This window comes from Microtus oregoni, unplaced genomic scaffold (assembly GCF_018167655.1).
Source record: "Microtus oregoni isolate MIOR12 unplaced genomic scaffold, Mior012 000067F_003, whole genome shotgun sequence".
Classification (NCBI taxonomy): domain Eukaryota; kingdom Metazoa; phylum Chordata; class Mammalia; order Rodentia; family Cricetidae; genus Microtus; species Microtus oregoni.
The window spans coordinates 293412-365116 of record NW_024543956.1 but is presented as its reverse complement, the minus strand read 5'-3'; the positions used below and the strand labels follow the sequence as shown (position 1 = coordinate 365116).

The 71705-nt window shown below is 49.5% G+C and overlaps 3 pseudogenes; 2 read left to right on the top strand and 1 right to left on the bottom strand.

Annotated features, from left to right (window-relative positions):
- Positions 1-15901: 15901 nt before the first annotated feature.
- Positions 15902-16993, top strand: LOC121440336 (annotated as a pseudogene).
- Positions 16994-50022: 33029 nt separating this feature from the next.
- Positions 50023-50198, bottom strand: LOC121440342 (annotated as a pseudogene).
- Positions 50199-69520: 19322 nt separating this feature from the next.
- On the top strand, positions 69521-69696 carry LOC121440345 (annotated as a pseudogene).
- Positions 69697-71705: the final 2009 nt, after the last annotated feature.

Sequence of the window (71705 nt, the reverse complement as noted above, 5' to 3'; positions counted from 1 at the left end):
AACTGTCCCTGCCACCGCTACTGCTGCCAACAAGATTGGTCGGATCCATGAGGCGGCTGTTTTCAATTCCAGCCTTTTGCTCCCCACCACGGCTTGTGGTATGGTGGTTCGGTACAGGGCGGATCACGCCTCTGGGTCTCTCTTTTTTATTAAACTTAAAATCCCTGCGGCTCAAATTTCGTGGCTTTTCCATACACTATATGTCCCGCTGCCATTTTGACTGAGGTCAGGTGAACTTACCATCATCTTAACTGAGGTCAGATGACTTCACCGACATCTTAACTGAGAGCCAGGTAGATGACCAAGTCCTGTCATCTTTACTGAAGTGTTCCCTGTCTGCTCCCCCAGTGCTGACTCTGTTGCTTGTGTGTTTTGTGCAGTGGCACGCCTTAGGTTGGCCGCACCAAGAACATCCACTTTGCCCAATTCCTGTTCCCTCTGTGTGTATGTTCGTACATGTAACTTAGGTGCACCTATGTTTACCGTTAAATGTTATAATTGTCTGTTCATTGCATCTCATTTCAGACTACAGAAACAATAAGTCTTATGTTTTATGCTGGCATGTACTTTTAAGTTTCTTACAAAAACACTTTATATTTGATCCAAACCTCATTTAAAATGTAGTAAGATGTTCTCTACTATTGTCAGTTCTGCCCTTAACCTTCTATTGCAAGCAGTTTTTTTTCTTTCTGTCTTTTTACAAATGTAAATCTTGCCTGGTAAATTAAGAGCCGGTACAGTCAAGCTCAGGCCCGGCTCTCCAGGCAGATTCTATACTGTAGTTCCACCTGATAAACGGCCCACAACTGCTCCGAGATCTGGGAGACATGGCATTTAAATATTTAATTATTAATAAACTTTTCCTCACAAAAAGAGACAGGTTGGCTCCTAGCAGCAGCACTCTACTTCCTTCAAAGAAGACAGAAAGCAAATGGGCACAGAACAACGTCCATCCACACTTTGCTTCGACTGCCAAGCGCTGACCACCGAGAAAAACTGCCTTTCATCTGAACTGAGGATCTCCAGACACGAAAAGAATCTCTGGAATCGACAGCCTAGCTGCTCAGGTCAAGGTAGGCTTGTCTGCCTACAGATTTCGTAGCCCGCAGGATCTTCTGGAGCCTGGCAGGCCCTGCTCTAAACATCAAAAGACAAACGCGACCTTCAGTGACCACGGAGAACCCTGAGGTCTAGGTGCCAAACAAGTAAGTCCTCTGTCGTTTTTTAATCAGTAATTCAAGTAAAATTTCATCCTTCTCAAAGGTCTCTGATGCAGTTTGACAGCTGAGAGGTTTTGTCAGTTTAAAAGGACAACCTCACCAAACAAATTTCAGGTAAATACAAATACAAGACCTGCAGGTTATAAAGGTGTGAGCTTTTATAAACACAAGTTTGAACACAAGTTATCAAATTTCTCTCACACGCTGTCTTCCGTAGTCTTAACACTTTTCATTGTGCAATAATATCTGTCACAGCCATTCTGACATAAATATGCTACTGTTTATACAATGTATATGTCTGAAACTTCTTTTTTCACAAACCCTAAGAATTCTTGTGAGTTCCAGGAAAAAACAGTCAGAAACGCCCCCTTCAATTCCCTGGTCCTAATTTTTTCCCCTAAACTTAACTTTGTTCTCTGTTCTGCCATTACCTTAAACAGGTGTAAGAGGTCTGTGTTTGTGTGGTGTGTGTGTGTGTGTGTGTGTATTGTTTGGTGTCTGTGTGAGAGTGTGTCTGAGTGTGTTTGTGTGGTGTGTGTGTATTGTTTGGTGTCTGTGTGAGAGTGTGTCTGTGTATAAGTGTGTTTGTGTGGTGTGTGTGTGGTGTGTGTGTGTGAGTGTGTGTGGTGTGTTGATTTAAATGAGATAGCCTCCACCGCCTGGGGATATTGAATACTTCTTTTCTCCTAGATGGCTGCTGTTTGGGTTTGTTTTGGGGTGTGGCACTGCTGCAGGAAATATGTCACTGTGCATGGCTTTGAGGTTTCCAAAGCTTCCTGCCATTTGAAGTGGGTTCTCTCTCCTTTCTGCTTGAGATTCACCGTGTAATTTTTTTTTGTGAGGACGGGGTGGGGGGAATGATGCTGCCACCTGATTTCCTGGAGGTTCCCGGTCCTCCATATTTGTTGCAAAGTGACCTAGAACACTTATTTCCAGCTGGAGAGACAAAGTGCCTGCCTTCCAAATTCTGTCAGGTGAAAAGGTGTCCTTCTCAGACCTGGCCCCTGCCTGATCTTATTATAGTAGAAGGTAGAACGGAGCCTGTCAGCTCTTGTCTTGCCTTGTCCCGGCCCCTTGTCAAAGCCCAGCACCAAGGCCCCTGCACCCTGGAATGGCAGGCAACATCGTCTTCTGTCGTTGTGTGCATGCTTACTCTGTTTCATGCGTGCAGCTGCAGGGGATGGTGGGGGAACTAGGTGACAGAGATGTAAGTGAACAGTCAGGCAGCCTCCTTCCTGATTTCTACCGAGAACTGGCCTCTTACTAGGGGAGAACGTTTTTCCTATGACACTGTGGTTGCCATGACAATGGGGACAAGCCATTCTTTCCTGGTTACAGATACATTAGCGAAAGATACTCACAGAGCGGAGACGTGGGATCACTAGACAGACACACGAGGCACACAGGTAGGTGCCTGCAGCCATCCTGAGTGAATGTGAGCTGGGCCCGTGAGTGTGCCGTGGGTACGTGCTGGCTCTTTCGTGGGACAGGAAAGGTTCTGGCTATTACTGTTTGACGCGAAGCCCCAAGGACTGGTGTTCAGCCAGCCCTGTCTCTTTGTCCTCGGGTGACACCTCACCGCGTTGGTGCCAGCTTTATCCTTTCAGGCTCTGAAAGGATAGCTCGCCAACCTACATAAATGGCTGCCTCGTCGCTGTTTGGCAATGATTGTCACACGTGCTCTTGACAGAATGGCCGTGTTGGTGCGATGGCACCTTACCCGAGAGAGTTGTAGCTTGTGTTGTCTGAGAGAGAGAAGCTGGAAGGCATTTAAGGAGGAGGTAAACATGGATGAGGACTGGCAGTTCCCTTGGAGGATAGAAGCCGAGGTCTCCAGATCTCTTGGCCTGGAGACCTGACACAAGAAGGGAAGAAATGCCTCCAAAAGACAGCCGCCTCTAAAGTGGCCACTAATCGCAGCTAGGCAGACTGAGGCAAAAAAAAAAAAAAAAGTCAGTGCGGTATGAGAGCACCTGAAGAAGGGGCAGCGTCTGTTTCCTCGATGGGTGTTAGTTTGTGCCCGGGTCAGAGTCTTTGCTCTGCTCACAGATGGGTTAAGCATCAGCTGGGCTGTGTTACAGGGTGTGCAGCTGGGGTTTCCCTCTGACCCAGCAGCCCATCATCGGCATCTCTCCCTGTATCTCAGCCCCTGCGTGTGAACAATACGCTCTGTGCCCTTCTCGCACCCTCTCGTCAGACTGGGCCCCGTCTGTTTGTCTCACCACAGGGAGGGGAGCCATCTGGAAGTTCCCATCTGGACAAAACGTGAATGGATGTCGCACACGGAGACCGTGTGCGAGTTCTTGACAGAAGGCCTCGGGCACGGGGCCAAAGCATGTGTTGAGACAGGGATTTCAGGGTTCCATCTTGCACCCTTCTCCGTGCACCTCTGGGGAAGACTTTGCTGCTTTCATCGGAAAGGTAACTGTCGAAGGTAGTGCACTAGAGGTGATGCCTGAATCGATGGAGCCGGATGGCAAAACTGACAATATTTAAGCAGGTTGTAGAAAGACGGAGGGCTTTTCTAAGGCACGGCGCAGTAGGCCTGCACAGATGGAATACACACGCCGGGAAGAGCGTGGCCTGATAATGGGTGCAGACGCTTTTCTCTGTGACTGAGATACAGATGCTGCCTGGATGTCCTGGCATGTGGGCTTGAACACAAACTTGATATTCCCGGGTATGTTTTCTAACTCAGGAAGTGTGTGAGGCTGAGAACATCACGCCTGAGGGAAGCAGAAGCTCCTGCAGGCACCCCTGCCTGGGGTGGAAAGCTTGCATTCTATAACTATAACGCGGGCCTCCGTGATTGCTAAGGGCACCGAGTGAGCGGTGGGCTCTCTCGTGCCCGAGGTGTGGTACCCGCATATGGATGGGGGCATGGTTGCTTGGGCTAGATGGTGCTCAGTCAGCCTTGCTGGTGAGCATGTGCTCGGAAGGTCCAGCAGAGGGCAGCCGGAAGTAACTGAGGTGCCTATGTTTTCCTCTGTGTCCTCAGCAGATAGATACCTGTGGCCGAGGACTCCACGGAGGCTGGATCAGAGCAGGCCAACCCTGTGAGGTCACACAGATTTCTCGGAGGAAGAACCACTGCGGGTGATCCCTAAATTGGGCCCCAGATTGCACAGTCCACATTTACTATTGCATCACCCAGCAGGTGTGGCCTGGGCCAGACCTAGACTCCTGCATGTTGAGAGCCACTTTATGCACTGTGAGATCAGATTGGAAGTCGGTAAGACTTGAACGGGAATACGGCAGAGGGGACACTGTACATTTGAGCAGTGAATAGGGATCTGGTGCTAGAATTACCGACGGGTGTTTATGGATACAGAGGGTGGGAAGGGGAGGGCTGAGGGACTGAAGCGAATATCATTTGCCTCCCATATTTCTGTCCGGTCGGGAATTCCCATGGGTAAGGCAAGGCCTGGAGTCCCTAAAGGAGAGGTCGGGGTGCCCGCACTCACCGAAGGGGTCGTGGGCTAACAGGAGTCCCCAAAATGACCAGGGTCCTCAGGGAACTGCCTCAGGACCCCCTGGTCCACAGTGCTCTGCAGCGCTGTGCCTGGTGCTGGCCCGGTAATGAGAGAAGCCCCGCGGACCCAAGGCAAGAGCAGTCAGGAAAGGAGTAGACCCCTGACACACACCCACTCACAGTGAGCAGAAAGGGACGAGACTCCACTGAGAAGCACGGGGGAGGCCCTGTGTGGAGAGGTAGAGAATGGAGGGACATGTATGGGAGAGCTACGCTACAGATGAGATTGGACACCACTTAAGATTCAAAGCATGCCTTCTGGACTTAGGGATGGGCAAGTGACCATCCAGGGCATCAAACAGCCGCTTTGATTTCCTGTCTGTCTAAGACGACCCTGTGGATTAACATTATGGCACAGAGGTTGTGGGCAGGAGAGTTCTGTGGCCTGGGATCTGATGGTAGAACAGTGCCCATCGCCAGCAGATATGGGTGTGCAGGGCCCATGGACTTGAGGCAGCAGCAGGAGAGTGGGCAATACCAATGGCGACACTTACCCTGTTGCTCTCATCTGACACCACTGAGTCTGCCAATTAGAAAGCATTTCTCCACGGTGAAGTGCTTTCCTTGGGGGGGCTCTCCTTTGTGCCACGCGTGCACTTGATCCCATAGCGAGGTCGGTCCAGCACGGAGTTGGGAGCAAGAGGTCAGAACCAAACTATGAGGGGGCGGGGGAAGGGGAGGGAGGCCAGAAGCTATGACAGTGACAGCAACCATCCTTACCTGCCATGTTATGCAAATCGCCATGAAGATTTCCGCACACACACGCACACACACAGGCACACACACGCGCACACACACACACACACACACACACACACACACACACACACCGTTCCTCAACCTGGTATCATACTGGTGCAGAAGGCAAGGTGCACTAGGTGTGCACAGGCTTCCTGGGGTGGGGCACAGGTTGGGTTAGCTCCCTAGGAAAGAAAGCAATGAGGCTCCCCCCACCCGGACGGAATCCCGGGGAGCCCCCAAGGCATTGGATGGGCAGGAAAATACACAAGCCAAGTAAAGACACTCACCTCTCCGGGAGGAAGTTCACCACCCTAGCCTCAGGGTGGGTGACCGTGTGTCACACATCTGCTCTGGATCCTTCCATATCTTCTCAGGCACACACCCTCATCCCTGTGGAACGACAGACTTTGGGCACCCCCTTGCTTTCTCTCTCCTCACCTCACTGAGCTGTTGCTTCAGTATCCACTAAAGGCTAATTCCGTCCTAACGCAGCTCTGCTTCCCTCTCCCACACTTACAGGGCAGGCCCACATCACCCTGAGAGAGGCCCTCAGGTTGAGCTTGTCTACCAGATTCTGGAGGGAGGACAGCACCGCAGGCAGGGGAGCCAGGCCAGACAGAGACGACCAGCAGGGAGCAGTGCCCACCACAACGCAGGGGGTCACCCTGCCCTGATCAGAACAGCCCCAGGGTTCCATCGCCATGGACTCTGCAGAGTATGTGCTCTGTGGCTGGAAGGGCCAGCTGTGGCCTGCAAGGGTGTTGACCAGACCCAGGACCTCGGCCCATAGTAAGAGGAGAGGGGCCTCTTTCCTGGAGGTCCAAATTCTCTCTGTTGGTGAGAAGACCAGAGTGAGGAGCACAGAGGCGAGGCCCCTAACCAAGTCTGAAATCGTAACCATCGCCTCCTTGGCCGGAAAGGAGTCACAGGGCAGTGGCCCGCCAGGGCAGACCAGGGCATACAGAAGAGCCCTCAGGGTGGCCCTGGATGTTCTGGGCGAGGGAACCCGCTTGTATCAAGGAGAAAGGGCAGGTGGCCGAAGAACCAGCACAGTGGCTCCCAAGGTTCCGAAAGAGGAGACCAGCTCCAGCCCACGCCAGCGCCAGCACCCCCAAGGGCGCAACCAGAGAGGCCAAGGGCTCTCCCACAGGAGTCCTGGGAAGCGAGGCCGCCCAGGACCTGTGTTGATGGGCTCAGGGAATGATCCTGCAGTGCAAGGGGGGGAAGCCCAGGCCCATGCCACTGTAGAGTCCCCTTACTCTGAAATGCAAGGGAACATGTTAAGGGGCACCAGAGCTCGGCCAAGTTCCTGCAAGACGCCAACAGGAAATGCTGGTGATAATCCTGGCAAGAGAAAGTTGAGCACCCGGGCCTCTAGGGAGGGTGCCCGTGCTAACAATGAGCATAGACCTGCCTCTGGGCCACCGAGGAGGCACGCCTCTACCTCGCCCAAAGCTCTCAAGCAGCAAGTAGGGTGTGGTGGCCTAGAGATCCAGGCCATTGGAGCCCAAAGGAAGACCACCCTCCCAGAGAACAAGGAGGATCCCGGTCCGCCGACCCCGAGGCCAGACTCAGAGGGGGCATCGGCAGCCTGCACGCCTCCAGTCCCGAGCCTGCGAAGATCAGTCCGCACTGCTGGCAGGAAAAGGAAGATCCATGTGCTGTGTGCACATTGTGGGCTCTCGGGACTGGAAACTCGAGTGCGCTCGAAGGTGACTAAGGCCAGGGTCAAGAGGAGAGCCCCTGGAGTTCAGGAAGACTGCCAAGCCACCAGTGTGGCTTCTGCCCAGGAGACGAATACCATCGAACGAGGGATGCTGGTCTGGTTCAAATTCCAGGACCATCCTTTCTGGCCGGCGGTGGTCAAGAGTGTCAGCAAGAACGACAAGACGGCCAGGGTGCTGCTGATCGAGGGCAACATGCAGTTTGAGCGCAGGGGTGTCCGCGTCCCTCTCCGCAAGCTGAAGCTCCTGGACTGTGGGGAGAGATTCTCCCTCCTGCGGAGAGCCAGCAAAGTGTACGGCCAGGGCATCAACTGGTGCCTCTCTGTGATCGACCGCTACAGAGAGGACCTCGCCTGTGGCTCCTTCCGGGGCTCCTTTATGGACTACTACACCGCCCGAGCCAGTTACCCGCTGAGGAGAGCCATTCAAGAGGGCGACCTGCGCATTGATTTCCCCAAGGTGAGCTATGCCGACTTGGAAGACTGGGAGGAGGAGACCGCCCCCGGTGGGAAGAGGCCCCGCAAGAAACTCCTGCCTGACCGCATGAGAGCCGCTTGGGACAGAGCCAACCAGAAGCTCGTAGACTTCATCGTGAAGAGAAAGGGGGCCGACCAGCACCTGCTGGACATCGTGAAGGGCAGGAAACCGTCCCGGTGGCTGGACGACCTCTGGAAGTCAAAGAGGGAAGTCTTCTGCATTGAGACCTACCTGGAGGATGAAGACCAGTTGCACCTCGTGGCCAGACATTTGCAAGAAATATCCAAGGAAGCAGACCAGGCCCTGCTCTCGCTGGCAAGAGGAGACCAAGTCCGGCTCACCATGGAGGTTCTTCTTCCAGAGGCAATCATCTGCTCCATCGCTGCCCTGGATGAGCTCAGCTACAAGGAGGCAGAAGAGAAGTACCTGCGTGGCCCACCTGTGCACTATCGTGAAAAAGAGCTCTTTGAGAAGACCATCCTAAAGGCGGCCCGGAAGAGGTCAGCAGCCAGGATTGGGGCTGGCAGGGACCCTCCTGCGCCCACTCCTTAGAAGGGAGCCTCCTCCTTTCTGCCATCACCCCCTGCAGCTCCACCTCCAAAAGAGAACCATCTGGGAGACTGTGGGGCTTGCTATGACCGCTCCTCACTGCATACGTGTTTCTCCACACACAGACCCCACCCCTACCCCCTGACCCCCAAAATAAACGTTCACGAACGTGCTTGACGTTGCAGATTGTCTACATGGATTCGGCAATTCCTGTTAGCTTCAGGCCGGGCCTAGCCCTCTGTGGCCTGTGCCCAAGCGTGGAGAAGTCCCTTGGGGTCTCCTCTCTGGACCGTCACCAGCTATGGGTGGGGTATTAGCTAGCTATGCGCAGACTTGCCCTCTCTGCACGGACCCCATGCACCCAGACAGCACACCAGGTTCCTAATGACACTGTGTCTCTCTATGTGTCTCTGACTCTTCCCCTTACTCCCTGTCCTCTCTAGGGTGCCTTGGATGGGGCAGGTCCCATTGCTTTCTCCATTACCTCCCTCTTGGCTCACTCACGTTGAAGGAGAGGAACGCATGTGTGCTTTGAGGCTGTGCTTTGAAGCCAAAGAAGGGGTTGGAAATGTTGTGACCCTAGGAATAGCCTGATTTCAAAGGACTCCCCCTGTCTTTGTGTGTGAGTGTCTCTCTGCGTGTGTCTCTCTGTGTGTGTCTCTCTCTGTCTATCCCTCTCTTTATCTCTCTGTGTGTGAGCACGCTTGCACGCGTGCATGTTTGTGAGTGTGTATGTGTGTGCTCCTTTTGATTCTCCTGTCTCTGTCTCCCTGGTGCTGAGATTAAACATACCTGTCCACATACCTTTTTGTCAAATTAGTACTGGATGATGAAGGCAGATTTTACATTATTAATTTCTTTCTGTTATTTGAATATAGTTTTTAATTCTTTGCCTATAAGTTCTTGCAAATTGTTCTTAATGAGAAACTTTACTCTGAGATCAGCAATTTTTGGAGAAAGTATATTATTTTTGTTGTTGTTATTTATTTGGTTTTGTGCTGGACTTGTACATCTAGATTTGGTTTGTTTCCTGAGTTTCTCTTTTTTCTTTTTTAAATTCTCATTTCCTTTCTTCTTTCACTGGGAATAATTACAATGTTTACAAGAGGACTACAGTCATAATAACTTTGCAGTGTTGTTTTCCTCTATGACGGGGATTTAGACCAGAGGCTCTATGTCTAGCCTTTCTCTGAACACTCCCGTAGGTTTTAGAATCGATGTTCCTTTGGGTCTTGCCCTGTGTCAAATCTGGTCCCTCCTGTGGGTCCGCAGCTTCCTTTGAAGCAGCAACAAGATGTGCATTCCCCTCACGTAGGGTTTTCCCGTCCTTATTCTGGGTCAACAGCTGCCTCTGCTGCTGTGAGGTGTCAAGACCAAAATTCCTATCTGCTCTGGTACCCAACTTCTTCCAGTAGGACCGCATCTAAACTATCTAAAACTAAATTAAGTGTCCAGCAACCCTCTCCCAATAAGTTACATCCTGAGGTAACAAGAGCTAGAGCCTTCCTCTTATGAGTGTGGATTTGTGGAAAATTGAATCCACATCACCCAGGAATCCAGGTCCCTGGAGTCTCCATGAGGTGACTAGCACAAAAGTGCATTTGAATAAAGACCTCTTTCTTGCAAGATGTTGACTTGTTCATGAATGTTGGTTGACTCCTAAAGTAGCTATCACCGAACCCCACAAGACAAAAGGGCAATCCAGGCAGACCATGTAGGCTGGTAATTTGAGCTAGAAGGAACAAGTGCCCTTGGGTTACATATTCATAACTCCAGGCTGGACAATCAGGCTGCTGTGTCCATCTGTGCTGCTGTAACAAAATGCCTAAGGCAGATCTAACTTACATGAAAACTGTAAATTTACCTCTCACATCTCTGGGTGTTGGGTCACTCACCCCTCTCTAGGCTGAGAAACTAGCCAGATGGTCTTCAAGGCAAGATCAATCCACCACTGATTTCCAGTGAGCTTGAAGCTAGCTAAACTGTATCATCATTTTATCTCTCTCATGTCTTCATTTCCCACTGTTCCCACACACACACCATAACGCCTGCACTTAGAACTGCAGTCGGGCAAGTGTCTGGGGAGTAAAGAACACATGGAGATGTAGGTCACTCTTGAAACAAGAATGCTAGTTTATTATGTTCCAGGGCAGCTTATATAGTGCTCTCCTTGATTAGTGATTATGTCCTAGCTCTCAGGATTTTCTACTGCAAGCCCACCAGAAACCACTTCCTTGTTCTTAGGAACTCATGAGGGTCCCATGTTCAGAGCAACTCTCTCTCTCTCTCTCTCTCTCTCTCTCTCTCTCTCTGTGTGTGTGTGTGTCTGTGTGTTTGTTTGTTTGTTTGTTTGTTTGCCACTGGCTCTTACAACCTAGAAGACAGACTCACTTGCCATCCAAGGCAATGTGATCCTGAAAATGTCAGGGCACACATAGATGTCAGCCCATTCCACTTTTTCTGAAGGCCAGAGAGTTTGAGCTTATTTTTGCTTTCTCAAAGTTGTTGACAGCAGGTGTGTCCACAAAGGAGACATGCTGACCTATGGTATGGTTAACTAGCATTTTGAGTGTTGAAGTAGATACCTCTACCAAAGTCAGAAAATTCAAGTCTATTCCTTGTGTCATGCTAATATAGTCTGTTATCTCCCCTCTCCACCTTTGGACTAAATTATAAGCCTGTGGAAAATAAGTGAGGTGGATTCAGTATTCCCTGACTGTCCCTCCCGATGCTGTTCTGTTTCTGTCTCTTATTTCTCCTATATCTCTGTTCCTTTTGCCTAATAATTTTAATCCTCATGCTCCTACCCTGGAACGTACAAGTTTTCTTGAAGCTGATTTTTGACAGGAAAGGCTCCTTTTAGTAAGGGCACCTGCTTGCTTTCCAGGAGGGAGTTCTCAATGCTCAAAAGCAGAGAGCTCTCCATAATTTATCTGGTGGTGACATGGAAAGAAGTGCTACTAAGAAGGATGAGCAGGTAGAGGGGTCAGAGTACAGGCATGAAGAGTAGGACACCGGGCTAGGAACTATGGAAAAGAAGGGCTGTCCTTGTTTGTAAAATTGATAACCTTTGGTAGTGAGTGAAATAGTATTTGGAGGGGAAAAACAAACGAAAGGAGAGGAGAGGAGAGGAGAGGAGAGGAAAGGAATATGTTTGCCACCTTTGTTGAAGTAACCTGATAGACGGCATCTGTATAGGTGGGTGAAGCACAGGGAAAGAACAGGTATGCAAAGGTGCTTGAAGCACCCTAGTTGAAACATCTCAATTGTTAAATTCCTGAGGGGCATCCAAATGGACATTCTGATGCACATGGGCAGATCTGGAGGAGGGATCACTACCAGCATAGAACATCTCTGAACTACAGTTAGGAAATCACCCACACTATACTGAGCTCCAACAAAGGAACAGGAAGAGAAAAAAAAAAGAGGCGGAGAGGTTTGAAGAATAACTTCAGCTGAGAAGCAGGAAAAGAGGCAGAAGGTCAGTTCAAAGGCAGGAAGGAGTGTCCCAGAAACCAAGAAAGGAGAGATTAGAGAAGGAAAAGCTACTACCTGCTGAGACATAGAGACATTGTATACAAAGAAGAAACAAAGGAAGACAACTGAGGTGTCACTACCAATGTCCTAGAGCAGAGGGAGAAAAATGACCCTATAAAGAAGCAAAGTCCTCTCTCAGAGAGAAGGAAAGAGGGAAAGGAGCGACCAGCCTAAAAACTGGGAAATGTGTTGATTATCTGTTTGTAAGCCCACTGGGCCAGCTGGTAACACTAGACCATCCTGCATATTTATGTTCCCAAGGGAGAGCCTTCTCTGAGGAAAGACCCCAGGAAAATTACCTCCAAACCAAGAAAGAAGACAAGGTATTCATTGTATGATCCATGACAGGTCAAACAGGGAATTTCATTAGACGGAAATTCTCATATCAGACATTAACAGCAGTTACTGACCTGTATGAGAACAGACAGTGTGGGCCCTGGAAGCTGAGTAAGGGAGTGATTAGGCCAATTGACAAAGTTGGGTTGTAACAGAAAATTTAAAATTTTTTCTTGTTCCCAAAGCACTTGACTTCAGGCTGTATATAATCATAGAAGAGATTCCAGGGGCAAGAAAGAGAACCACACACGACAAACTGAAGGCCAAGTGTGAGATCAAGTAACCTGTTTGGGCATTGGTTGCATGTACACAATGAGAGTACCTTCAGGTTTGACACTAGAAACTTTCTCCTGAAAACAGGCCAAAGACCCATCTGTAGGACAGAGCTGGGCATGAGGAAGGGGCAAAGGAGATTCACAGAAGCTGAACCAGGAGTGGAAGATGAAATTGTAAGAGGATGCACAATATCATAACCTATTAAGGAAATACCAAACACTTATCAATGCATGAGATAGTAATTCTCCCCTTGGGGTGTTCGATGGTCAAGGCTGAAAGGCTGCTTGGGATGTAGGATACAGATGAGCACTCCCACACTGCTAATGGGAGAGGACATGGGTTGCCCCCCCCCATGGCAGATAATAGATTAATGGATATCTACTTGGATACAGCTCAAGTTTCAGCAACGTCATGTTTGGTCAAATGCCCCAAAGCCTTCCTTCCTGCCAGAGGTTCAGGAAAGCAGGTAGAATGCTGGTGGCAGTAGTGAGGGTCATTCAAATGGGCACTCTGATGCACACGGAGTATTCCAACATGACAAAAGCCTCAATAGAGTCCCTGATAATAAACCAAAGCAGTGTGAGTGAGATGGACACCATTGGGGAAACCTTTACAGTAGTGAAAGTCAAGTGGCCAGAGTATGACGCCCAAAGAAAGAAAATGGGGTCAAGAAAGAATACACAGAGGCATAATAACCTTCTGTGAACCTGCTTGCCCTCTCTCTCACTGGCAGAAATGTTGTGCATGTGGCCCTGGACTCTTGGTGACTGCAGAGAGTCAGAGTGATGAGACTGGCAGGGTCTGAAACTGTTTTGAGGCAGGATAGCACAGCTCTGAGTGGATGTCTAGCCCAGGCAGCAGAAGATATGGAGGGTGGGGGTGGGGACTAACTGATGTTAAAACCATAGGGAGGCTTCTGGGATCTCGGCCACCCATGCCACCCTCACACTGAAAGAGTCATGCCCCAGAGCCCGGAAGGCTATCAACACTGGAAGCAGGGAAAAGTTGAACACCTCACCACCATCACAGTGCTTCCTATATGAATTTAGGCAGAATTCCCAGAAACTCTAAACTTTTCGGCGACAAGAAGTGGAAGGGACTGGCCCAAAGTCAGCCAGTAAGATACAAGTCTAAGGGTTTGGGCTTCAAATCTGAAAAGCAGCTTTTCAAGAAGCTGGATATACAGCATGCAGAGCGGGAAAGGCCCGCCAGTGCTGGACCCTCCTGTGAGCTGGCCACTGGCACCAAGGGCAGGAAGGCATGCAGGCCCACAGTGGTGAAAGTGCCTGCAGCCCCTTCCACTGGGATGGGCATCACCCAGATGGTACACGCTTCATGGGGAGTGATGGGATGGGGTGTATGGGCTCATGTGTTATCTATTCCAGGGACTCTACCTAGAATAGGTGTTGCTTGCCCAGCTCTGTCACTAGACTAGGTCCAGATAGGGACTCACCAGGGCAAAAACCCTCAGAGTCCCTGCTCCCTGGCCTTGATCAGGAAACAGAGCTGGAGGGGGCAACACAGATTTTTGGTGCCCTTCTGTGGAGACCCCTGAGCACTCTGTCCCCTGTGCCAGGGGCACAGATGTGTGGTGGTGGTGGTGGGGGTCAGCAGCCGATGACGTCATCAGTGACTGGACCGGTGATGTCACCTGAGGTCCCAGGCTGAGACAGCCTTGTCACTTGACCCTCCTGCACCAATGGCCTGGCTAGTCTGCTTCTGGAGGACTAGGAGGTAGAGGATCCATGCTCCGGCGTCACCACACCCCCGCGCTAAATCTGCACTGCAGAGAGCAGCGTTAAGCTCGCATCACCGTTTGTGAGGTCCTGGATTCTATTCCCAGCACTGCAGAAAAATAGAAAGAGAAAACCACTCTTGGGAATATACCCAAGAGAGGCCCTATCATACAACAAAAGTATATGCTCAACTATGTTCATAGCAGCATTGTTTGTAATAGCCAGAACCTGGAAACAACCTAGATGCCCTTCAATGGAAGAATGGATGAAGAAAGTATGGAATATATACATATTAGAGTACTACTCAGCAGTAAAATACAAGGACTTCTTGAATTTTGCATGCAAATGGATGGAAATAGAAAACACTATCCTGAGTGAGGTAAGCCAGACCCAAAAAGAGGAACATGGGATGTACTCACTCATATTTGGTTTTTAGCCATAAATAAAGGACACTGAGCCTATAATTTGCGATCCTAGAGAAGCTAAATAAGAAGGTGAATCCAAAGACAAACATAAATATAGGCATCCTCCTGAATATTAACCTTCATCAGGCGATGAAAGGAGACAGAGACAGAGACCCACATTGGAGCACAGGACTGAAATCTCAAGGTCCAAATCAGGAGCAGAAGGAGAGAGAGCACGAGCAAGGAACTCAGGACCGCGAGCTGTGCACCCACACACTGAGACAATGGGGATGTTCTATCAGGAACCCACTAAGGCCAGCTGGCCTGGGTCTGAAAAAGCATGGGATAAAACCGAACTTGCTGAACATAGTGGACAATGAGGACTACTGAGAACTCAAGAACAATGGCAATGGGTTTCTGATCCTACTGCACGTACTGGCTTTGGGGGAGCCTTGGCAGTTTGGATGCTCACCTTACTAGACCTGGATGGAGGTGGGTGGTCCTTGGACTTCCCACAGGTCAGGGAACCCTGATTGCTCTTCGAGCTGATGAGGGAGGGGGACTTGGTCAGGGGAGGGGAGGGAAATGGGAGGCGGTGGCGGGGAAGAGGCAGAAATCTTAAATAAATAAATAAATAAATAAATAAATAAAACAAAACAAAAAAGCTTGCATATGTACACTGGTCTGCGTGAGTGCGCAGCTATAAGGCTAGAGAGAGCAAGGGAGCTGGCTGGCGGGAGAACCTGGAGAACAGCCCGGGGAATCCTTGCTGTGCGATTGAAGGAGAAAGGGTTCTGCTCCTAGAAGGTACCAAATTCTGGGAGGGTATTACTGGCCCTGACAAACCCCCTCTCAACCAGCACGCCTGCCTGGGTTGGACTGTAGGGAGGTGCTGGGGAAGGCCTGTGTCTGAGGCACAGAGTGGGATGCAGAAGCATCATGTAAGGCAGTGGTTCTCAATATCCCTAATGCTACGACCCTTTAATACAGTTCTTTGTGTTGTGGTGACTCCCTCACACAACCATAAAACTTATTTCCATGGCTACTTCATACCTGTAATTTTGCTACTGTTGCAAATCATAAGGTAAATACCTGTGTTTCCCAGCGGTCTTTGGAGATCCCCTTGAAAAGGTCGCTTGACCCTGAAGGGTCACGAAGCACGGGTTGAGAACCTCTGCTCTAGGGCTAGTGGATGAGAAGGGGCTGGGGTGGGGAAGACATTAACCTCCTCTTTCCGTTTTTTGTTTCCAGGCTGTGGAGAGCTAGGCTGGTCTTCCTGAGTCCTAGCCTAGGCTCCTATCCCAACCTGATGTGCTTCTGGGGAAACTGTTTCCGGCCCCTAGTGTGAGCTTTGCTAAATTTTCAGATTATGGCGGTGGAGATGCTCCAGGACTGGTGCAGGTGGATGGGTGTCAGCGCTCGTAGGGGCTTGCTTATCCTGGGCATCCTGGAGGACTGCAGTGAAGCTGAATTCCAAGGGTCCCTGCAGGCTGCCCTGTGGCCCATGGGCCACTTTACTGTGCTTGGCAAAGTGTTTCATGAGGAGGATAATGCCACTGCAGCCCTGGTTGAGCTCGACCAGGAAATCAACTATGCTTTGGTCCCAAGGGAAATCCTAGGCACTGGGGGGCCCTGGAACGTGGTCTTTGTGCCCAGTTGCTCCAGCGAGGAGCTTCTTGATCGTGTTTTCCACTTCTTGGAGCAACGGGGGAGACAGTGGACAGTGTACCTGGAGACCCAGGTCTGGAGCTGGACAGAGTGTGCAGGCTCCAGTCAGTTAGTCAGGCAATCCAGCCCTGGGTGGATACCTTGCGGTACCAGCGTTTGGGTATGTTTTCTGGGAGCGTTCAGCCAGCCCCTGGGGAGGAATCCTTTGAGGCCTGGCTAGACCACACCACTGACATGTTTTGGGTGTGGCAAAGGGTCCCAGAAAGGGAGAAGAGGAGACGGTTGCTGGAGGGCTTGCGGGGAACTGCTTTGTACCTTGTACAGGGGCTGTTAGCAGAGAATCCGGCAAAGACTGCAGAGGAGTGCCTAGAGGCTCTGTCGAGTATTTGGAGACAATGAGTCTCAGGCCACCATTCGAATCAAGTGTCTGACTGCAAAACAGCAGCCAGATGAGCAGCTCTCTGCCTTTGTGTTGAGGCTAGAAGTTCTGCTGCAGAAAGCCATTTAGAAAGGGGCTCTCGAGAGAACCTCTACGGATGATTTGCGCCTGAGGCAGATGCTCACCAGGGCTAACCTGACTGAGCCTCTGGAGGAAGCTCTGAGGAGGCTAAGAATGATCAGGAGATCTCCAACTTTCCTGGAGTTGTTGGGCCTCAAACGGGAATCTGAGGAATGGGAGGCAAGACTAGCCAGCAACATGGTAGTCCAGGTGGAGGATGAAGCTGGCAATCTGGCTTCTGTCCAGGCTGATGGAAGAGCCAGTGCTAAGGCAGAAGATGAGGTGGAGGAGTAGGCAAAGGACAAGGTTGAGGAGGAGATATAAGGCCATAACTCAGACCACGGCCCTGTAGACCCAAGCCAGACAGGACCCTATGAGCCCCCTGGGACTCCCACCCCAGCACAGATGGGCAGTAATCTTAGAGAGTGCCCAGGAGGGCCCGGCTGCATGCTGGGCAGCCTTGCCTAGGCAGGAGAACATAAGGCAGAAGACCCCATCCTGTCCCAGTCTAGAAGTATTGCTGAAGGGTCAGCCCCAAAGTAAAGGAGCGGGCCTGCAGATATCTGCTATAGCCCCTGGCCTGGGAGAGATTAGGGAGAAATAGTCTCTTATAAGGGTCCTGACTGCCTGGCTCTTCTACCCAGTTAGCATCTCCAGGCAGGTTTATGACACTGCCTTTGGAATCTCATCCTTATCTGTTCTACTCACAGTGGCCCAGGTATTCAGTGAGTACACACTTTAATACTAGCTCTCCCATCCATCACACCCTAGCAAAGTATATCAGTCCCTGACTTACCCTGCTAGCTACTACCGTAGCCCAGCTTGTGTTGCGAACTTCCATGCCAGCCAAGGCCCTATTTGCTCTGCTCCTATCTCGTGTTGTGTATTCCTGGACAGCTTTCTTGATATACTTACAGGCCAGCAACTTGCTGCTTGTTCCCTGCAGATGTGTGTGTTCTTACCTGAGAAGGTGCTCTACAGAGATCCCAAGACAAGCCCTTGGAACCAGCAAAACAGTATGGGTGATGGCAATCAGCAACTGGCTGATGCTCATCTTGTGACTGATTACAATCTGGGGTGGGCACGAAGACCTGGACTAAGGATGGATGGGCTCGGAGAACCAAGATTCAATGTTCCACTCTTGTTGTTACTTTTGTTATTACTTGTGACAACAGTTCTTCAGTTTGGCAAGATGTTCCTTTCAGTGCTTTCCAGTGTCCAGAATAATTCAGGATCACCCTACAGTGGGTGATTCTTCTAGAGAGTTCCCCCAAAAGAAAGAACACTTCCAGATGCCATTATTCTGCAAAGAGGTGTATCAGGGGTCCCTTGGAAGGAAGAAGCTTAGGCAAGCAGGCCTCAGTGTGGCCAGTAGATGAGATCCTTTCTAATGAATCACAGAGTAGGAAAAGGTGGGACCTGTGGCCTCTAACAGCTGGGGGAAGTTCTGTGCTGTCATCCCCCCGCCTTCAATGACTTCAGTAAATGTATCTGTTCAATAAATTTCACGGATGTTACAGTTGCATCCTGCTTTTTCTTGGCTTGGACTGGACTGGAGCAAGATTGATTTATGTACAAGGCAAGAACATGAAGGGCTGTGGGGGTGGCAGGGGGGGGCTTGAATTGGTAAAAGCAGGCTGACAATGTGTATGGGGGCAGTGGCTATCTGGTTTCAGTGGGGAGGCACTTCAGGATGACAAGAGTTAGGGATACGTCAGTTATGTGCTCAAGTGAAGCTATGGAGCAGTAAGCAAGGCCCTTGGACCCAATGTTCATGACTGATGGGTGTTTCAGTTAGGAAAGCGTTCTCACAGATATTAAATGCCATTTTTGATTACTAAAATATAGAAAAAAGAAAACCAAAAAAAATTTCCATGGAGCCACAAATAGCCAAAACCCTCCCCTGAGACAGAAAACCAAAATTGGAGGCATTATATTTTCTGATTTCATAATATATTACACAGATATAATGATCAAAAGAGTACCACACGCTTTTAATCACAGAGTTGGGAGGCAGAGGCAGGAGATCTCTGAGTTAAAGGCATAGCTGGTCTACATGGTGAATTCCAAGACAGCCAGGACTACATAGAATGACTCTGTCTCAAACAAACAAACAAAAGTATGGCATTGGCATCAAGGTGTGTATCAATGGGATGGGGAAAACATATAAGAAACCAGTCCCCACACCCACAAAAAACTGGGGAAAGTATGGTCTTTTCAGCAAATAGCACTCAGAAAGCTATGCATCTATGTGTAGAAGTAAGAATTTTGACCCTCACTTTGTTCTTGGAGCACTTTTAGTTATCACATTAAAACTTTAGACAGAAAAAGCATAAAAGATTTCCTCAAACGATAAATGTTATGCGTAGCAAAAGGAAATATTCGAACAAACAAAATCACCATCTTTGGATTGGGGGAAAACATTTGTGAATTATAAACTTCATGGGGGTTAATATCTCAAATATCAATGAATTAGTACAACTCAATAGCAAAAAGCAAGCAAACAAAAACTCCCAAATAATTTGATTAAAAAATGGACAAAAGAACTCCATAGACAACAAGTATATGAAAATGTACGCAACATCACTAGTCAATAGGAAATGCAAAGCAAAACCACAATGTGAGACTTCCCCAGATGGGTTGAATGGCTACTATTAAAAACCACAACAGAGCCGGGCAGTGGTGGCACACGCCTTTAATCCCAGAACTCGGGAGGCAGAGGCAGGTGGACCTCTGTGAGTTCGTGGTCAGCCTGGTCTACAAAAGCTAGTGCCAGGACAGGAACCAAAAAGTTACAGAGAAACCCCCGTCTCGAAAAATCAAAAAAAAAAAATAGCCAGCTTCCTGGTTTGTGCTGGTTGCACAAATGCCTCTGGCTCTTTTGGGAGGTCCAGCTATGGAACACTTAAATGGGGTTTGTGAACAGAGTACCACAAATTGCTTAATGGCAACATAAACCTGCTGCATCCCTGGAGCTGGGGTAGAGAGCATGGCTTGCAGAGGCAGTGAACATACCTCCACCATGTTGTATAGGGCAGAGCCAATGGGCAGAGCCATGGAGTTGGTCCTAGCCATGCCCACTTAACATTTTTTAAAAAGGTACTCCTTGTCAAAAATAGCTATGCAATAAAGACAGACTCAGACAAAAGTGAACCTCTGAATGGGCCACAGCGTGTTTAACAACATACACAGGCTTGGGAAAGAGAGGGAAAAGAGTATAGATAGTAAAATAATATAAATAGTACGTACAGACAGTCATAGATTTAAGAAGAAAAGATAATTAAATAAATATTAAAAACTAAGAGTAAAAAAGCCACACGAGGTTGGAAAATGCACAGAGAGTCTGAATTATGTATACTATTGTGTTTTCTTTAAATTTTTTGACTGTGAATAAACTAACAACAGAGAGATATTTCATTGTATGGGCTACTAAGCTAAAGCAACATATATATTTTAAAGGTATTTTGACCTCAAATTTGAGTCTGAGGATATGTTACTTTGGAAAAGAGATTCTACATTTGTTCCCACAGAAGATAAGAACCTTAAGTTCCTTCCAGGCTAATGTAGTATGATGGAACATAGATCCCCTGAAAGGTCTCCATAAACCCTAAAAATACTTTGCCCAACAAACAGCAGGAATCAATTTGGAGAAAACAACTCCCAAATTTCCAAAATGATGGTTTATAAATGTTTGTTTTCATTTGAAGGGGGATATGATATAGAGATGAATACTTTGCATTGGTAGGGACCTTGGTCTATTGATACATATTTAAGGTCGACTTTGTTACAGTGTATATATGTAATTCTGCTCTTATTTAAGGTATTGTGTTTGTGCAGCTCATTTAAAAAAGTAATGTATAATTAAAAATTACAGATTATTAGCCTTTTATAATAGTCAAACAGGTAGTCATGTTATTCAGGTTTTCTAGATATATAGAGATATAATTCAGTTAGATAGATAATCTTCAACACTTTAAAGACTACAGAATATGACATTTTAAATGTTTTAAGAACTTAGACTTTTCTCACTAGTGAGACATGTCTGCTTCTGTCAGCACCAATTGCTTCAGAGACATTGATAGGCATTGAAGGAACTCATCATGGAATTTGCCTTCAATGTGACAAGGCTAGCCATTTGGGCAAGAAACTGCTCTTGCCTGGACTGCTTGATGGGATGCTGTATGAACTGGACATGCAGGACCCATAGAAAAATGATTGCTGAACTTGACTAAAGAAGGTGAGGCAGTCCTTCAGGGTTTCTGCTTCATGAAAGAGTCTGCCAGACATTCTACAGGACACAGAATAAACCAACTGATGCTCTTTACAAGACAGAACAGATATTCAAATTTCTTGCTTCATGGAAAAGTCTGTACTAGGGGCCTGTAGACTGAAGATGGATGCCCCAATGGTACAGAAGAACTTTGGGTGACTGTCCAGGCAGCGAGATCTCTCTGTCAGCTCTAGAGTATTGCAAGTTGCTTACAATGCACTTCCTGTTCACTTATATCCTCCTGGGGTCTTTGCTGGAATTGAAGATAAATAGGAATATAGTTTTCCTTAATTATAATAAAAGATAAATTAGATATAAAACTTTAGATTCACAAAGAAATATTGTCACTGTAAATCTTGCTTGATACTTGTTATATGTAATTTTACTGTGTTAAAGTTAAAACTTTCTTTTTTGTTTAGATCGAAAAGGGGAGGTGATGTGGGATATCCTTGATAAATGTTGCTTTTATTGGCTAATGAATAAAGCTGCTTTGGCCTATGACAGGGCAGAATATAGCCAGACTGGAAGAGATATCTAGAGAGAGTAGGCGGAGTCAGAGAGACACCATGTAGCTGCTAAAGAAGACAGAGGCCATGTAGCTGCCTAAGAAGCAAGCAACTAACAAACCACTAGCCATGGGGTAAAATATAAAATAACAGAAATGGGTTAATTTAAGAAAGACATAAGAGATAAATAAGAATACACATAAGCTATTGGCCAAACAGTGTTGTAATTAATATAGTTTCTGTGTGATTATTCGGGTCGGGGCAGTCAGGAAACGTAAGCACAACCTCTGCTTACAATTGTGGGTAGGCCTTTTTGTTTTTCAAGTCCTGGGCTGATGCAATAAAGCACTTCAAGGTACATATTAGACAGTGAGTGAGGAGTATGCTTTTCTTTCGGAACTATGAGGAACAGGAGCTGCAGAAGGAATCAGAAGTCCACAGCATGTAGAATCAGAATATGAAACTCCAGGAACATATTTGCACATGAGGCACATGGCCCACACTTTTGATAGTGGTAGGACAGGAGCCTAGGCCTTCTTACATGCTTGACAAGAACCATACCACTGATCTCTGTAGAGGCTTACTCTGTGGGGGCAGTGATGAATATGGAATTTCACAGTTTGAAAGCGACCTGGAAAGTAGAAGCTGTTGTTTTTCAGCAGCACAATAAGAGTCTCTGCCGACACAATAATCCAAATTAGAGCAAATCAGATCGAATTAAAAAAAATAACCAGGTTTAATGGACGCCAGGGTTACTGGGTGGACCCAGGAAAAACATGGAGAGGGAGAAAAGAGAACCGGAATAAACACCAGAGAGGGAAAAGGGAAGACCAGGTGTTCCTTGGGGGTGGGGGGTAAATAGCTTGTGGGAGTGGCCTCGAGCATCTCTGGGGAGGGGTCACTGTTTGGTAGGTTGTCTTGGAGGTGGAACTTGGATTGAGGCAACTCCCAGGGGAGGTGACTTGAAATGGAGTTTTCTGCTCAACATTCCAAAATGAATGCCAGGGAGCTGGGGTGAAGCCCCCAACTAAACATTACAGTCTTTTCGGTTAAAGGGCTGCTGGTTCAAGTTTAGCTACTTACTGCGGGCATTGTTGATGTGGGAGAGGGGAGAGTTGGGAGTTGGTGGGCTCACACTCAGAGAGAGATGTGGCTGGAGAGGCATCCAGTATACTGCCTTCCTGGAGACCTCCAGCAGCTGTTTCTTGAGGGAGGTAAGAAGGCAGGTAGCTAGGAGAAAAAATATTGTTATTACCTGTCTTGTTTGTACCAACAACGATGAGTGTGCCAGGACAAGGAGCAGATAGGATCTTTATTATGGCATCTTGGAAAACCAGAGGGTGGAAGGTCCTAACTTCTAGACAGATCAAGTATCCACAATAGGTGCCCGCTTGGGTCTGGAGAGATGGTACCAGCATGGGTGTCTCAGAAGCTTGGCAGCTGAGGGGGTGGTGAGGATTACCGTGTGAGGTCCTGTCCATCCAAGAGAACTGGGAGCTATGTAGAAGGAGCTACCGGCCTGCTTTTCATCCCACCCGGCTCCCGCACAGCTAGCTTTACACCCGAAATAACAACATACTAATTGTATTCATTTAAACATTGCCTGGCCAGTTAGCTCTAGCCTCTTATAGGCTAATTCTTACATCTTGATTAACCCATTTCTATTAATGTGTGTAGCACCACGAGCTGGTGGCTTACCGGGAAAGATTCAGCATGTCTGACCTGGCGGCTGGCTCCATGGCGTCTGGCTCACTTCCCTTCTTCCCAGCATTCTGTTCTGTCTACTCCACCCACCCATGTTCTGACCTATCAGGCCAAGCAGTTTCTTTATTAATTAACCAATGAAAGCAACAGATAGACAGATGACCCTCCTCCATCAGAGCTAGATGTTTAAGGAATACTCTGCCCCTGGGGAGAGCAGGGCATATTTAGGGGCATTTGGGTCCACTGGTGTGGGGCAGGGAGACAACTGTCAGCATGTGAAAGGAAGAGGGAACTTAGAAAGGAGAGGTAGGGAAGGTGCACCACCAGTGGAAGAGTATGGACTGGGAGGTGGTGATTAACAAGAAAGGGCCTGCCATAAAGGAGCTCAAATGGCAGGTAAGGGCATTGGGGAGAAATGAGGGCCAAGATGACCTGACTTCAATGGAGAGCTTGGTTTGTTGTTGTTTGATGAGTCCATTGGCCCTCTCCACCTTTCCCGAGGATTGTGGATGGTAGGGGGTGTGGAATTTCCAGGAGATGTTGAGAGCTTCTGACCCGAGCTCCATGACCCTGGAAGTGAAGGCTGGCCCATTGTCCGTCTCGATGGTCCATGGGATGCCAAACCGAGGAATTATATGGTCCAGGAGCACCTCAGCCACCACATCTGCTGTTTCCATGGAGGCTGGAAACATTTCTATCCACCCTGTAAAAGTGTCTACAAGTGTTAAGAGATAACAAAGTTTTTTTATAAGTAGGCATATGGGACAAATCAACCTGTCAACCTTTGCCTGGTTGATGCCCATGAAGCTGATGCAGAGACTGACATATATGGAGACCCCTTGTGGACTGGCCTGGGCACATGTCAGGCAGGAGGGGTGAACCTGTGAAATATGATCTTGGAGATGGGTGGGGTCAAACAGTGGCTCTAGAAATGGAACAAAGCTTTGGGGCCTATGTGTAAGGTGTGGTGGATGTCTGAAATGATCGACTATGGTCTTGAAGAAGAATGAGACAGATATTTAAATTGAACCAGCCACCCTTTGTTTTTGTGGCCCCCTTTTTATGAGCTCATCCCTACGTTCTGGTTTGTAACAAGGTTGATAGGAGGGAGTTAAGAACAAAATATGTCCTGTGGAATCAAAGGAGCTTGAAGCCAGCCCCCAGGGCTACTGAGTCTGCCTTGGCATTGCCTAAGGTCACTGGGTCCTTGGAGGATTGGTGTCCCTGACAGTAATTTATGGCTACTTCCACAAGGACCTGGAGGGCCTCCAAGGGATTGGCTATAAGGGGTCCATTAACTATGGGAGTGCCCTTGATAGTAAGGAAGCCCCTTTCCTTCCAGAGTGTAGAATGGGCATGGGCTATTAAGAAGGCATATTTAGAGTCTGTATAAATATTAGCCCTTTGGCCGTTGGCTATCTGGAGTGCTCTAGTAAAGGCAATTAATTTGGCCTTTTGTGAGGAGGTTCCCATAGGCAGGCAGGTTGCTTTAACTGTGTTAGTGGAAGTAACCACTGCACAATGCTGCCTGGTCCACACTTTCAAGGGAAATTTTTTCCATGTATTGCTCCCTACTTCTGTTTTTTCAATTATTTGTTTTAGTTTATAAAATGATGTACTTTATTATAACACTTTGTACATTCTCATGTTTGTGATATTATATCTTGCACTTCTTGACTGCAACTGCCTCCACCGTTCCTGCTCTTCCTCATGTGCTTCATCTGCATTATACACTGCAGTGCTACTGTTGCATGTGCACGTACGCTCACACACACGCACGCACACACGCAAAGGAGTGTACCAGGAGACAGAGAACACAGATAAAAAGACAGACACCAGAAGGCATCATATGTATTCTTCTGCTCCTTGCTCAAGGATGTACTTTATAACTTCCATACTCCAAAGATAAAAAAGAAAGTATGATGTGTGTGACAACTCAGTGTATAGGAAAACAGACACACACACACACACCAATTAGCCCAAAGCACTGATGTGCAATATTCTCCCATAAAACAAACAGGGAGGAGGACTTATAAATCCAACAAAGGCTACAGACAAATGAGAATTACAGAAGGAATCAGGACAAAGGAGCAGGAGAGATGACTTGAGAATTGATCAGACAAGCACTTCAAAGTCTACAGTGAGAAACCTGCAGTCGCATGTCCCCAAGAAAACTCAAGGACACAAATGAAAAGAGAAGTAAACAGGAGCTTCTGGGAGGCATAAAAAGGCTGCCTCTCATCAGTACTCGTCAGGTGTCAGTGACGTCAAGCAATGACATGTCCCCATCGTTGGGCTTCAACCTCTGGAAGAGGATGGTGTAGGCAAGGAAAACGGCATTACTGGGACATATAGCCCCATGAATGGTAGGCGAGGAGACAGGGTTTTGTTCTCAGAACTTAACGTACAGGGGCAGTGGCAGTTAAAGTCAGAGGAGAGGCTGAATATGCAGGTAAGAATATTTCTGACATGCAGGCTCTGAGCATTGCACTGCCATGTGCATGGCTAAGTAGAACACAATGGCCTTAGACATGATCTTCTCTTAGAAAAGAAAGTAACACATTGAAATTGCTATTTCCTCCTCTAGATGGAGTCAAAAGCAGGAAGAAGGGAGGTCCAGAGATTTTTCCATTCTTAAAGGTAAGAAGGATTGAGTTACACTGTTGATGGCTTTTACAGAGAAACAGCTCATAACACAGAGGGAAAATGTGGATCCATTTAAAAATCTTCTGTACATGTTCATTGTTGTGAACTTCTGAGTGTGGAATCCAGAAGCTGACAAGACGTGTCTGCCTCATCTATTCTTCATGTTCGTTTTTTAGACAGGGTCTCCTCATAGAACTCAGTACTTGCAAATCCAGCCATACTGGCTGGTCAGCAAGCACCAGGGTTCTTATCTTTGCAGTCCCACTACTGAAAATACAAGCATGCACACTATGTGTGATCTTCTTAACCTGGGTAAGAGCCCACATTGTGCAGAAAGGAAATCCAGGAATTAGCAGCAAGGACTAACGCTGAGCATTCTCCCATACGAGGCAAACGGTACTGTGAATCTAGAGGCACAGGCTGGAGGACACAGGACATTTCACAGAGATTCAGACAAGAACAGAGACTGAGAAAGAAGACCGGGCTTGTGTAAGGTTGCACTTGAGAGCCCACTGAGGCACCAATTCGGTGCACAGTCACAAAAATATGTCATGGACTGTGATTCCAGACAAGAAAACAGGAGCTTCAGGGAGGTATGGCAGGGCTGCCCCTCATCAGTACATCACAGATGTCAGTGACTCCAAGGGATGACAGGTCCCCTACTTTCCTGCAAACAGCAGAAGTCTCTGATCTCTGAAATGTGAGAAAAGCTGGGATACTGATGTTTTCTGCAAAAAGTCAGCCCACAAATAGCAAATGTCTCATTTACAGTAAGAAGTCTCCGGGAAGGGGAAGATGGCTGAGAATGGAAAGTGCTTTCTGCATGAGGTGAAAACCCGACTTCATCATCCAGTACTCATTTGACAAAAAGGTATGTGGACAGGTATGTTTAATCTCAGCACCAGGGAGACAGAGACAGGAGGATCAAAGGGAGAGCACATACACACACTCACAAACATGCACGCGTGCAAGCGTGCTCACACACAGAGAGATAAATAGAGAGGGAGAGACAGAGAGAGACACACGCAGAGAGACCCACGCAAAGAGACACACACACACAAAGACAGGGGGAGTCCTTTGAAATCAGGCTATTCCTAGGGTCACAACATTTCCAACCCCTTCTTTGGCTTCAAAGCACAGCCTCAAAGCACACATGCGTTCCTCTCCTTCAACGTGAGTGAGCCAAGAGGGAGGTAATGGAGAAAGCAATGGGACCTGCCCCATCCAAGGCACCCTAGAGAGGACAGGGAGTAAGGGGAAGAGTCAGAGACACATAGAGAGACACAGTGTCATCAGGAACCTGGTGTGCTGTCTGGGTGCATGGGGTCCGTGCAGAGAGGGCAAGTCTGCGCATAGCTAGCTAATACCCCACCCATAGCTGGTGACGGTCCAGAGAGGAGACCCCAAGGGACTTCTTCACGCTTGGGCACAGGCCACAGAGGGCTAGGCCCGGCCTGAAGCTAACAGGAATTGCCGAATCCATGTAGACAATCTGCAACGTCAAGCACGTTCGTGAACGTTTATTTTGGGGGTCAGGGGGTAGGGGTGGGGTCTGTGTGTGGAGAAACACGTATGCAGTGAGGAGCGGTCATAGCAAGCCCCACAGTCTCCCAGATGGTTCTCTTTTGGAGGTGGAGCTGCAGGGGGTGATGGCAGAAAGGAGGAGGCTCCCTTCTAAGGAGTGGGCGCAGGAGGGTCCCTGCCAGCCCCAATCCTGGCTGCTGACCTCTTCCGGGCCGCCTTTAGGATGGTCTTCTCAAAGAGCTCTTTTTCACGATAGTGCACAGGTGGGCCACGCAGGTACTTCTCTTCTGCCTCCTTGTAGCTGAGCTCATCCAGGGCAGCGATGGAGCAGATGATTGCCTCTGGAAGAAGAACCTCCATGGTGAGCCGGACTTGGTCTCCTCTTGCCAGCGAGAGCAGGGCCTGGTCTGCTTCCTTGGATATTTCTTGCAAATGTCTGGCCACGAGGTGCAACTGGTCTTCATCCTCCAGGTAGGTCTCAATGCAGAAGACTTCCCTCTTTGACTTCCAGAGGTCGTCCAGCCACCGGGACGGTTTCCTGCCCTTCACGATGTCCAGCAGGTGCTGGTCGGCCCCCTTTCTCTTCACGATGAAGTCTACGAGCTTCTGGTTGGCTCTGTCCCAAGCGGCTCTCATGCGGTCAGGCAGGAGTTTCTTGCGGGGCCTCTTCCCACCGGGGGCGGTCTCCTCCTCCCAGTCTTCCAAGTCGGCATAGCTCACCTTGGGGAAATCAATGCGCAGGTCGCCCTCTTGAATGGCTCTCCTCAGCGGGTAACTGGCTCGGGCGGTGTAGTAGTCCATAAAGGAGCCCCGGAAGGAGCCACAGGCGAGGTCCTCTCTGTAGCGGTCGATCACAGAGAGGCACCAGTTGATGCCCTGGCCGTACACTTTGCTGGCTCTCCGCAGGAGGGAGAATCTCTCCCCACAGTCCAGGAGCTTCAGCTTGCGGAGAGGGACGCGGACACCCCTGCGCTCAAACTGCATGTTGCCCTCGATCAGCAGCACCCTGGCCGTCTTGTCGTTCTTGCTGACACTCTTGACCACCGCCGGCCAGAAAGGATGGTCCTGGAATTTGAACCAGACCAGCATCCCTCGTTCGATGGTATTCGTCTCCTGGGCAGAAGCCACACTGGTGGCTTGGCAGTCTTCCTGAACTCCAGGGGCTCTCCTCTTGACCCTGGCCTTAGTCACCTTCGAGCGCACTCGAGTTTCCAGTCCCGAGAGCCCACAATGTGCACACAGCACATGGATCTTCCTTTTCCTGCCAGCAGTGCGGACTGATCTTCGCAGGCTCGGGACTGGAGGCGTGCAGGCTGCCGATGCCCCCTCTGAGTCTGGCCTCGGGGTCGGCGGACCGGGATCCTCCTTGTTCTCTGGGAGGGTGGTCTTCCTTTGGGCTCCAATGGCCTGGATCTCTAGGCCACCACACCCTACTTGCTGCTTGAGAGCTTTGGGCGAGGTAGAGGCGTGCCTCCTCGGTGGCCCAGAGGCAGGTCTATGCTCATTGTTAGCACGGGCACCCTCCCTAGAGGCCCGGGTGCTCAACTTTCTCTTGCCAGGATTATCACCAGCATTTCCTGTTGGCGTCTTGCAGGAACTTGGCCGAGCTCTGGTGCCCCTTAACATGTTCCCTTGCATTTCAGAGTAAGGGGACTCTACAGTGGCATGCGCCTGGGCTTCCCCCCCTTGCACTGCAGGATCATTCCCTGAGCCCATCAACACAGGTCCTGGGCGGCCTCGCTTCCCAGGACTCCTGTGGGAGAGCCCTTGGCCTCTCTGGTTGCGCCCTTGGGGGTGCTGGCGCTGGCGTGGGCTGGAGCTGGTCTCCTCTTTCGGAACCTTGGGAGCCACTGTGCTGGTTCTTCGGCCACCTGCCCTTTCTCCTTGATACAAGCGGGTTCCCTCGCCCAGAACATCCAGGGCCACCCTGAGGGCTCTTCTGTATGCCCTGGTCTGCCCTGGCGGGCCACTGCCCTGTGACTCCTTTCCGGCCAAGGAGGCGATGGTTACGATTTCAGACTTGGTTAGGGGCCTCGCCTCTGTGCTCCTCACTCTGGTCTTCTCACCAACAGAGAGAATTTGGACCTCCAGGAAAGAGGCCCCTCTCCTCTTACTATGGGCCGAGGTCCTGGGTCTGGTCAACACCCTTGCAGGCCACAGCTGGCCCTTCCAGCCACAGAGCACATACTCTGCAGAGTCCATGGCGATGGAACCCTGGGGCTGTTCTGATCAGGGCAGGGTGACCCCCTGCGTTGTGGTGGGCACTGCTCCCTGCTGGTCGTCTCTGTCTGGCCTGGCTCCCCTGCCTGCGGTGCTGTCCTCCCTCCAGAATCTGGTAGACAAGCTCAACCTGAGGGCCTCTCTCAGGGTGATGTGGGCCTGCCCTGTAAGTGTGGGAGAGGGAAGCAGAGCTGCGTTAGGACGGAATTAGCCTTTAGTGGATACTGAAGCAACAGCTCAGTGAGGTGAGGAGAGAGAAAGCAAGGGGGTGCCCAAAGTCTGTCGTTCCACAGGGATGAGGGTGTGTGCCTGAGAAGATATGGAAGGATCCAGAGCAGATGTGTGACACACGGTCACCCACCCTGAGGCTAGGGTGGTGAACTTCCTCCCGGAGAGGTGAGTGTCTTTACTTGGCTTGTGTATTTTCCTGCCCATCCAATGCCTTGGGGGCTCCCCGGGATTCCGTCCGGGTGGGGGGAGCCTCATTGCTTTCTTTCCTAGGGAGCTAACCCAACCTGTGCCCCACCCCAGGAAGCCTGTGCACACCTAGTGCACCTTGCCTTCTGCACCAGTATGATACCAGGTTGAGGAACGGGGTGTGTGTGTGTGTGTGTGTGTGTGTGTGTGTGCGCGTGTGTGTGCCTGTGTGTGTGCGTGTGTGTGCGGAAATCTTCATGGCGATTTGCATAACATGGCAGGTAAGGATGGTTGCTGTCACTGTCATAGCTTCTGGCCTCCCTCCCCTTCCCCCGCCCCCTCATAGTTTGGTTCTGACCTCTTGCTCCCAACTCCGTGCTGGACCGACCTCGCTATGGGATCAAGTGCACGCGTGGCACAAAGGAGAGCCCCCCCAAGGAAAGCACTTCACCGTGGAGAAATGCTTTCTAATTGGCAGACTCAGTGGTGTCAGATGAGAGCAACAGGGTAAGTGTCGCCATTGGTATTGCCCACTCTCCTGCTGCTGCCTCAAGTCCATGGGCCCTGCACACCCATATCTGCTGGCGATGGGCACTGTTCTACCATCAGATCCCAGGCCACAGAACTCTCCTGCCCACAACCTCTGTGCCATAATGTTAATCCACAGGGTCGTCTTAGACAGACAGGAAATCAAAGCGGCTGTTTGATGCCCTGGATGGTCACTTGCCCATCCCTAAGTCCAGAAGGCATGCTTTGAATCTTAAGTGGTGTCCAATCTCATCTGTAGCGTAGCTCTCCCATACATGTCCCTCCATTCTCTACCTCTCCACACAGGGCCTCCCCCGTGCTTCTCAGTGGAGTCTCGTCCCTTTCTGCTCACTGTGAGTGGGTGTGTGTCAGGGGTCTACTCCTTTCCTGACTGCTCTTGCCTTGGGTCCGCGGGGCTTCTCTCATTACCGGGCCAGCACCAGGCACAGCGCTGCAGAGCACTGTGGACCAGGGGGTCCTGAGGCAGTTCCCTGAGGACCCTGGTCATTTTGGGGACTCCTGTTAGCCCACGACCCCTTCGGTGAGTGCGGGCACCCCGACCTCTCCTTTAGGGACTCCAGGCCTTGCCTTACCCATGGGAATTCCCGACCGGACAGAAATATGGGAGGCAAATGATATTCGCTTCAGTCCCTCAGCCCTCCCCTTCCCACCCTCTGTATCCATAAACACCCGTCGGTAATTCTAGCACCAGATCCCTATTCACTGCTCAAATGTACAGTGTCCCCTCTGCCGTATTCCCGTTCAAGTCTTACCGACTTCCAATCTGATCTCACAGTGCATAAAGTGGCTCTCAACATGCAGGAGTCTAGGTCTGGCCCAGGCCACACCTGCTGGGTGATGCAATAGTAAATGTGGACTGTGCAATCTGGGGCCCAATTTAGGGATCACCCGCAGTGGTTCTTCCTCCGAGAAATCTGTGTGACCTCACAGGGTTGGCCTGCTCTGATCCAGCCTCCGTGGAGTCCTCGGCCACAGGTATCTATCTGCTGAGGACACAGAGGAAAACATAGGCACCTCAGTTACTTCCGGCTGCCCTCTGCTGGACCTTCCGAGCACATGCTCACCAGCAAGGCTGACTGAGCACCATCTAGCCCAAGCAACCATGCCCCCATCCATATGCGGGTACCACACCTCGGGCACGAGAGAGCCCACCGCTCACTCGGTGCCCTTAGCAATCACGGAGGCCCGCGTTATAGTTATAGAATGCAAGCTTTCCACCCCAGGCAGGGGTGCCTGCAGGAGCTTCTGCTTCCCTCAGGCGTGATGTTCTCAGCCTCACACACTTCCTGAGTTAGAAAACATACCCGGGAATATCAAGTTTGTGTTCAAGCCCACATGCCAGGACATCCAGGCAGCATCTGTATCTCAGTCACAGAGAAAAGCGTCTGCACCCATTATCAGGCCACGCTCTTCCCGGCGTGTGTATTCCATCTGTGCAGGCCTACTGCGCCGTGCCTTAGAAAAGCCCTCCGTCTTTCTACAACCTGCTTAAATATTGTCAGTTTTGCCATCCGGCTCCATCGATTCAGGCATCACCTCTAGTGCACTACCTTCGACAGTTACCTTTCCGATGAAAGCAGCAAAGTCTTCCCCAGAGGTGCACGGAGAAGGGTGCAAGATGGAACCCTGAAATCCCTGTCTCAACACATGCTTTGGCCCCGTGCCCGAGGCCTTCTGTCAAGAACTCGCACACGGTCTCCGTGTGCGACATCCATTCACGTTTTGTCCAGATGGGAACTTCCAGATGGCTCCCCTCCCTGTGGTGAGACAAACAGACGGGGCCCAGTCTGACGAGAGGGTGCGAGAAGGGCACAGAGCGTATTGTTCACACGCAGGGGCTGAGATACAGGGAGAGATGCCGATGATGGGCTGCTGGGTCAGAGGGAAACCCCAGCTGCACACCCTGTAACACAGCCCAGCTGATGCTTAACCCATCTGTGAGCAGAGCAAAGACTCTGACCCGGGCACAAACTAACACCCATCGAGGAAACAGACGCTGCCCCTTCTTCAGGTGCTCTCATACCGCACTGACTTTTTTTTTTTTTTTTGCCTCAGTCTGCCTAGCTGCGATTAGTGGCCACTTTAGAGGCGGCTGTCTTTTGGAGGCATTTCTTCCCTTCTTGTGTCAGGTCTCCAGGCCAAGAGATCTGGAGACCTCGGCTTCTATCCTCCAAGGGAACTGCCAGTCCTCATCCATGTTTACCTCCTCCTTAAATGCCTTCCAGCTTCTCTCTCTCAGACAACACAAGCTACAACTCTCTCGGGTAAGGTGCCATCGCACCAACACGGCCATTCTGTCAAGAGCACGTGTGACAATCATTGCCAAACAGCGACGAGGCAGCCATTTATGTAGGTTGGCGAGCTATCCTTTCAGAGCCTGAAAGGATAAAGCTGGCACCAACGCGGTGAGGTGTCACCCGAGGACAAAGAGACAGGGCTGGCTGAGCACCAGTCCTTGGGGCTTCGCGTCAAACAGTAATAGCCAGAACCTTTCCTGTCCCACGAAAGAGCCAGCACGTACCCACGGCACACTCACGGGCCCAGCTCACATTCACTCAGGATGGCTGCAGGCACCTACCTGTGTGCCTCGTGTGTCTGTCTAGTGATCCCACGTCTCCGCTCTGTGAGTATCTTTCGCTAATATATCTGTAACCAGGAAAGAATGGCTTGTCCCCATTGTCATGGCAACCACAGTGTCATAGGAAAAACGTTCTCCCCTAGTAAGAGGCCAGTTCTCGGTAGAAATCAGGAAGGAGGCTGCCTGACTGTTCACTTACATCTCTGTCACCTAGTTCCCCCACCATCCCCTGCAGCTGCACGCATGAAACAGAGTAAGCATGCACACAACGACAGAAGACGATGTTGCCTGCCATTCCAGGGTGCAGGGGCCTTGGTGCTGGGCTTTGACAAGGGGCCGGGACAAGGCAAGACAAGAGCTGACAGGCTCCGTTCTACCTTCTACTATAATAAGATCAGGCAGGGGCCAGGTCTGAGAAGGACACCTTTTCACCTGACAGAATTTGGAAGGCAGGCACTTTGTCTCTCCAGCTGGAAATAAGTGTTCTAGGTCACTTTGCAACAAATATGGAGGACCGGGAACCTCCAGGAAATCAGGTGGCAGCATCATTCCCCCCACCCCGTCCTCACAAAAAAAAATTACACGGTGAATCTCAAGCAGAAAGGAGAGAGAACCCACTTCAAATGGCAGGAAGCTTTGGAAACCTCAAAGCCATGCACAGTGACATATTTCCTGCAGCAGTGCCACACCCCAAAACAAACCCAAACAGCAGCCATCTAGGAGAAAAGAAGTATTCAATATCCCCAGGCGGTGGAGGCTATCTCATTTAAATCAACACACCACACACACTCACACACACACACCACACACACACCACACAAACACACTTATACACAGACACACTCTCACACAGACACCAAACAATACACACACACCACACAAACACACTCAGACACACTCTCACACAGACACCAAACAATACACACACACACACACACACACACCACACAAACACAGACCTCTTACACCTGTTTAAGGTAATGGCAGAACAGAGAACAAAGTTAAGTTTAGGGGAAAAAATTAGGACCAGGGAATTGAAGGGGGCGTTTCTGACTGTTTTTTCCTGGAACTCACAAGAATTCTTAGGGTTTGTGAAAAAAGAAGTTTCAGACATATACATTGTATAAACAGTAGCATATTTATGTCAGAATGGCTGTGACAGATATTATTGCACAATGAAAAGTGTTAAGACTACGGAAGACAGCGTGTGAGAGAAATTTGATAACTTGTGTTCAAACTTGTGTTTATAAAAGCTCACACCTTTATAACCTGCAGGTCTTGTATTTGTATTTACCTGAAATTTGTTTGGTGAGGTTGTCCTTTTAAACTGACAAAACCTCTCAGCTGTCAAACTGCATCAGAGACCTTTGAGAAGGATGAAATTTTACTTGAATTACTGATTAAAAAACGACAGAGGACTTACTTGTTTGGCACCTAGACCTCAGGGTTCTCCGTGGTCACTGAAGGTCGCGTTTGTCTTTTGATGTTTAGAGCAGGGCCTGCCAGGCTCCAGAAGATCCTGCGGGCTACGAAATCTGTAGGCAGACAAGCCTACCTTGACCTGAGCAGCTAGGCTGTCGATTCCAGAGATTCTTTTCGTGTCTGGAGATCCTCAGTTCAGATGAAAGGCAGTTTTTCTCGGTGGTCAGCGCTTGGCAGTCGAAGCAAAGTGTGGATGGACGTTGTTCTGTGCCCATTTGCTTTCTGTCTTCTTTGAAGGAAGTAGAGTGCTGCTGCTAGGAGCCAACCTGTCTCTTTTTGTGAGGAAAAGTTTATTAATAATTAAATATTTAAATGCCATGTCTCCCAGATCTCGGAGCAGTTGTGGGCCGTTTATCAGGTGGAACTACAGTATAGAATCTGCCTGGAGAGCCGGGCCTGAGCTTGACTGTACCGGCTCTTAATTTACCAGGCAAGATTTACATTTGTAAAAAGACAGAAAGAAAAAAAACTGCTTGCAATAGAAGGTTAAGGGCAGAACTGACAATAGTAGAGAACATCTTACTACATTTTAAATGAGGTTTGGATCAAATATAAAGTGTTTTTGTAAGAAACTTAAAAGTACATGCCAGCATAAAACATAAGACTTATTGTTTCTGTAGTCTGAAATGAGATGCAATGAACAGACAATTATAACATTTAACGGTAAACATAGGTGCACCTAAGTTACATGTACGAACATACACACAGAGGGAACAGGAATTGGGCAAAGTGGATGTTCTTGGTGCGGCCAACCTAAGGCGTGCCACTGCACAAAACACACAAGCAACAGAGTCAGCACTGGGGGAGCAGACAGGGAACACTTCAGTAAAGATGACAGGACTTGGTCATCTACCTGGCTCTCAGTTAAGATGTCGGTGAAGTCATCTGACCTCAGTTAAGATGATGGTAAGTTCACCTGACCTCAGTCAAAATGGCAGCGGGACATATAGTGTATGGAAAAGCCACGAAATTTGAGCCGCAGGGATTTTAAGTTTAATAAAAAGAGAGACCGAGAGGCGTGATCCGCCCTGTACCGAACCACCATACCACAAGCCGTGGTGGGGAGCAAAAGGCTGGAATTGAAAACAGCCGCCTCATGGATCCGACCAATCTTGTTGGCAGCAGTAGCGGTGGCAGGGACAGTTTGAGGAATCTCCTTCCGTTTGTTTGTATGTTGACAGTAGTTAGAAAGCTCCCATAAAAGTGGAGCCTGGGGGACACTGGCGGAGTGAGGGAAGGAGCTGAAGAATTAGGACATTAAGGCCTGGGGTCTTAGGGCCTCTAAAAGGCACTCATCCCAGGGAATGGCTGGACTGACGGACATGGATGAAAGCCTGTGAAAATGGTGACACCACAAGGCCTATAGGGGGACATCTCCCATCTAAGGGCGGGTGACTAGGCTTCAGGGCCCGCGAGGTGATCATGGGCCTCACTTCCACCCTGGAGTGGACAAGGCCCAGAAGGGCTGCCTGGGAAAGCTTCCTGAAGGTGCTAGGGACCCCGACGCATGAGCAGGACCGCTTGTATGCCCCTGCAGAGACTCGGGGCCTTCCACATGGCTCGTTCAGTACCCTTTGAGCATTCCCGCCATTCCTCACAGGTCCTTACTTCCACATGTGGGAGCATTGCAAACAGGGAGCAGAGGTGTTCCGGGCACTTTCAGCCCTTCCTAGGTGAGTTTCCAGTTTGTGCATGCACAACCGAAAGCTCCAAGTCAAGTATGCTTCATTGCAGGGTCGGTCTCAAGACGGACCAGCGCCAGCCTGGCTCACATATGCTGACATGGTTTTCTATAGAGGTAGAACACTTCCCCATAGTGAGGCCGACCTGGGATGCCGGCCCCTCCCTCGCCCACCCGGAGGACCAAGAGCTAAAAGGGAGTCTGAGGATTGTGGAGAGCTGCGTCCCTCTGGGTGAGTGAGTAGTTACTGAAACCCAGGTTAGTCTCTGAGATGACGTCCTGAGCCCAAATTCCCCAGTGGAGTGGAGGAGGCCTGGAAGGGCTGTGTGGAAAGCTCTGATAGGAAGCAGGGACTGAGAAGAGTGGGCGGGACGATATGTGTGCTCACAAAGGACCAGGGACCTACCACATGGCCCTTTCTGATGTCTGGGCCAGTGAGACATTCATCCGGGTCCACAGGTCCACAGTTGTGCTGAGTCAAAACACGAGTGTGGGTGTTTAAGGTCCTCCCGAGCCTTAAAGGGAAATTTCCCCTCGACGCGTGCATACGTGTGTGCATGCCTGCGTGCATACGTGCTTGTGCGTGGTTGTGGGCGGGCCTAAAGACATTGGACAGGAGCACGCATGCTCACGCGCCCACGCTTTTCCACAGAGGCCGACGATTTACCGGAAGTGAGAACTAACTGGCTGTGACCACTGCCGAGGGGAAGCCGGGTTTCGGGTCGCCCTCCCGAGGCCATTCCTCTAGGTGAGTGACCAGGTGTTAGGACCCAGGATCTTCCCTGAGGTGGTTGGTGCCTGGCTCCTGAATTCCACACCACATCTCCTCTCCTCATGGCCCAGGTTCCCGGAGGAAAGTCTAGGAATGCTTTGTGAGGGACGCGGGACTGAGAAGAGCGGACCAGAAACAGGGGTGCTTGGGGAAAGACTTAGGGACCTCCCCATGGCCCGTTCCGAGGTCTCTGGGCACTTCCGATGTCCTCCGGGACATCCGTGGAGGGCGGGCCTAGTTGAAAGGGGCGGTGGGTGTTCAGGTTCTCGCAAGCCTTAATCCGCTCTATTCCGGGACACGCGTGTGCCACCCCAACACTCAAGTCACGTATGTGTCATTGCCCCGTGGGCCTAGCTAGGTGTGACGCACCTTCGTGGGTAAGGAGGGTCTGTGGGGATCAACGTGAATCCTGTCCTCCTAGGTTTGTGACGAGGTATGGGGCCCCAGGAGAGCCCGTGATGTCCAGAGCCTCGCTTCTGAATGTGACTGGAAGAGGCCAGATTGAGCAGTCTGAGAAAGCTGTGCTGGGGCCCCACGGCCTGAGGGCACTGGGCAGGGCAGTTTTGCCTGCTGCTGGAGGGACTAGGGACCTTCCAGGAGGCACCTTTTGTACCTCTTGGGCATTTTCCAGATTGGTCCAGGGCAGAGAGCTAGACGGGCGGGCACACCGAGAAGAAGAGGTGCTCTGGGCCTTTCCCACCCTCGATAGTGGGGTCCCGTTTCAGCCATGTGTGACTGCAAGCCCAGAGTCCCTAGACATGATTTCTAGGTGAACCTTACCATAGAAGTGGAAGAGCCTAGGTTAGACCCTTGCCTACCCTCCTTTCCGCTCTTCCAGAATCAGGGATTCTTAGGTTCAGGAAGTGAGGACGAACTAGGTGTGATCCCCCTCGAGTGGAAGGACAGTCTCAGAGGATGGTGGTGAAGCAGGTCCACCTTGGCGAGTGACTGGTCACTAGGGCCCACCATGGTGGCCCTTGAGGTGATGTCTGGAGCCTCCCTTCTGCATCAGACTGCAATCAAGGACAGAGGGGAGATCTGAGAAAGCTCTGTCAGGACCGCAGGGCCCTGAAGGAGTGGGCAGGACAGCATGTGTTCTGGTGAAGGAAGTCCTGTCCCTTCGAGCCCCCGTCACTGCAGTTCCCGGACCAGTCGTGTGCACCTTCAAGTCCAGGTCAACACACAAGCTTCCTTACTTGCATGGGTCTAGTCCTTTAGCTCCTTGCAGCAGGCTCATCCATGCATGCCTGCATGCTTCTCCACCTGATCACACATCATCCCATTCGGGGATGTGGGGCCCACTCAGGTGGGACAAGCTTCCCAAGGGAAGAGAACTCTCAGGGAAATGTGGCTGAAGTGTGGTCACGTTATCTGGGTGGGTCCCTCTTCTGAAGATCTGGTGGTTCCAAAATCAGAGTCAGCCTGGATCCACAGTACTTGGTGCTGTATCACCTACCACACACGCCAGGCACTACCCCACCCCCATTCTGCCACACACACACACACACACTCACACACACACGCACGCACACACACAGACAAACACACACACTCTCCTCATGTCTGTGCACCAGCTGGGCCCACATGCGAGGCATCTCTCATGCATAGGAGTTGTTCCAGCCAGTAGGAAAGCATGCTTGTGGAGGCAGGCAATGTCTAGGTGTTACCTTCCTCTAAAGAGAAAGAGGTTTCTGAGGGAAAGGTCTTGGAGTAGGCTCCTCTTGGTGGGTGACTGCTTATTCTAAGAGAAACTGTGTCAGAGTGTGCGGAGGTGATCAGGCTTGTGCCTGGAAGATCCAAACTTGGCCTGTGAGGTGACTTGTCGAGGGGCAAATAGAAGGGCCCCCGGGGGCTGCACTTCATCACAGAGGGGTGTGGATCGTCATGGGGCTCCCTACAAATGCCACAGTGAAAAGAGTAACGATCCCCACGAGATCAAGATGAAATCTGTGTGCAAATACCTTAGTTATTTAGCAGATGTTGGTTCAAACTTCTAGAGGCTGACCCCAGGCGGGTTGTTTTTGACACGATTAAATAAAGCACAATTTGGGGGAAAAAATTCTTGGTAACGATGATCTCAGTAACATGTGCAGAATGAATATGGAGGCCTGACTACATAGAAACTCTCTTGCAACGTACATGTGACCTCTACCACGAAGATGGGTTCTATAGCTTAGGGACCTGGGGTCTGGTGTGGCTCAGTCACGCGGATAGCGTTGAGGTCACCAGGCCGTAACGTCCATGGGCCATCTCCCCTAAGGATGGGCTCTGTTGACCGAGAAACCAAACTAAAGGTGAAGGTCTAGGGAGGGAGAGTCAAACATAATAATCTGGGAGATCCGGGTGTGGCCTGGCTCTGCAGGCAGCACAGATCACCAGGCTGTTAACAGCATCCTCTCCAGGTCTTCTGGTTGGAAAACAGACGTAGGCATCCCTTCTGTTGACGAGACTAGCCTGGGTGCTTACCGTTCCTAGTTCCCATAGTGCTTGTCTGTGAGCACAGGGGCCTCATGCCCGCTTACAGGCTGTGTGTCACTCCCTGTGCGAGGGTATATTGGCGAACCTCTGCATTTGCCTCCATTGGGTCCTTCAAGGATGTTGGAGTCCATGTGTTGCTTCTGAGACATGCAGACTCAGAGTGGGTAGGGATTTCAGCTGAGTGTTCAGCAGGACTCAAGCGTGAAGTGCAGGGACTTGGCTCCAGTGACCCCATTGGCCGTCAGTGGGCTGGTGTCTGGGTTAATGGCCACTTGGTTTGGGGCCAGCCCAAGCAGTCCTATCCTGGGGCCAAGAAGTCAGCAGAAAGGGCCGAGACTGAGGGCTACAGGGCTGTGGAGAGCTCTGCATTCAGACAGAAAATTGGGACAGAATGTGATTGGATGTTGCGGGATATCGGTGTCATCCTCCTACCTCCTCTTGGCTGCAGCACAGAGAGTGCCAGGACTCATGGCCACAGCCTGTGCAGTCCGGGTCCCTGTTTCCATTGCGACCACGACATTCTTCTCGGTGTCTTTACTGTCTGTGTGCACCAACATTTCAGGAGTCGTCCCCAGCCCCGCAGAGCCCCAGCCATGTCAAGCAAGGAGCAGAAACATACAGAGAGAAGTGCCAAGCGCCCTAGGGTTGATCAGAATCTCCCACCAGATGACTTGCAGAACCCAGGTCGAGTCACCCCCGGTAACAACTGATATGGGGCATATGGGTGGGGGGATCCTAACCGAGGGGGGACATTCTGCTACTCCTCGACGGGTGGAGCACCGGGGTGGCCTAGTACTCACCGGGTCTTTCCCCGGAGTTCCAGGTGTGGGTGTGGGGATTCGCGTGCTGAGAAGTGATTCTCAAGCACGCTCTGGGTTTCTGTCCCCACCCGATGTTCTTCCCCGTGGCTGGGGTGCAAGGGAGTTGGCCTTGGCCAACAGGCCTCTGAAGAACCCGTGGGCCACGGTGGTTTTCCTTGCAAGGCTTGTACAAACACAAGTACCTGCTGTCCCCAGACTCAGGCCTAGTTGAATTTCACCTGGGTGGGACTGGGGTGGGTCATGAGTTCCTGGAAGAGTACTTTAAAACTGCCCTCGGCGATGGACTCTGTGGACCCCAGACTGAAGCTGTTTCCCACGTGGGACCATGAGAACAGCACACTTCATTCACAAAGGTTTTTCCTTTCTTCTCGGTGCAGCAAACAATCCGGCGGCTGATACCAGTGAGATGGGCAGCTGTTCCTCAGGATCAAACGTGCAGGAGGCCAGGTGATGTCTTAAAGCAACTTTGGCCTGACCCAGGAAGTAGTTTCAGTGTTGTTTTCTGCAGAAACTTCTGCCCTTTTCTGGGAGACGGCTACAAACGGAGAGTTTGGTGTTTCGTGAAATAAGCCAGCACCAGAGACGACAGTCAGCTGTTTTCTCTCATTTGAGGATCCCAGATTATAAATAGGTCCATAAAATGATATCACCCGAACTCAGAAGGGAGACTGGGGAGAGGCAGGCAATGGCCAATAGAGGGGAAGGTTTGAGGAGTGGAGGCCGACTCTGGAGGTGGAGTGTGGTCACGTGGCATGAAGGTTGAAGAGACACTGCTGGGTAATAGAGGAGGAGTAAGTAGCGGGAGGGGATTGAGGATGGAGGAGAGTGAATACGGCTGTAGTTCACGAAAGACGGCTGGGCACACCTCTATGAAACCCGTCAGTGCTGTACAGTGAATGGGCTCCGGTCAGCATGTAGTATACCAACCCCTAGGCTGTCACAACATAACACAAAGCCGCTGCTTGCGGAGAGGAGACTCTTTGTGGAGCCCAGTGCAGTTGGGCTGGGAAGGCCAGGGATGCAGTTTTCCTGAGTCATCCAGCACCCAGCCTGAGGTTGGTTTCCTGGGGATATGGCTGACTTTGAGTCACCCACGCTCCAGTAAGTAACCCTTAACCGTGTGCCCATATGTATCTGCAGTGAGCTCTTTGGTTCCCTGTGAAAACCTGAGTAAAGGAGTAAGACCAATGACCCGGGAGAGGCAAATCCGACTTTGCCTCACATGAGCGCTGGTCTCTCCGAAATCGCGTGCCTCGCCTGCCTTTCCTTCAGAGCGAAGTTAGGATGTTTGTCCTCAGTTAAGGATTCTTGTGTGCATTTTCCACAGGGAGCCTGTTCAGAAGAGGATACGGGATTTCAAAGGTGTGTTTGAGCAGGTCTTGCTAGTCCAGGAGCTTTCTTTCCGACCCTACAACTCAAGCGTGGTGAGAACGTGGTCGCCTGTCAACAGGACAACAGGAGTCTGTTAACAGTTCTGTCGCTCAGGGGATGGATTTTTATCATCATTATTATTAATTTTTGGAAGAGTAAATTGCCATTGTCGTCTAGGGGCTACCTTTAGCTTAACTTTTCACTAGCTGCTCTGAACAGGGGGATGTTGCAACTGTCACTGAGGCGGGGGGGGGGGGGAGAGTGTCCTGCTTCCTGCATTGCACTGGAGATGATGGGCAAGCAGGTTGATCTCTGCTTTTTATCTTACTGCACGAATGGTATGTGGCATTTCGGCAGCTGTTTTTCACCTTCTGAATTAAGTCACTTTTCTGGCTTTCCAAAGTTGCCCTCCTCCAGGAACCCCTGCCCAAGAAGGGCTTGGAGAGCAGCATTTAGGCCGTACACACCCGTGAGCCTGTCAGGGAAGGGTGAAGGCAGCCAGGCCGTGGCCCGGCAAGAAGAGTGTCATGGCGTGCGAACGAACATCAGCATCACGCATGCCACACTAGCTTGTGGTCTGTCGTCCACGGTAACCAAGTCAGAGTACCACACGCCCCTCAAGCTGAGACAGCTTTTTTTTATTACTTGTGTAGGTGACCCTAAAACAGCATTACAAGAGAGACATCGTCAATTCTTTGCCGGTGTATAGAGTCAGTTCATGCAAGCAAGGATGTCCGACAGCATTCCTTCTTTGTGGTACAAATGAACTGCTTGGTTTTTGAGGTTTCCAGAAAACGGTTTGTCAGTTCAGTGGTGGTCACTCGTCAAAGCACGATGCCCCCGTTTCTGTATTGCTAGCACAGAGGAGGTAGAGGCGGGAGAAACCAGAACTGGAGGTCGTGGTCGCTTACCTCTCAGGTTTGAGACCGGCCTGGGCTGCGCAAGAGGCGGTCTAAAATTTAAGAAAAGAAAAATAGAACAAAGAACAAAATGAACACCAGATCTGTACATACTCCTTCCTGTTACCGTGTAGGTGGTATGTCAGGGATGAAAGAGCGCCTCTTCCTGTGGATACTTGATTTAAAGTGATACCATTTCCTTTGTCGACTAGGGGACATTACCCGGTCCTTCCTGGCAAAGAGGAAGCAGTTTGAAAAGGATATACATGCCTCTTTCAGAATCCTGAATGCAAACCTCCACAGTATTTTCAAAGCGCAGCAGAAGTCAAGGTAAAGTTGTGACCGACCCTCTGTAAAGGAAACCTGTACCGCTTTCGCTCTTCCTTCCAAAGTCACTCCCGCCTGCCATTGTGACACTGTGCTGAGTGGAGTCGCTAATGGGACCTAGGTAGCACTGCATTTTCTCTGTGAGCTAGTCCTGTCCATAGCTGGAGGACCGCCCCCCTCGTTTATGCCGCTCAGGTGTGTTAGCTGCAGCAGGACTGGTAAGAGAACAGTTCCTCACCGGTCAGATGACAATACAGATAATGTCCTGTGAGGAAGGCCAGGCCTCTGTGGTCCTCAAAACTGTACCTTTTAGGATGTGCCATCGGCGCTCTCTTTGGTAAATCGTCGTCCCCGTGTGGGGAAATGGTTCTGTGCACTCTTTGTGTATGTGACTCCGAGAAGATGAAGGGTATGTTGCCTTCAGTACACGGACTTGGGCTTTCAGGATATCTAGGTTACTCCATAAGGGGAAGGGAAGATGAATCTAATTTTAAGCCGGAAATGCAATCTTGGGAAACGTATGCCTCCGAGCATCCTCGGCGTGCGAGAGGGAAGACGCACAAAGTGATGACACCGGTAGCAAATTAAGACAAGTTCTTCTGGGACGAGAGTGATATTTCCGCCTCTCAGGAGACAATTTAATTCATGCCCCCTTTCTCTTTTGCGCCTGGCTCTTGTCTCAAAATGTGAAGTGTGTGCATGCGTCCTTGCCGTAGCCTCACACAGCGTGACAGTGCTCAGTAATTGTGACTGTGTTTCACAGGCAAGAGCTTCACGCCATGCACTCCCAGATGTTTGAGTCGCTGCATCAGGGGTGGCTGGACGATGTGGAGAGTTCAAGGAAGCAAGAAGATCACCTCGCTGTGAGTGTCGCTCTTAGCTTGGAATAGAGCCACCTTGTCTGTTTCCGAAGTGGCGGGGCTTTGATGCTTTGATGCTGCATATCGCCACGGAAAGGGACCCGACAGGACAGGACGGGACATGAGCATCGGGAGACAGGGAGGGTGGTGCTTGTGTCCCCGAGAGACTGGCCGTCCTCTCCAGCTTGCTTCTTTTTCTGTGGAGGGGTGGTGTGGTCATGGCTTAGGAGCCAGCATAGGAGGGAGGCGGAGTAGGCACTGCTTGGAGAGCGCAGGAGAAGGTATGGGCTTGGGTGCTCAGAGGGAAAGCTATACCATCCGTGCAGTGCAGATGCCAAAGGTGCAGGACAGGGTGAGGGTGCGGTCCCAGGTAGACTTCTGACACAGTGACGAGGGAGGCAGAGTGAGAGCAGTGCCTGTGGCTGTGGCAGAGCAGGTGGAGGCTTAGCGTTCAGAGGTAGCTAAGTGTTCATGGACACAGACTAGTGCTGTCTTTGAGGAGTCTTTCATCCTGATGGAGGACAGGGCGGTACTCCCAAAGATGCTGACTTCCAAAAGTAGGGAAGCAGAGCCTGGAATCTGAGGGAGATGGAGACAGATTCCAGTCTGGCGGTGAGGAGCATGTTCTCCGGACCCCACTGATTGCCATGCAGCCATAGTCCTGCTGCTTGCTCCTCATGAAAACTCAGAAAATGAGTCACCTCCCTGCCTCAGTTTCCTAGGAGGGTGAAAGCAGAGCCGTGAAGAATCCCCGCCTTTCTAGACTTTGTGTATCGAGTGCTTGCAGTTTTTGACATGTTGCTGTGGAATGTTTGACCACAGGAGCTGCAGTATGTTTGCTATTCGTCTTCCCTGCCCTTCTTATTAGGTCGATAATACAGTTGATGGGATGATGTCACACTCCGGGGAATGACCGATTGATGAAGAACTTTTGGGGCGGGGGAGGGTTGGGAGAAGGGATTCCTTGGAAGCTAGTCCGTGCCCTCGGTGTCTTCAAAATACTTTGTGAATAAACAAAGGAACGTTTTGTGCTTAATTTTGGCGAGTGAGGAGGGAATCCACAGATGAGGTGGGGCTTATGTTAATTTCAAACTGAATAACGATTTTATAGTATTTTTGCACCAGCTAGACGGACTATCTCCCTCTGTGACAGGTCAGGTCTTGTTATGTTGCTTTTGGCACTGAAGGGCATGTCTTCAAACGCGTTCTTGAAATGTCAGCACACAAAACATCACGGGAAGTGATTTCTGTGACTGGCAGCAGGGTTGGATGTTCAGTTGTACTGACATTTTGTCATTATTCTCCTACGTTTCAGCTTATAACTTGGAAGCAGATGAAGATTTTACAGAAAGCTATAGGGGATCACGAAACTACGATTGGAAACGCTAAAGATTTACGTGACACATTTTTGAAGGTCTGGTAGATTGCACTTGTCAACAGAACACACCCCTATGCCATGCCACGTGTCTATAAAAGGAGAAGACAGATTGGCCCTTTCTCAGCTTGTGGGAGAAGTAATTAGTTTTGCAGAGCATGATCACACTCTCTTGGGAAAATTTTCCCCACACCTAGGAGCGATGCTAAGGTTTGTTTGACCTGGGAAGCCGATGACAGTGTCGGGGGCAGCTTTCTAGCACAGGAGCTGGTGACGAGAGCTCTGCTTAGAGAGGATCACAGTGCATCGCAGTGATGAGTTATGGACCTCCGGTGACATTGCGATGGAGATTGGCACGTCTGGGGATCCTTCTGGTTTTCTCTGACTGTTTGGATTGGACAGATCAGTGAAATACACAATGGGCAAGGGTAGCTTTTATTTTCTTTCATACATTTATAGTCTTCCGACATTAGCATTGTTCTCCAGTGTTGGTGGTCATGCGTTTCAGCATCTCCCCAAGAGATGTGGGAAATGAAAAAAACTGGTAGAGGGTTAATCCTCTTTGAACTGCGAGCTGGCAGTTCTACCCTTGCTGAAGCTCCAGGTCCTAAGTGACCTCTGTATATCCAGGGATTGAAGCAGCCCTTCAGTGGGAATTCTTTGTGATGCTCTCATTAAAATGCTCTGTGAAAGATCTCTCCTCAGACCCGACTCAGATGCCCTATCTAAAGTGCTCCATGTGTCATAGTAAATTGAATGTTTTCAGGATGCTGGCGAGAAGCTAGGTCTGTCTTCTCTGAGCAAGTGTGAGTACCCCTGTTGGTACCCTAGTGAATATTCCTAGCACCCCCGTGTACTCCAGGAATGTGCCTATAAGCCCAGAGTGGAGAGGGTAGAGACAAAAGGATCCCTGGGGCTTGTGGGACCACCAGAACAGTCAAACTGTAAAGCCTCGTGTTTCGTGAGAGACCCTGCCTCAAAACTTGATGTGGTGAGGGGTTCTGGAAGGCGCAGGTGTTCCCGAGTGCACACGTATGCTTGCAGACAGGTACACGTGAAGGAAATCACTTTGAATTTGTTATGACCTCTGGTCGCCATACTCAGACACATGTGCATGCACACTCTCCTGCACCCCCATGCACGCAGAAATATAAGTTAGTATTCAAGACCTTGAGAGCCACCTACATACATCTAGGCCTTTAGGAAGAGCTTAAGAAAGGGAACATGCAGCTCTAATGCAGCTGAGTACTGCCTGGGAGCCTGTTGGAAGAGCCACCCAGAAAGGCTCCCTTCTAACTGTGGGTGCTCAGTGTGAGCAGCAGCAGTAGCTCAGAGGGAGCCTTGTGACTGGGTTTCTCTGGCTTCCCAGGTGGTCCCTTCTGCCCTGTGCTCGCTCTTCTCGCTCTCCCTCTGCTTCTCCACCCAGGCTTCCCTCCTTTCCTAGTCCTCAGTTCTGCCTCTGAGAGACTGTTGTCCTGAAACACGGCCTTTCCCTCTCCCAGATTTCCCGGTGGCCTTCTTGCTTTGTTCTCTCTGTTTCCTGTGTCCTCCGCACAACACCCTCTAACATACACACACACACACACACACACACACACACACACACACCACCCACACCTTCTTAAAAGCTTCACTGGCTGCTTGCTTCTGTCTCCCCGTCTTCCCTCCCAGAGTACCAGCTTCTCCTGAAGTGTCTCCCATTCCCTACCCATGCTTTGCTTCTGTTTTGTGCCCAGAAAGCACCATGTGTGCTGTCTTCCCTAATGTTTCTACTGCTTGCAGTCGCCATCTGTGTCCTCTTCAGCCGCCAGCCCAGCAAGCTCCCCTTCCATACCTGTGTTCAGCTAGTGTGCAGGTCATCTGTTCCTAAGCTGCTCTGGACCCTGGGAATAGGGCAGGGACTGGACCGGCGTTTTGCCCTTTTCTGGACAGAGGGCGACACACTTCTTTCTCCTCTGTGTCCACCCCTGCAGTGTCCTTTGAGAGAACAGAGGGATTTGAGTCCTGGCTTGAGCTTTCCTTAGACCGAAGGGTCGTGGGGTTGCACACTGTGTGTTCTTCGGTGAAAATCACATTCTATGGGCATGGCAAATGGCTCCTTCCTCTGGGCAGCCTTGGGGGTGTCCAGTGTGGGAATCCTTGGGGAGTCTCCAATGTGGGCCCATGCCTGGCCTCCCAGGTCTGCCCCACGTGAGGCCTTTAACATATCTCCACCCATTTTCCTGATAAGTCCCTTTGCTCTTCTTGTCCCACAATGATACCACCTTAAAATGGGGGACTGGAAGGTTTCCTGAAGTGGAGTAACTCTTTAGATGTGCTGAAGTAGCCACTGTTCTTACTCTGAATTCCTAACAAGCATCCTTTGGCTATGCAAAGTCGGTTCTTTTAAAATTACATGAGGTGAGGTGTCAAGCCAGACTCGAGTGGAGATTTGTTCGTTTGTTTGTTTCAGAAAGCCAAGGACTTGCATGAACATGGCAAAACTCTCATTGGTGGCGAAGAAAGTGAAGTGAAGAAACAAATCTCCAAGGCGCAGGACAGAGTTATCATGGAAAGTGTAAGTCGTGGGTCTGTGATGCTGTGTGCCTCGGAATGGCTTCCTAAGGGCAGAGATGGAACAATGATCCCCTAACTCTCCGTTTTCCCACAGCAAGAGCAGGATGTGTCGGTAGTTGAAACGTACCTTCAGTCCCTGGTCCTTACAGCTGTGAAGAAACCTTCTGAAGCTCACCTGGAGGAGGCACAGGGAGCAATAGCCGTGCCCAGAGGGTGTTAGTAGTAGTCAGTGCAGCTCCTTTCTCTTTACTTTGTCGGTTAGAAATAAGACTGAGACTCTGTTGACCATGAAGTGAACCCCAACAGTTCTGTGAGTAGCAACATTTAAGTGTGGACCCTCCTGACCCTGACATTCTCCCCAGCAGGGCCAGTTACATTCAGGAAGCCAATGTCATTTGATTCTACGACAGGCTGCTTTGGTTCTCTGTCACCTGCCCAAAGTGAATGTTACCTTGCTTATTTCAGGAAGAAATAAATAACGGTGGGATCCGCCTTTCCGTGCTTGCTTTCATCCATTCATGAGGTCACAGAGCCAACTGCATTGCAAATGGAAAACCAGCCCCACCTGCTCACTCAGACGTTCAGTAGAGCACAACTCTGTAGTTTTGTGCTCAGATGCGCTAGACTGTTAACACGGTTCCCGAGGCAGAGCCAGATCTTCACGTGTTGGCTTAGAGCTTGCAGTGGGGCTCTGGCTTTTCCCAAAGACATCCAGACTCATTTCTGGCATTATTCAACACTGGCTGGAAGATCCCTGCCCTTCCCTTTGGTCAAAAATATTTTATCTGTGAGTGTGTGCACAGGCACTTACAGTTTCAGTATTTTCGGTGGGTGTTTCCACGAGCATTTTCTAGTGTTCTCTTTAGAGTTTAATTTTACTCACGTAGTTCTGCGTGTGCGTGCGTGTGTGTTTGTCTGACTCTTGTGTCATTCTCTTACTCTTGTCCTGTGCTGTATCTTTTGAAGGAATCCCGAGAATCTGTGTTCAGTACATTTGACATTTATCTTCCTTGTTGAGTCTTTGCGAGCATATTCCCAGTGTGTGTCGGTACCAGGAAGGTCAGACTTTAGGCTCAGTTCCCCTAGGGCTTGAGTTACAGGGGGTTGTGAGCTACCCAAAGTCGGCGGTGGCTAGCTGAATCCCAGTCTTCTGGAACCACAGCTGGAGCTCTCAACCATGGAGCCATCTCTCCAGCCCTGTTCAGCACACTTGAAATTGCTTGACCTTTTACCCGGAGTTTGTGAGCTAAGCCTATTCTTTGTGTAGATTACAGAAATGAATCTATGATGGAGAACAAAAGCCTTCTGGGAGGGGAGAGAGGAAGGAGGATCACATTCTCCTGTCCTTCCTGTCCTGTGGCTCTGCCTACCACTCTTTGTCCCAAATTTTCATGGTGAATTCTAGTCTTCCTTTGAAGGCCAACCTGATGGATTTTTTTCTTTTTTACAAAAATGTTACGTGTGTGTGTGTGCACGCACACGCACACGTACACAGATAGGACAGAGGATAGACCTTGGGAGTGAGTCCTGAAGTTGTCGGACCTGGAGATTGGACCCAACTCATCAGGCCTGGTGGAACGTGCCTGTTCAGCCATCTTACTAGCCCATTGACTTTACTACCACATACATCCCTCCATCCCTCCATCCCTCTTCCCTCCCTCCATCCCTCCTCTCCCTCCCTAGTATTCCCTTCCTCCTCTTGTGTTTCACCCTCACCCCTGCCGTGTGTGTGACTGTGTAGGGCAAAGGCTGACACTGCGTATCATCTGTAACCCCTCTTTTCCCAGACAGGATGTGATATTTATTACTGAACATGATTTAGTAGGGTAGAGGGTAGCACCACAGTAGAAGCCCCGAGGAGTGCGGGGCCCGCCAATGCCCGTGGGACCAGGATTGGTGATGCAGCTGACCCCTCGGCCATCAGGAACGAGTCACTTCTCAGCGACTGTGTCCTTCAGATCAATCTACATTCAGTTTAGTGAAGCCTCACCTCTTTGAGAGAGACAGACAAAGAAGAACTCAGTGAGGAGGACCAGGGCAAGAAAGTGGGAGGAAGGGGCTTAATAACACCACTTGCCTCTGGCAGCACGGAGAGCTTGAACTTGGCTTTACGTAGGGCCTCCATCTGATGTTCCTTATTCTGAGGCATGATTCAGGTGGACGTGATGGCCTGGACAGTGAGACCCCTGGCCGTGGTGACCTGAGGCTTCCCTAGGGCACAGCGAATACCTGTCTGGGGCCTAGATTGGAGGCGACATTGAGGTCAGAGCTCGAAGAGCCTTCAGAAGATTGTCTCCAAGGTCCCTTCGGGGAGCCCATACAGGCAACAGGGTGAGGTCACTCCGAACGAGTGTGCTGTTGGCAAGCATTGCACACCAGGCCCCAGTGAGAAGCTGCTGGCAACCGTTGCACAGCGGGCCCCGCTGAGAAAGGGGACCTCCCGTGCAGCTTAGTTGGCTGCAGATTTACCTTATCTTTTAAGACACAGTCTCTCAGTGAACATGAAACTCACTGATTTTGTCAGGCGGAGTGGCCAGAGAGCTTTGCGGATGGATCCAGCACTCTGTCCTCCACGCCAGACATGCTGGCTCTAGGGTTTAGGAGTATTGCTGTGCCTGGATTTTCCGTGGGCGCTGGTGATCTGAACTCAGGTTCTCATGCTTGCATGGGAAAACCTAACCCACTGAGCCATGATCCTTGCCCATCTTTAATTTTATGGTCAGTAACATTAGTGTTAGAAATGAATGACATCTGCGGTGCCATTTTATCCCACGTACACATGTGCATGGATGGTGTGCAGCCTCGCCATACTGCTACCTTCTCCCTGCTCTCAGATGCTACAACTCACAAACCTCTTCACAGCCTGGCCTATCCTACTTTCTGCTCCCTGGGTTTCATTGTGTTTGTTTGTTTGGTTGGTTGGTTTTCATTATGAGATAAAAGGGAACATGTGACACTTGGCGTGGCTCTCTTGCTGCTCTGTGATGTCCCGTTGCATCCATTTGCCTGTGGATGACAGGCTTTCCTTTGCTTGTCCCTCATGCGAATGTGCCATGTCATGTATGTGTTAAATACTGTATTCTGTATGTAACACAGCATTTTCTTCATGCCGTATTCGTTGATGGCCACCCAGGATACTTCCTTGAGCTTTTCAATGTCTCCTCTAACTACAAGGCAGCGTGTCTTTGTTGGTTTATGTTGTCAGCGTGGCTGGACTGACAGACGTCTAGAGTAGAATTAGGGAAGCTCACTTCTGGTGTGTCTGTTCTAGAACCATTGTCAGAGAGGACGGATTTCCCAGGAGAGTAACAGGGGAAGGTCTCTCCCTGGGTGTGGATTTTCCATGCAGTAGTCTGGGAGCCCAGGCAGAATTAAAGAAGAGAAAGCCTGCCAGGGCAGCCTAACTCCATCCTTCCTGAGCAAGAGCATGTAGTACCGTCACCATCACTCATGGCCACAAGACTCCAGAGCCTCCAGCCATCTAATGGAGATGCACAGCAGCTACAGTCCAGGGAGCTTCCAGGCCTGGATTGCAGCTACATCATTTGTTCTCCTTGAGCCGAGGCTTCCAGCTTGTCAGTTTAGCTGATACTGAATTATCCCACTGTCTGGCATGCAGAAGGCCATTTGTGGACAATCCAGCACCCAATTGGGTAAGGCATTCAAAGAATTCCAGCCACCCCGTGAATGTGTGTGTGTGTCTGTGTGTGTGTCTGTGTGTATGTCTGTGTCTGTGTGTGTGTACATTTCTCTATTGGTTCTATTCACCTAGACAGCCCTGACTTATACCGGATTCTCTCTTATGCGTGTGTTAGGATGAGGGGTTTAAGTTTAATTGGCCATGTTCATTAGGTGAAGCAAAGGGGGCTTCTGATTGCTGGACTTTGGTAGTCAACCTCAGGAAGAGGAAGTGACCACATGAGTGAATGGACCTTGGTGGCTAGCTTTAGGAATGTCATCTAACAGTCTTCAGCAAGGCAGAGGGAATGGGAGAGAAGGGCAAAGCCTGCCAGAGCCATGCACACCAATTTCAAGCTAGCCAGAGTCCCTTCAGCCATCCACGTTGGTGCCAGGACTAGAGAGAGCAAACTCGACATGGCACCTTTTGAGAGTCCTAAAACCCATGGATTGCAACCTGAGGGCTGCAGACCCTCGGGGGTGGGGTGTCAAATGATCCTCTCACAGGGGTCGCCCGAGGCCATCGGAAAATGTAGATATTTCCATTTCTGTTCATAACAGTAGCAAAATTAGAGTTATGCAGTAGCAATGAAAACGACGTTTTGGTTGGGGTCACCACAACACGAGGGACTGTATTAAAGGGTTGCAGCATTAGGAAGGTTGAGAACCACTGCTTTACACTCTCAAAGCCCACCTCCAGTGACACACCTCTGCCCACAAGGCCACCCTTCCTGAGCCTCCCCAAAAGCAACACCAACTCGGGAACAAGAATTGAAATATCTGAGACTATGGAGGTGCATCCCCTTCTGACTACCATAGCCCTAATGCGGCTGAAGGCATTGCAGCCATGAATCAAGCCTCACGATAAGGGCCCTTATGGGGGGACACGCCCTGGAAAGCCTCCTCGAATCTAATACATGGGCCCTGTTGGTCCCTGCTTCATGCATGCATCTATGTGCTGGACAGCCTCCCTCGTGAGCACACATTCTCCTGGTCTGCCTCATGCAGGCACGCCTCTGAGGCATCTCTCGGGCATGGCTCACGCATGAGCTTGCTGTGCTCACCTTTATGCCTGCTAAGCCCGCCACTCACGTGGGCATGTGCTAGGCCCCACCTGCTGGAACACCCTCTCCCAGCCAATCATAGAGATGCAATCTTGGGGAGGAGAGGGACTGGTTCCATATGTCCTCTTTCTGAGGAGAAAGGCACTGGGGTGATAATGGCTAGGTGGGTGATCGGATATTGGGGGATGCTGTGCTGAGGTTTTGCGGGTAATGAGAGAAATGAAAAACCGGTCAGACTGATCTAATTGCTTTCCACCACGCTGTTTAGGCTAGGCTAAAACATTTCATATGTGACAAGGGCCATCTAGTAGGAGACAGTAGCACATGGGAGAGCATTGCCTTAGGATAGCCTAGAACTGGCCAATTAAAAATATGTCCAAAGTATGCTTCATCTACATACCCCAAGGACAGATAGGAACCGGCCAACCAAGGACATACGTATGTCCATACTTCATTTGTGTAATGATACGCTTATTGAATATCGCACCCTTTTGTCTCGATCCGTAGACTGGGTTAGGGTCCAGGAGGGACCCCTGAGAGATTCTACCTGAGGTCTGACTGTTCGCTTTCAGAAGCTTCTGGACAGAATTGGGGAGGGAGAGGATAGGGAGCCACCTGTGGAATTTATACCTTTGACTTGGAGTGTCTTTGGGCATATCCCACCTTGGAGGAAGGATGGTCTTCCCCCGGAATTCCAGGAAGCCTTGGGAGTCTGGTCGTCTTAATTTGTCTTGTGATTGTTCTCGTTCGCTTCCTTTGTGGGATATTTCCCTATCTTCCCAGACCCGGAACTAGCATAACCAACAACATGGGAACGACTTGCTCTGCTCCTTTGGATTTAACCCTTGCACACTGGCAGGACATGCAGGACACCGCGAACAACAATAGCTAGCATGACTGTGAAGTAGCGTAAGTGGGTAACATTTTGCTCTGTTGAATGGCCTACTTTCAATGTTGGCTGGCCGGCAGAGGGGTAGAGGAAATAGATTGTCGTCCCCAAACTGGTCACCCAGACCAGGTTCTTTACATTGTGACTTAGCAGGGATTGATAGATCCGGTGGAGAGTCCCTGTCCTTGGGTTAAACAGAGTCAGGCTTACCTGTTGATGCCAGACTTTGGTCTCCTTCCTGCCTTTAGTTTCCTTCCTCTCTAAAATCCAATGGTGGCTGGTGGCTGTTTGGAGAGGCTAAGGAGATGAGGCCTTGCTGAGGGAAGGAAGTATGTCACTGGGGTGTGTGTAAGGGGGGGGTGGCCTTCAGGTTTCAAAAGCCTCCTTTTTCACTTGACTTCCTGGGTTGCAATTTGAGATGGGAGCCCTCAGCTCCAGCTTCCAGCGGGAGGTGCCCTGTGTGCCACCTGCATTCCCTGCCATTATGGACCCTACCTCTCTGGAAGCATAAACCCCTAATAAACTCTTTCCTCTCTGTTGTTGCCTTGGTTATGGATTGTATCACAGCAATAGAAGCCCTAACTAAGACAGCCTGATAGAAGACCTGAAGGGCTGGTGTGGGAGTCCCCTCTGTGTGCTGTGATTACCATTAATGAATAAAGAAACTGCTTTGGACCTATGGCAGGGCAGAACTTAGCTAGGTGGGGAAAACTGAACTGAATGCTGGGAGAAAGAAGGGTGGAGTCAAAAAGATGCCATGGAGCCACCACCAGAGACAGAAGCTGGGAACTTTACCTGATAAGCCACAGCCACATGGCAATACACAGATTAATACAAATGGGTTAAATCGAGATGTAAGAGTCAGCCAATAAGAAGCTAGAGCTAATGGGCCAAGCAGTGATTTAATTAATACAGTTTCTGTGTGATTGTTTTGGGTCTAGGCAGGAAGAACTAGCGGCCCCCTTCCTACTACAAAGGTTCGGTCCCACGCATGGGTGCTATGTCAGCAAACCTAACTGTATCCTCTGGAAGGTGGCCTTTATCTGCATGAGACCCTCATGTCTATAAAATAGAAATAAGCATCTGAGGTTACTCTGTTGGATCAGGGTGGTGAAGGTGACTGACCATTAAGGGACTCGACGGTGAGGCTCCAGCCGTGGCAATCAGAGACTACCTTCCTCTACAGCCCTTGGGGAGCAGAGTGTGCATCATGAGACATGCCTGATGGCCCTCCGTCAGGCATGCATGCAAGCCTGGATAGGCCACCGTACTCATCAGACCATGCTGTACCTGCCTCGCGTGTGAGCACGCCCTTCCAGCCAAAAAGGGGTGCATGTCCATCGGAAAGGCTGGGACTAACTATCTGTGGCTGGTTTCTGAAGGGAAGGAAGCTCTCGAAGGTGTGGTTGGGTTAGGATCACCTAGTGAATAACTGGGTGAAAGGGCATCTTCTGGCGAGGTTTTAGGCAAGTAATGCTTGAACCACAGCCCCTGGGGTTGGATGGTGGGGATCCCGGGGAGGCTTGCTCAAGAGGGCCTGTGATGTGATGTGCCTGTGTCTGGCCTTAGCCTCGAACTGGACTAGACACCTCTGGAGCATCAGAGGCGAGGTTTGAGAAATAGAGGGCCTGGGAGGTCTTAGCCGGACAGGGTGTTAGAGGAGGGACGTGCGGTATCCAACAGCTGGCCCCTGTGTACTATTCGGGGACAGGATGAACACCTGAGACCTCTGAGATACAGCCACGGGCCATCAGCAACCAGAGCACCATTTGGAGAGAAAAGCACAGTGGACCTCTCAGGCATGCTCAACTGCTGTGCCCCAGGGTAAAAGCCTGTCTCTGACTGATAGATCAGCCCAGCCCTGGAGTCTCGCCTGACCTCGCCCTGTAAGTGCTTATGTTTCATGTCCCCAGAGCAGCCCATGGGACCCACTGGCCCCCATGGCACATATACGCCCCTTCCGGTGGCATCCAATCAGAGACAGACACATACACAGGAAGATGGGCTTAACTGGCTGTGACCACGGCCCAATGAAATGAGGCCGTGGGCCATGCCTCAAGGGGAGGGCGTGACTGGTCAAGCTAGGCGTGCTGAACCCCTTGGCGCATGCGCATCATGTTGGCCCGCCCCTGCGCGTGCGACAAGGGGTATCAGGCCAGCCAATCAGAGAGTGTTATATTGCGAGGTGGGGCCAGACTAAACGTGGCCAACCTCTGAGTGGAGGGAAGCTGTCTAGCGGAGCCGAGGCACGTAGGTGAGTGGCGGGGTTTTTTGTTTCTTTGTTTTGGGGGTTTCGGGGTACCGTGCCAGTGCTCCTGGGGTGGTTTAGAGGGATCAGGAAGACGAAAGCTCTTGACGCAGGACAGAGGGACCACAGAGCGAGAGGGGTCAGGGTGGCCTGTGAGGTGACTTTGGGAGCCTCACTTCCACTTCAAGCTGCAAGAGGCGCCAGAGGCAAGAATGAAAAGAGGTGATGAAGGCAGCTGAGCCCTAGAACACTGGGTGGGGCAGAGTCAGGGGCCTGAGAGAGGCGGTAGGGACTCTCCACATCTGCTGTTTTGTGTTCCTTTCCTTCCTGGGGTCTGTGGGTCCTGACAGGACAACTGGGTCCTCCTGCGATGCTTCCACTGGCAAGAGTTCGACAGGCTCACCGGTCTGAAAGGGAACTCTGGGCACTTTAATCAAGCACATAGGCAACTGTAGGGCCCGAGTCGGGAATGGGCGACTGATGGACAGCGTCACACCTGTGCGAGGGCCTGCAGGCAGCCTCAGGAGTGCCAGAGGTGGGGCCTCTGTCTGACAGGGGCGGGAAAGGAGCCTCTCAGAGGGGCATTCTCAAGTGTGGTCACCGAGGTGAGTGGACAGGGTAAATAGCAGACTCGATCGCGAGCCCAGGTCAGCAGGGATGCACAGCCCTTTGGGGGAGGAGAGCGGGATCTTGAGGAGGAAGGGCGCAGGTTTATCTGTGAGGTGAAGTTTGAAAGACCCACTTTTGCCTGGTAGTGAAATAGGACGCTGAAGGCAGTAGAGGAAGGGGTTCTGAGGGTGGCAGGTTTGAAGAGAGCTGGGTGTGGCAGTGAGGTACAGAAGGGGAAGTAGTGACTGTCCATGTTTTCCTCCTTGTGTCCAGCTGGAGTCCTCAAGGGACATCTGGGGCCCACTGACATGCACCCAAGGGCCTTGCCTCGACAGAAATGCCTGTCTGCAGGGGGTGGGGCAGGACTGGGCCCCTTCTGCATCCAACGTCTGGGCAACTTCTGCATCCAGATCTCACAAGTGCCATTTCAGGCCACTTAATCCTGGGCGTGTATGCCTTTGCAGCCCGTCAGAGAGATGTGCATTGGGAGGTGGGGCCTAGATAGGCACAGCCACTCGCTGAGGAGAAGGAGGCTCCCAGGGTGGGAGAATACCTGCATGGATGATTTGCCATTGAGTAACTCTGTTATGAGTCTCCCCAGTTGTGATAGGGATCCGAGAGGAACCTTACTTAGCTCATGCACCAGGACAGTGGGATCTCAAAGAGGCAGGACCGAGGGAAACCTGTGGGGTGATCTCAGGAGCTTTGCTTCTAAATGGGACTGAGCAAGGCCCCAGAGTGCAAGGTTGGGGAGGGGTCAAGAGGGCTACAGGGATTGGGCAGGCTGAGTGGGACAGCTTATGAGCTGGGAGACGTGGCCCAGGTGACTGAGTAGGCCCTCAATGCGTTGGCGTTCCCAACCAGACACGGGCATTTGGTGCCTTGTTTGGCAGGCAGGAGGCAGTGTGTAGTGATGAGGCAAGCTGGCCTGCTTTTCCTCCCGCCCGGCTCCCGCATGGCTAGCTTTACACCCGAAATAACAACACACAAATCGTATTCATTTAAACACAGCCTGTCCCATTAGTTCCAGCCTTTTATTGGCTCATTCTCACTTCTTGATTAACCCATTTCTAATAATCTGTGTAGCACTACGAGGTGGTGGCTTACCGGGAAGATTCTAACCTACGTCCATCTCGGGCCGGAGCTTCATGGCATCTGCCTGACTCTGCTTTCTTTCTCCCAGCATTCTGTTCTGTCTACTCCACCCACCTAAGGGCTGGCCTATCAAAAGGCCAAGGCAGTTTCTTTATTAACCAATGAAAGTAACATATAGACAGATGACCCTCCTACACCGGCAGTGCCCAGGATTTTCCTACCCAAGGGTCGGGAACACAGCAGAGGACCAATCTTGAGAGGTAGTGGGTCTGAGAGCTCCACGTTCAGATAGAGATATGGTGCAGAACTGAACTGTGGTGACATCCTCTTGCCTTCTCCTTGCTGCAGTACAAGTGCCAGGGCATCTGGCCACATCCTGTGGAGTCCAAGTCCCTGTTCCCATTGCCATCCTGTAATTCCTCCTGGTATCTGTAGTGGCCGGAGTCCTGTCTAGCCCAAGAAGATTCTAGCCATGTCAAGCGGGGAGAAGAAAGCCCGTGAGAGTGCTGGCGCGTGTCCAAGGCTGGATCCGAATCCCACGTGGGATGACACCAAGAACCCAGATGCAGTCACCCCAGGTAAAAAACAAAACCAGAAACAATAACAACAACAACAACAAGCCAGATAGGCCTTGTAGGGCTCTGTCCACCTGGGTAACGTCCTAAAGTCTTTTGGTGGGTGGGAAAGCCCCTGAGAGTTCTGAAACGCATCCGAGGCAGGTCTGATTCTCATGTCAGATGACACCCGGAACCCCGATTCAATCACTCCAGGTTTGAAGAAACAAGATGGGCTGCCATATGGCTGTGTCCACCACAGGGGACATCCTAAAATCTCTTGGTGGGTGGGAAAGTTCCTGACAGTGCTGGCACACATCCAAGGCTCATGCATATCACATTGCATGACACCAAGACCCCAGATTTCATCACCCAAGGTTAAAAAAAAATCAAACAACAACACCAAAAACAGAAGGGCCCTGTAGGGCTGTGTCCACCCCGGGGGACATCCTAAAATCTCTTGGTGGGTGGAGCACTGAGTGGATTATGTGCATGAACTTTTATTGGAATAGCAGGAGGTTTCAGATGCTAATAACTCTTGTTCAAGCTTCTTGGGGCCTTTAGGTTCCCCCACCTGAAATTTCTGCCACACAGGAAACCTGCCACATGCCTAGTCAACATGCCTCTCCGGGAGCACATGGGTCACAGTGACTCTCTGGAAGGCCTGTACAGGTGCCTGGACCAACTGGTCTGAGAGTCAAGCCTAAAGTGGTGTGTGTGTTGTGTGTATCTCTGTGTCTCTGTGTGTCTGTGTGTCTGTGTGTGATGTATATGTGATATGTATGTGTGTGTCTGTGTATCTGTATGTCTGTGTCTCTGTGTGTGATGTATATGTGACATGTATGTGTGTGTGTTCATGATTTCACGGATGACTATTGAAAAAGTGTAAGGAACAGATGCTGGCTATGGAATCTAGAAACACTATAATGACACTGCTTTCCGTGGGGGATGATGAGAACAGCACACTTTGTTTCAAAATAGTTTTCCTCTTTCGTTTTAAAACACCAGGAAGAGAAGTCATTGATGTCAGTGGTGAGGACGGTACTTCCTCTGGAACAGAAGGGCAAGAGGCCAGGTGATACGTTTTCATGTTTTCACGAAATAAATTTAGAAAAGTCTGGCTGGAGAGAGGGCTCAGTGGAAGAGTGCTTAAGGTGCAAACACAGGAGCCTGAGTTCAGGCCCTCAGCACCCACAGATAAAGCCATGCGTGGCCACACCCAGCCTTTAAGCCCAGAAGTGAGGGCTGAGGCATGGCAGAACCTGGGGGATATTCCGGGTCCTTGCTGATTGCCAGACTAACAGAATAAACGGAGATAGTAAGTAAGTAAGTAAATGTAGCAACTAAGGCGCATGCACCACGTGGATGTACTTGGGTGCATTGAGCTGAAGGATCTCAAAGCAGCATCCTACAGTAGATCAGATGTTCAATGTGGTAAGGAATGAAAATCTCATGCCTCCAACAAAGTACGGATCCTGTCATAGAGCCTGTCTGACAGGAATAAGGTGGCCTGTTCTTGAAATGTGAATTGTATGTAGGCTGTGTGGCACCCTCCACTTCTTCCACTCACTACAAGAATGACCTTTTATGTACATCGAAGTAAAAAGGTAATTTCTTTGCAGGAAGAAAATACAGAATTTATTTGAAGAATTTGAAGGTACATTCTAGGAGATATCAGGAATTTGAGAAAATTGTTTCAACCAAAGAAGTGCAAGGCGAGGGAGGTATCGCTTGGCAGACAAGAGAGTGTGTTTACTGCCTTGTTCTCAAACAGTGTCAAATAGTATTTATTAGATTACCAACTCTCTACTTCACGTTAATTGCCAATATTGAGAACATGGCACCTGTGGTGTGGATGCTGTTATTTACTAACAGTGGGATCTTTGAAAATTAGATGTAATTATCTGTCTTCAAGGTTTTGATTCGCACAAGTGATATGTCTGTTTCTAATATCACATTTGAAGCCAGCCGGTGGTGGCACATGCCTTTAATTCCAGCACTTGGGAGGCAGAGGGAGGCAGATCTCAGTGAATTCGAGGCCAGCCTGGTCTACAAGAGCTAGTTCCATGACAGGCACCAAAGCTACACAGAGAAATCCTGTCTCTAAAAACAATCCAAACAAAATACCACATATTACTTTACTTGTTTGTATTTCAGTCCAGCTCTCTGTCTCCTCTCTCTCTCTCTTTCTCTCTCTCTCTCACTCTCTCTCCCTGTGTGTTTGTGCGTATGTGCGTGTGTGTTGCGTGTGTGTGAGTAGGGGTGGTGGCCAGCCTCCCTTAAATACCTGACCACTGTTTAGTGTGTAAAGAATGGTACATGCAGTGGGGAGCTGAAGTCAGCACTGGGACCATTGTATGCGCAGACTGAGTCCTGCTTTAAATGTCTCTGTCAGAAGTCAGTCACACAAACAGTTAAAAAAAACATTGCAATCCGAGAACGTTCTAGGAGCTCTGTAGAGGTTTCTGACAGAGAATCGATTCTGGAAACTTCAGGAATCAGGATAGGGAGGTAGCTGAGTGGGAGAGCACTCGCCTTCTATGCTTAAGGCTCTGGGTTCCATCCCCAGTACCACAGACTTATCGATCAGTGTGGTTCCCCCGTTAGAATATTCAGGGTGTCTACCCTGTCAAATTTGCCTAAAAGCTCCAATGGCTACAATAGTTACAGTATTTTCATCTGACTGTGCAATAATCTCGGAGCCTTTGGAGATCTTTGTAAACGGACTACTGTTGTGTTTTGCACAAAGCGGCCCAACAGTCCCTCAGAATGTGTCCTTGAACTGGAGCATAAATATGTACATTGATTGAATTTTACCTTTTAATGATGCCCCATGAGGAAATTGCACAGCGATTTGAAACCCTTTCTTGCCAGTTTTGCTAAGTTCCCTTCACTGTGTTTTGTCTGTAATATATAGACACTGAAGTCCAGCTCTCCAATCTCACCTCAAGGTCATAACCACTGAAATTCTTGACTGAAAGAAAGGAGGCAGATATTCTTGCCATTGACAGATTGTTTCCCTCTATTAATAGCAAGTGGTTTTCTAAGTAGAAAACTAAAGCTGGCGGAACTTTACAGTAATGGTTTCAAGAATGTGTTTCGATACAGAACCCAATAAGAACTTTCTTCAGGGCAACAGCGAAAGATTCACAGCAATCATCATGGAGTCTTCTGAAACCTTGGAGCTGAAATTTGAGGATATTCTAAAAATCCAGGGCGAGCAAAGGTACGGTTGTTGCTTCTTGGTGCTGTTATCCCGGACGCTTTGACATTTGGTTAGTAAGCACGATAGCTAGAGGTTGAGGAATAGCCGTGACCCCCACGGGCCAGAAGCTCAGTAGGAGAACGTGTTCGGCTTGGCATTTCTGTATAGGGTAGACTTCTTTAGTCATGTTATAGCCTCACATCATCACCGAAGTCAGCTGCGTTTCCTAGCCATGAATTACGATGACCGTTTTTTATTTTTGTTGTTGTTTTTTTTTTTGTTTGTTTGTTTGGTTGGTTTTTTCGAGACAGAGTTTCTCTGTGGTTTTTTTTTTGGAGCCTGTCCTGGAACTAGCTCTTGAAGACCAGGCTGGTCTCAAACTCAGAGATCCACCTGCCTCTGCCTCCCAAGTGCTGGGATTAAAGGTGTGCGCCACCACCGCCCGGCTATGATGACCGTTTTGACACATTGCTGTTGAGTCAGTGGAACAGTATGCATCACGTGAACGTGCTGGGCACCTGGAGCTTGAAATCCTCAAAGCATTCATCCCACAGTCGGTCGAGCCTCTGTTCGGTGCCATAGAAATGAAAATCCCATGCCTCCAAAGCCTTATAGCTATCAGGAGCAGTGTTCACTGTGCTACTGTACCGAGATCCACACTGGCACAGCGTGAGGAAGAGCAAGCAGGTAGGCCACCGCAGAATTCTCTGATGGGAGCGGATGTGCATGCTCCTTGGACCTGTTCTTCAGAAAGAGAGAACTAACCACAAGTTGTGTCTGTCAGACAGACGAATATTTGTGGAATGATAGTAAAACAATAGTTCTTCCTGAGCTTTCTGGCACAAAGGCGTGGGAAGGTACTTCTCTCTCAGCAGGGAGGAGCAAATGCTGTGATGTAAAATGAAATAATCCAGTCAGCTTCCTTTTCCCTGTCTGCATAGTTTAGAGGCCATTTCCACATCCTCCACCAATAGCGTTAGTGAGGGCAAGTCAGTCGTGCTTCAAATGTACTTTCTTCCTATTGGGATGGAGTATGGCACTATTCCTTGCTATATCATTCACAGGCAGAAACTTTATCAAGAATATTCTCTTCAGATGAAGACTTTGAAAAGAAAGTTATCCGAGGATGCAGCTGAAGTCAAGAAACGTGCAAAAAAACTCGCTGTGAGTGTCAAGCAGCTTAGCTTTCAAGGAATCCATTGTGTCAGCATCAGAAGTAGCAGGGCTTCCTGCAGCAAGTCTGGAGGGAAGGGACGAGACAAGAACTTAGGGAGGCAAGCAGGGTGGTGGATGTGGTGACAAGAGACTGGCCACTGACCGTTTCCCCCTGGTTTGTTCCTTTTCCCACAGAGAGATGACAAGGTCAGTGATGGTTAGCAGCCATCATGGGGGGGGGTAGCAGGTGAGCAGGCACTGCCTGGAGAGTGCAGGAGAAGGTATGGGATTGTATCTTAAGAGGGAGCCCTTTCTGATCCACCCAAGAAGTGCAGACACCAGGAGCAGGAGGCCCACCAGAGCCTTCTGACACAGTGACGAGGGAGGCAGAGTGAGAGCAGTCCCTGTGGCTGCGGCAGAGCAGGTGGAGGCTTAGCCTTCAGTGCTTGGAGTTCAGACCAGCCCACTCCCAGAGGTGAAGAAGGCAAGGCTTCAATCCGTGATAGCCATGGGATGACTGACTCTCCTTTAACCTGGAGATTTGAGTGAGGTTTTTATGAGTTTTGGGGCACAAATAAATGCCTGACACCGGACAGTGCCATCTTTGAGGGAATCTTCCTTCCTGGTGTAGGATGGAGCTGCCCTCCTGGAGATTCTGACTTCCAAAGTGGGGAGGCCGAGGCTGGGATGTGGAGGGAGATGGAGGCGACCCCCCCCCCCCGTCCAGTCGAGTGGGCAGGAGTATGGCCCCTGCATTCTGCATTCCCACCAGTTGGAACGCAGTCACGGTTCAGTCCCTTGCTAGTCACGCTCACTGGGGAAAATAATTTACCTCTGTGTCTCAGATTGCTAGGTGTGAGAGGAGAGATACTTAAGGTCCCCATCTCATGGAATTGGTTTCAAAAGACTCTTAGATGTGCATTCTTATATTGGTCCAGGACAGTATCCGACGTAAGTCTTACAGAATCCTTGCCTGTTAAGCAGGCCAGCTGTGGACTCTACTCTTACTGGCAAGAACAAAAGGGAGTGGGTTCCTATGTAGGGAGTGAGAGACACTGGGGCCATCTCAGGGTAATTTCTGTAAACACAGAGGGTTCACCAGCTATGACAGTCTCTAATGGATGGGTTTTCAAGTCTTCAGAAACTAACAGCAATGTTTTAGATACTGTTACGTAGGAAAACGTTCCATTAAATGAATGAGTTCTCATCACTATGGTAATATTTTAGTATTAGATAACTTGTGTGAAGTGGTCATCGTGCTTGAAAAATTGCTAGTGATTTCCTTGTATATGTTTTGCATAAATATGATACAGAGTCACGTTTTTGTAATATTTCTGAGTTTCCCTGTATTGTTCTTACATCTTTTACTGTCTGTGTCTCAGAATATCTTCAAGGAGCAGCAAAAATTTATTCATCAGTCTCTGGGTATTCAGAAGAAGAGAATGGAAGAATTTAAAGATCTGTGTGAACAGTACTTGGAGGTCTGTTGTACATTCTGAAAGCAACCCACACACAGGGACATTGAATACTCTGGCGTTCCTTCCATGCTTTGGCTTATTCCTTCGGAACGTTACCTGTAAACATCTTCCTGTCAACAGAGGTTTCTGTCCCGCCTGGTCCCGCAGTCATTCAGTCCCAAAGAAGCACACAGAGGCCTACATTTTATTTATAAACTGGTTGGCCTATTGGCTCAGTCTTCTCATTAACTCTCATATCTTACATCTCAACCCACAATTCTTGTCTGTGTTAGCCACATGGCTTGGGACCTTTTATCAGCGAGGCATTCTCATCTTGTTTCCTTTTGGACTGGGTCACAACTGAAGACTTGACACTTTCCTCTTCCTGGAATTCTTCTGTTTTCTTGGCCCCGCCTCTACTTCCTGCCTGGCTACTGGCCAGTCAGAGTTTTACTGAAACAGTGCAAGACCATTGTACCAGAGCATCTTCCAGCATTTTCCTCATGGTGTCATGGTTCCATGTAAACCTAAGTACAAAATGAGTTTTTACTTTTAGAGTTCACATACGGTGGGTAGAGTCCTTTGAAGCAGGAATTGCTGCCTTGGTGATTTCATCCAGAGTTGTTCGTATTGTACAGGGCATTGATGCCTTTCAGACCGTCTGTTCTTGCTTCACAGTGCATTTTCCCTTGGGTGTGTGTGTGCACTGAGGCACACGCACGTGTACGTTCCTCTGGGTGTGTGTGTGTGAAGGTCAGAAGCCAGCCGTGGGTATCTTCAGTCACTCTCCTTCATATCATTCAGGATGGCTCACTGAACCAGCAACTCGCTTGCCCCTGTGGCTGGGCTGGCTGTTCACCAGGTCACAGGGGTGGCGTGCCCAAGGGAAGAGGTCTTGCGAAATTTTATAAGCTCCCCCCCCACAGCATTTCACACAAGCATTTAAATGTGGCATGTGCTATTTCACACACTACTGAAGGCACTGTGGGGGTGGAAACCATGAGTTTTAATTTCATGGTATTCAGTGGTACACGACAAGCTACTCCAGCTCCCAGAGAAATGAGTGGCAGTCAATGAGCTCATGCCTCATGCTCTCTGTTTTCATTGGGATTCATTCTTGATTTGCGGGGAGAGGGATCCATGCTAGGTAGGCAAAGCACCCTTCCCCCGAACCCTCCGCCCCCCCCCCCGCCCCGCTAATGCCACAAGGTTGAACTTTCAGCAGTGGGTTGTGGAGTGGTAACGTCTGTGTCTCTTTGGTGGGTGACGGATCTCCATGTTGCACATGCTGTATGCTTGTTTTGGAATAATGAAACCATGTCTTTTCACCACATCTACTCCCTTTTAAATATTGCTGTTCGCATTTGTAAACAAAATGACCGGGGCTGATTTCTGCCCATGTCTCTTTCACTTTAGAAACTTGTAATACTGAGGGATTCTCGGGGAGAGTCCCCCATTGAAGAGCTGAGACGTCTAATAGCCACCTTGGAAACAAAACTTCTGATGCTGAATGTAAGTACTGAGCCTTTCAGGGTAAACTGGGGCTTGACGAGCACTGTTTATTTTAATATGTCCGTTTAATATGTCCTTGTGCTTCACAGCGCCAGCAAGAGAATGCTGCTGGTCAACTGTCTCTCCTGGATCTGTTATTCTCATAATACTCTGAAGAAATGAAAGTCGATACGAGGGGAGCGACTCTCTCATGGAAATTCTCTGGGAGAAGGTGCTTGTGGTTTGCGGCTTCAGCGACTACATCTTCTTGTGTTCTCCTGTTCCTAAAGATACCCCTTTCTGCTAAAACCCAAGTAAACCGAAGGATTTGTGTGACAGCAGTCCAGAGATGTCTATAGCATCCTCCAGCCCACGGGTCGTAATGGCAAGTTTTTCTTGGTAGCGTCGTAATTAATGGTTAGCAGTGCATTGGGGTCGATACAGTGGGGTCTTGTACCTCAGTATCACTTGACCAAATTAGAAGGCACAAGAGTGGTCCATCCTTGTCATCTTCAGAGAAATAGTTAAAGGAGGCACACTCTTGCCATTGTATACTGCTGTTACATTTGTTCAGTCATGGAGCCTATGGGAATGACGATAACCCTGCAAAGGGAATGCGTCCTGTAGACTTGAAAAGACTGTGCCCCAGAAGTAGTGAAATTGGTAGAATTCATTAGAACTCCTGAAGAAAAAAAGATGTAAGTATTGTGACGAGTATGTGAAAATGTCACTTCCCGACAAAATTTATAAGGTCTTTCAATGCAATGTGGTCTGCTACCTGATGTCAACTGCCTGTCACATTAAGAGTTGATCCTTAGTATGCCTATAGCTCACTTCCTCGTGGTTTATGTATTTCCTCCTTTGTATGGATAGCGGTAACTGAGAATGTTTTGTGATTCAAATTTATTGTGCATGTAGTATGTGAACATCAGTGATAGACAAGGTCTTCTGTACACTTAAGACTCTTATCCTGTGGTGTCCTTCATATATGTGTGTGTGTGTGTATACATACATACATATATATACATATATATATACATATATATATACATACATACATACATACTCCATGGGAAATCATTACTTGGAAACATTTGGTTTAATAAATATGGAATTGTTTCAGACTTGCTGGTATGAGTCATGTAATTGCACTCCCTTCCCAACGTTTCATGCCCTTTTAAACAAAAATGGTCCCATGCTAACTCATGTTCCTGCATGGGGCCTCTCCTCGTCCTGACCACTTGTCTCATTGTGTCCTGTGATGCAGAAGCATTAAAAACAAGTGTGTGTTCGGCATCTCTCATTTTCTACAAGCAGAATTCATTTCTCCACAGTCAATGAGAGAACTTCCCCTCTGGCCAGAATCATGGTACTTCCTAAACTGTGAATCATCTAGGGGAACTTCCCCCTTTGTTCAAAATATCTGTGATCGTATGGACCTTCAGTAATGCTTCCAGCACTGAATATCTCCTACTTGAGATATTCTATCAGTAGGAGATGAAAAATACATTTCCCTATCATTGAATCTTGTATTATTCGAGTGTGTACTCCTGCGTGTATGAGAGAGAGACAGAGAAACAGAAAGAGACAGAGAGGGATGGAGAGAGGGAAAGAGAGAGAATATTTTGGTATGTGGTACATGTGTAAATGTGTTCCTATGTGTAGCACGTGTGTGTGAATACACGTGTATGGAGTATGCAGGTTTATGCATAAATCTTTTAGTATGCAGTACATGTGTAAATGTGTTCCTATGTGTAGCACATGTGTGTGTGAATACACGTGTATGGAGTATGCAGGTTTATGCATAAATCTTTTAGTATGCACTACATGTGTAGATGTGTTCCTATGTGTAGCACATGTGTGTGTGAATAGACGTGTATGGAGTATGCAGGTTTATGCATAAATCCTTTAGTATGCAGTACATGTGTAAATGTGTTCCTATGTGTAGCACATGTGTGTGTGAATACACGTGTATGGAGTATGCAGGTTTATGCATAAAACTTTTAGTATGCAGTACATGTGTAAATGTTCATATGTGTGGCACACCTGTGTGTGAGTGCATGTATGCATCTCTGCATGTTTTCAGATGTGTGTAAATCATTTGGTATGTGCTTCATATATATGTGTTCTATGTGTAGACACACTTGTTTTTGAATGCATGTGTCCACCTCTGTGTATGTTTGCAAGTGTAAATCTTTTGATATGTGGTTCATATATATGTGTTCATATGTGTAGCACACATGTGTGGATATGTGTGTGAGAGAGTGTGCAGATCTTTTGGTATGTGGTACGTATGTTTATGTGATCATAGGTGTAAGTGGAGACTTCACGTTCATTTCCTGGCCAACCAGACCCAAATAGTCACAACAAAAACTTTATTAATTACAACACAGTTTTGCCGACGGCCCAGGCATATTCCTAGCTATGTCTTACATCCTAAATTAACCCATTTCTACTCATCTGTGTATCACCACGAGGCTGTGGCTTACCGGTAAGTTTCCGGTGTCTGTCTTTTTTGGCAGGTGCATGGCATCTGCCTGACTCTGCCGTCTTTCTCCCTGCATTCATTTTAAATTTCCCACCTAACTTTGTACTGCCCTGCCATTGACCAAAGAAGCTTCTTTATTAACCAACGGTAGTAAAACCTATTCATAGCATACAGAGGGGAATCCCACAACACATGTGTGTAGAACTCATGTGCGTGAATGCATGTGCACGCATGCGTGCGTGTGTTCACAACTGCATGTGCATATGCTGGCAGATATGATTTTGCATGTAGAAGCCATACATACTCCAGGCACCCACCTAACTTATTTTGACACAGGGTAACGCTGTGACCGTGGGGCTCATTGATTGGTCTAGAGCGTTAGGCCATTGAGTGCCAGGATTCTACCCTGTCTCTCTTCTTCAGTGCTGGTGTTATAGACACTCACCGTTGGCCTTAGATGTGGTATGTGTACGTATCTGTGCATGTGTATGTATGTGTATATGTATGTATGTGCAAATATGTTCGTTCAGGTTCCCAAGGAGGGTGTCAGACCCCACAGAGGGGGAGTTATCAGTCACCTGACAGGGTTCCTGGGATTTGAACTCGGGTCTTCTGGAAGAGCAACAAGTGCTCTTAAACACCGAGCCGTCTCTACATCACCTTGTGCTGAGGTTTTCAAAGGTTCTGGAGATCTGAACACATCTGGGCTATTTGGTATCTCTGGTCCTGGTTGTAGGAGCCTGATATGGCCTGGTCCAACAGATAGTGAAGATCACCAGGCTATTAATCACCTCCAATCCCCAGCCTTCTGGATGGAAGAACAGGTCTCACATCTTTTCCGTTGAGAAGACATTACTGCATGCTTAACGTTCCTGGTTTCCCAGGAGATCTGTGGGCACAAGGATCTTCCTGCTCCCCACAGACTGGGACACTGTGATTGGAGCTGAGATGTGACCCAGGAGACAGACCCACATTTGCAAAGTGTAGATGCCACACATTGAAATAATGAGAACTGTCACAGAATGTGTTCTGTATGCATCATCAGTGTGGACAAGGAACGGATAAAATTTCTGAGTTCAAAGCCTACGAAACGAATATGTACATGGAACTGGGGAGATGGCTCAGCAGGTAAAATGCTTGCTGAATTAGCATGAAGACCTGAGTTCAGATCCCCAGAACCATTGAAAACCTCGGCACAGGGTGCTGTAGAGACAGCTCGGTGTTTAAGAGCACTTGTTGCTCTTCCAGAAGACCGGAGTTCAAATCCCAGGAACCCTGTCAGGTGTCCCAAGACTGACTGATAACTCCCCCACTGGGGGGTCAGACACCCTCCACGGGAACCTGAACGAACACATTTGCACATACATACATGGACACATACACACACGCACAGTTACACACACATACCACATCTCAGGCTAACGGTGAGTGTCTGTAACACCAGCACTTGAGAAGAGAGAAAAATTTGTGAGATGCAGCATCTGAGAGCAGGGAGAAGGTAGCAGTATGGCGAGGCTGCACACCATCCATGCACATGTGTACGTGGGATGAAATGGCACCACAGATGTCATTCATTTCTAACACTAATGTTACTGACCATAAAATTAATGATGGGCAAGGATCATGGCTCAGTGGGTTAGGTTTTCCCATGCAAACCTGAGAACCTGAGTTCAGATCACCAGCGCCCACGGAAAATCCAGGCACAGCAATACTCTTAAACCCTAGAGCCGGCATGTCTGGCGTGGAGGACAGATTGCTGGATCCATCCGCAAAGCTCTCTGGCCACTCCGCCTGACAAAATCAGTGAGTTTCATGTTCACTGAGAGACTGTGTCTTAAAAGATAAGGTAAATCTGCAGCCAACTAAGCTGCACGGGAGGTCCCCTTTCTCAGCGGGGCGCGCTGTGCAACGGTTGCCAGCAGCTTCTCACTGGGGGCTGGTGTGCAATGCTTGCCAACAGCACACTCGTTCGGAGTGACCTCACCCTGTTGCCTGTATGGGCTCCCCGAAGGGACCTTGGAGACAATCTTCTGAAGGCTCTTCGAGCTCTGACCTCAATGTCGCCTCCAATCTAGGCCCCAGACAGGTATTCGCTGTGCCCTAGGGAAGCCTCAGGTCACCACGGCCAGGGGTCTCACTGTCCAGGCCATCACGTCCACCTGAATCATGCCTCAGAATAAGGAACATCGGATGGAGGCCCTAAGTAAAGCCAAGTTCAAGCTCTCCGTGCTGCCAGAGGCAAGTGGTGTTATTAAGCCCCTTCCTCCCACTTTCTTGCCCTGGTCCTCCTCACTGAGTTCTTCTTTGTCTGTCTCTCTCAAAGAGGTGAGGCTTCACTAAACTGAATGTAGATTGATCTGAAGGACACAGTCGCTGAGAAGTGACTCGTTCCTGATGGCCGAGGGGTCAGCTGCATCACCAATCCTGGTCCCACGGGCATTGGCGGGCCCCGCACTCCTCGGGGCTTCTACTGTGGTGCTACCCTCTACCCTACTAAATCATGTTCAGTAATAAATATCACATCCTGTCTGGGAAAAGAGGGGTTACAGATGATACGCAGTGTCAGCCTTTGCCCTACACAGTCACACACACGGCAGGGGTGAGGGTGAAACACAAGAGGAGGAAGGGAATACTAGGGAGGGAGAGGAGGGATGGAGGGAGGGAAGAGGGAGAGAAGAGGGAGGGAGGAGGGATGGAGAGAGGGAAGAGGGATGGAGGGATGGAGGGATGTATGTGGTAGTAAAGTCAATGGGCTAGTAAGATGGCTGAACAGGCACGTTCCACCAGGCCTGATGAGTTGGGTCCAATCTCCAGGTCCGACAACTTCAGGACTCACTCCCAAGGTCTATCCTCTGTCCTATCTGTGTACGTGTACGTGTGCGTGCACACACACACACGTAACATTTTTGTAAAAAAGAAAAAAATCCATCAGGTTGGCCTTCAAAGGAAGACTAGAATTCACCATGAAAATTTGGGACAAAGAGTGGTAGGCAGAGCCACAGGACGGGAAGGACAGGAGAATGTGATCCTCCTTCCTCTCTCCCCTCCCAGAAGGCTTTTGTTCTCCATCATAGATTCATTTCTGTAATCTACACAAAGAATAGGCTTAGCTCACAAACTCCGGGTAAAAGGTCAAGCAATTTCAAGTGTGCTGAACAGGGCTGGAGAGATGGCTCCATGGTTGAGAGCTCCAGCTGTGGTTCCAGAAGACTGGGATTCAGCTAGCCACCGCCGACTTTGGGTAGCTCACAACCCCCTGTAACTCAAGCCCTAGGGGAACTGAGCCTAAAGTCTGACCTTCCTGGTACTGACACACACTGGGAATATGCTCGCAAAGACTCAACAAGGAAGATAAATGTCAAATGTACTGAACACAGATTCTCGGGATTCCTTCAAAAGATACAGCACAGGACAAGAGTAAGAGAATGACACAAGAATCAGACAAACACACACGCACGCACACGCAGAACTACGTGAGTAAAATTAAACTCTAAAGAGAACACTAGAAAATGCTCGTGGAAACACCCACCGAAAATACTGAAACTGTAAGTGCCTATGCACACACTCACAGATAAAATATTTTTGACCAAAGGGAAGGGCAGGGATCTTCCAGCCAGTGTTGAATAATGCCAGAAATGAGTCTGGATGTCTTTGGGAAAAGCCAGAGCCCCACTGCAAGCTCTAAGCCAACACGTGAAGATCTGGCTCTGCCTCGGGAACCGTGTTAACAGTCTAGCGCATCTGAGCACGAAACTACAGAGTTGTGCTCTACTGAACGTCTGAGTGAGCAGGTGGGGCTGGTTTTCCATTTGCAATGCAGTTGGCTCTGTGACCTCATGAATGGATGAAAGCAAGCACGGAAAGGCGGATCCCACCGTTATTTATTTCTTCCTGAAATAAGCAAGGTAACATTCACTTTGGGCAGGTGACAGAGAACCAAAGCAGCCTGTCGTAGAATCAAATGACATTGGCTTCCTGAATGTAACTGGCCCTGCTGGGGAGAATGTCAGGGTCAGGAGGGTCCACACTTAAATGTT